Source organism: Prunus mume, linkage group LG8 (genome assembly GCF_029339155.1).
Source record: "Prunus mume cultivar Tortuosa linkage group LG8, ASM2933915v1, whole genome shotgun sequence".
Classification (NCBI taxonomy): domain Eukaryota; kingdom Viridiplantae; phylum Streptophyta; class Magnoliopsida; order Rosales; family Rosaceae; genus Prunus; species Prunus mume.
In genome coordinates, this window is record NC_142705.1 from 23,529,030 (window position 1) to 23,589,977 (window position 60,948).

General features: G+C 37.9%; 6 protein-coding genes across 19 annotated transcripts in view; 2 read left to right on the forward strand and 4 right to left on the reverse strand.

Annotated features, from left to right (window-relative positions):
* LOC103338970 (FMN binding protein) overlaps window positions 1-6,484 on the reverse strand; it is a 10,033-nt gene extending 3,549 nt beyond the window's left edge. For 2 of the 4 annotated variants that reach the window (XR_016122683.1, XR_016122684.1), the window contains exons 1-10: window positions 6,266-6,484; window positions 5,939-6,028; window positions 5,704-5,790; window positions 4,470-4,568; window positions 1,573-1,668; window positions 1,366-1,431; window positions 1,189-1,279; window positions 884-951; window positions 727-792; window positions 1-28 (exon numbers count right to left, since the gene is read on the reverse strand). The exon at window positions 1-28 is cut by the window's left edge and continues 23 nt beyond it. Coding sequence is in view for 2 of the 4 variants with exons in the window: in XM_089042771.1 (XP_088898897.1) it covers window positions 1-28; window positions 727-792; window positions 884-951; window positions 1,189-1,279; window positions 1,366-1,431; window positions 1,573-1,668; window positions 4,470-4,568; window positions 5,704-5,790; window positions 5,939-6,028; window positions 6,266-6,436 (862 nt within the window). In the remaining 2 variants the exon portion in view is untranslated. The remainder of the gene's footprint in view (window positions 29-726; window positions 793-883; window positions 952-1,188; window positions 1,280-1,365; window positions 1,432-1,572; window positions 1,669-4,469; window positions 4,569-5,703; window positions 5,791-5,938; window positions 6,029-6,265) is intronic. The other 2 variants (XM_089042771.1, XM_008242244.2) reach the window with 2 other exon arrangements.
* Window positions 6,485-11,556: 5,072 nt separating this feature from the next.
* APK3 (adenosine-5'-phosphosulfate (APS) kinase 3) lies at window positions 11,557-17,201 on the reverse strand. The gene is made up of 7 exons (XM_008242245.3): window positions 16,918-17,201; window positions 15,834-15,971; window positions 13,771-13,920; window positions 13,029-13,147; window positions 12,845-12,929; window positions 12,249-12,295; window positions 11,557-12,113 (listed from the first exon to the last, which is right to left on the reverse strand). Exons 2-7 carry the CDS (start codon window positions 15,955-15,957, stop codon window positions 12,012-12,014), a joined length of 627 nt encoding a protein of 208 aa, XP_008240467.1. The 5' UTR covers window positions 15,958-15,971; window positions 16,918-17,201; the 3' UTR covers window positions 11,557-12,011.
* A 20,479-nt stretch (window positions 17,202-37,680) lies between these two features.
* Window positions 37,681-41,711, forward strand: LOC103338972 (Chaperone DnaJ-domain superfamily protein). Its single transcript, XM_008242247.3, has 3 exons — window positions 37,681-38,104; window positions 39,974-40,042; window positions 40,942-41,711. Exons 1-3 carry the CDS (start codon window positions 37,796-37,798, stop codon window positions 41,554-41,556), a joined length of 993 nt encoding a protein of 330 aa, XP_008240469.2. The 5' UTR covers window positions 37,681-37,795; the 3' UTR covers window positions 41,557-41,711.
* Window positions 41,712-41,904: 193 nt separating this feature from the next.
* Window positions 41,905-42,549, reverse strand: LOC103338973 (Methyltransferase-related protein). The gene is made up of 2 exons (XM_016796450.2): window positions 42,257-42,549; window positions 41,905-42,171 (listed from the first exon to the last, which is right to left on the reverse strand). The coding sequence occupies exons 1-2, from the start codon at window positions 42,413-42,415 to the stop codon at window positions 42,079-42,081; spliced, it is 252 nt and encodes an 83-aa protein (XP_016651936.2). The 5' UTR covers window positions 42,416-42,549; the 3' UTR covers window positions 41,905-42,078.
* Window positions 42,550-53,320: 10,771 nt separating this feature from the next.
* On the forward strand, window positions 53,321-57,504 carry LOC103338976 (glutamate dehydrogenase 1). 5 transcript variants are annotated; one of them, XM_089042549.1, is made up of 11 exons: window positions 53,469-53,646; window positions 54,660-54,838; window positions 54,995-55,158; window positions 55,322-55,435; window positions 55,548-55,769; window positions 55,897-55,971; window positions 56,064-56,180; window positions 56,278-56,528; window positions 56,636-56,711; window positions 56,812-56,898; window positions 56,999-57,504. In XM_089042549.1, the coding sequence occupies exons 3-11, from the start codon at window positions 55,051-55,053 to the stop codon at window positions 57,182-57,184; spliced, it is 1,236 nt and encodes a 411-aa protein (XP_088898675.1). In that variant the 5' UTR covers window positions 53,469-53,646; window positions 54,660-54,838; window positions 54,995-55,050; the 3' UTR covers window positions 57,185-57,504. The 5 variants fall into 5 exon arrangements, with proteins under 5 accessions (XP_008240473.1, XP_088898676.1, XP_088898675.1 ...); XM_008242252.3 differs by having other exon boundaries at window positions 54,998-55,158; XM_008242251.3 differs by lacking the exon at window positions 54,660-54,838 and having other exon boundaries at window positions 53,321-53,646; window positions 54,998-55,158.
* LOC103338974 (chromatin-remodeling complex subunit) lies at window positions 56,815-60,477 on the reverse strand. Of its 7 annotated transcripts, none has more exons than XR_016122609.1 (6): window positions 60,342-60,477; window positions 58,720-58,913; window positions 58,397-58,464; window positions 57,954-58,091; window positions 57,472-57,567; window positions 56,815-57,202 (listed from the first exon to the last, which is right to left on the reverse strand). XR_016122609.1 is itself a non-coding variant. In XM_008242249.3 (5 exons), exons 2-4 carry the CDS (start codon window positions 58,892-58,894, stop codon window positions 57,960-57,962), a joined length of 375 nt encoding a protein of 124 aa, XP_008240471.1. In that variant the 5' UTR covers window positions 58,895-58,913; window positions 60,342-60,477; the 3' UTR covers window positions 56,815-57,202; window positions 57,954-57,959. The 7 variants fall into 7 exon arrangements, 3 of the variants coding, with proteins under 3 accessions (XP_008240471.1, XP_016651884.1, XP_008240470.1); XR_016122610.1 differs by having other exon boundaries at window positions 56,815-57,208; XR_016122607.1 differs by having other exon boundaries at window positions 57,472-57,621.
* Window positions 60,478-60,948: the final 471 nt, after the last annotated feature.

The following is a 60,948-nucleotide window of genomic DNA, read 5'->3' on the forward strand; positions in this document are numbered from 1 at the left end:
CCAAATCCAAAATGTAGGCAAAGTCCACCTGGAGAAAAATATAAATAAGCTTGCATCAAACTATTCTCTCTCCACCCGTCTATCTCTGTGTATATATCTTGTATTATTCCAAAATACACATAAATGGACCTGAGAAATTCATGATGCTTCCAAAGAGTCACCCTGGCATATCCGACATGTCTTAGGGTGATATTGACACCAAATGCATTGATTTAGTTTTAACCAAGGATGAAAATGTCAGCCGTGCAGATAGTATCAGCCCCCCAATTTACAGATATTTCAGGGGATATTTTGATATCGGTGTATATTGATGTTGTTGGTTCCTTTGGATCAGAATGATCATTAGATTAATTGGATATTTAGTTTGATTAAATGGATGGGTTAGTAGATGGGTATTAAATTAAGGTTTAATTTGGTTCAAATTTGACTTAATTATACATTAAAAAATCATGAAATTGTTCTGCGTTTTTAGGCTGCCATCGGGAAATATCTGTACTATCATCAAATATCGGGGAAATATCACCGATATATGGTGTAGAAATAGGATTACCCCAAGGTATCCGTGTCAACACTTTGAAAATCTGACATATCGGCTTATATTTTCATCCTTGGTTTTACTTAACTTGAGCAAAGTTTCTATCTCCTATACAGAGAAAGAAATGAACAATGAAATGAAGGAAAGAAAAGAAACTCCTTTCCCATTAGTTTTCCAACAGTTGAAATTACCGGAATCGATGTGGAGTGTTGCACAATGACCTTCGTATCTTCAGCATGATCCCTATTCATGTGAGACTGACAAACAAAAGTTTTCAAATTCAGTTAGAAAGGACAACCAATTCAAATTAAGATAACCAGAAAACATATAATGATAAGAAATTAGTACTGCAACAGGCTTTGAAAATTGAGCAATTGGATCAACTTTTGCAGCTTTATACTCCTCATTACTGAACTCTGAAAGCAAAATAAGTACATGTTAAGAACAAAAAAAGGTGAGATAAATGTAACAATATAATTAAATAAATAAATTAAATCCAGAAGAGATGTTTCAAACAGAAGACAGCATGTAATAATTCAAAATCAAAGGCATTTGTATGCTCCTTTCCAAAGATATCTAGAGAAAGTGAAATATTTTGTGAGTGACAAAACTACCCAAAAAAAAACATTGAACCATAAACAATCAAAAAGTACCTCCTGATCCCAGTAAAGCTGTTGCAACCCCTGAAACGTATCGCACAACTTTTGGCTCGATGCGTATGAATTGGAAGTCACCAAAGTCAACCTTCAGATTGTATGTGATGATTTATTACTGACTAGAAACATATCATCCATATACATTTATTATGCTAAACAAGAGTGCAAAGTTACCCAAAATGCCTTGGGATGCCTAGCCAAATATGCAGTACGTATGGCTGCTTGATCCTTCTCTGGAACCTAAATGATTGTTTAAAGAAAAAAATACATTTCAAACTGCTTGCAGCCAAAGAGAGTGAGAGATAGATAGATAGATAGATAGATAGATAGATAAAGTGCACTTTACACACCATGCAAAATTGGTAAACAATTATTACTTACGGGAATAGCATCACCATGCAGAGTGACCACCAAATCAGTCCTATCTTCAGGATCTCTAGCCACAAGCAATGAGCACTTGGGATTAAGCGTTAGGTCCTATTGAACAAAAAAAAATAACAAAATGATGGGATATTATATTGTTGAGATTGCTGTGAATAACAGCATGATCCACTAAGTAATGAACTAGCAGCTATATTTGACTTGGCCCGTTTGAATGCTTGGAAAACTACATGTTTTTACACAAAATTATATTTCATGGATTGGAAGTTTAAAAAGTAATGATGCCATAGTCTTCCTTTCATATGAAAGAAGGTCAGTATCATTTAAAGTGAAGAAAGGTTGCCGTCTATGAATCTATATAAATATCTTGTAGCTCAGTTGCAATCTATATAACATAATCAATAATCTTAGGGTACTGAAGTTGTAAAATTTTACCACGATAAGAGCATCCACAGTGGGGGAATGTAAATTCGGGGGTGTAAAGCCACTTTTACATCCCCTTTACATCTCCGGAGGGTGTAAATATGTTTTTTGCTCCAATGGGGGGGTGTAAATTTGGGGGTGTAGCCCTGGGTCCCAGCCTTTTATGTTGACTTTTATTCATTTTTCTTCTCTTTTCTCGAGTGGGTCCCGCCTACAAGGGATGTAAAAATCGATGTAAATATACATTTTATTTTACATCCCCATGGTGGTGATGTATATTTACATCCATTTACATCTCCTCATTGGAGACGATTCCGGTGACTCGGGGTGTATATTTAACATACACCCCTCTATACACCCCCCCATTGTGGATGCTCTAAGAGTTTGACCAACAACTTACATCTGTATCAGCTACTAAACGTGCTGAAGATGGATGAGGGAACCCATTGACCAAATGAATGTTTTTACAGATTCATGAGAATAAATGCAGAGGAACCCACAAAGTAATAAAGCAGTAGCTAGTTTTTACTTCAACTTGGTGGTTTTCTTGAAAGCTACATGTGTTACAGAAACTTATATGCAATGGATTGGAAGTCTAAAAAGTAATACAGTCATTATCTTCTTTCCATATGAAGGACGACCAGCATCCATACATGTGAAGAAAGGTTGCCGCTTATGCATCTGTATAACTAATGCTAGCAGCTTTAGTTACAATTATACGCTTGAGCGTGAGCATTGACCAAGAGTGAAACGGATATAGGACAATGGTAATAGAAAGAAAGAAAGAAAAGAGAGATCCAGACTGACTCTGGTCTCTGGCATCTCACACCAAAGGTATATTGGAATCACTCCCATAGAAATTTGAAAAATTCAGGCTTCCCATCGGGCTTTGGTACACACCAAAGGTGTATTAGAATCACTCCCAGTCAACCCATGCTTCACACATGACCAGGAAATCACAAGAACTTTCACTATTAACATTTTTTATGATACACTATTAGAAGAGGTGAAGACTTATGACACGGTTCAAAGAAGGCGTCCATTTTCCTGCTTGTCTCCTCAATGGCGTATCCTATGTAAGAAGAATTTGGAAACGGTTGATCATTCATTCATTGCCCGGTGACCTTGGGTCTCTAGTTGAATTTGTTCAGGGAGATGGGCATTAGCTGGGTAATCCCAAGGGACTGCTTTTCTCTTCATGGCGAAACACAAAAATCGTTATGGCAGGGTAAGAAGGGTAAGAAGGCCAAAGTTATTGCGGGGCTGCATGATCATGGCTGTGTTATGGGTGGTATGGGCAGAGAGAAATAGAAGGATTTTGAAGATTATACAGGAGCACGCTTTGAGGAGTTATGAGGCAGAATTCGTTTTTGGTCTGCACTATGGGCATCTGTTTTCTCTGAGTTGGGAGTTCCTCTCTCCTTAATTTCGTAGGATTGGCAGGCATCTACCCTATTAATTTTGCATTTCGGAGTGTTCCAGCTCAAATGAGTTGTTGGTTTTTATCTTTTTGCTCTGTTTTCTCAGTAATATAATTGTATCTTTATCAACAAAAAAAGAAAAGGACACTTAACTTACTGTTAACGCTTACAATATTGCCTCCTTATAGGGCCATTGGTACAGGAATCATTTAAAAGGGCCAGATTAGTACACTTATAACTGCTAAGAAACAGAATTCCTAACACCTATTATATTGAACATGTGACATAAAGAGACTTACAGACAATGAACCTGAAATACATGTGTAAATTGCATTTATTACAAAAAAAAAAAAAAAAAAATAGTACAAAAATTATAAATCATGTGGTGCTTTGGACCTGGATGAGCTTATTTATTATAATCTGAACTTGGCTCCTACGTCAATAAATCTCTTGGGATAGTGTTCTTTGGGGTATTGAGATAGTGGGCGTAAATTCTGGTTATTATGATTTAACTCAATTGTTTCTTGTACCAATGGGTTTTTTCATAGTAAAGAACAAACATATCTCATGGATGTAGGCAGGAATTTGTTGAACCACGTGAAACTCATGTGCATAATTTTTATTGTCTATTTATTCTCTTCCATTTGTGGTGTGATTTCTCTTTTGAATCTTGGTTTTCACTAATCCCAATTGATATAAAGAAAAAATAAAAGGCAATGCTTAAGTTTTTGTATTTGTAAACAAAAAGTTTAACCATATAAGAAGCACAAGGACCAGAAATATATGCGAAAAGAATTTAAGTAGGTTTACGACAACTGAGCATTCTGACTTTAACCTGAAATAAATAATATGCATAGGCAGCACATGCAAAGAACTGGACCCCACCTATTTTCTTGTACACATTACTGATCAATTTGTCTTAACCACCTGAACTAAAGAATTTCATATTTGGACTGGAAACTTGAATTTGTTTGTTGACAATGTAGTCAAATTTGCAATCTGCAATCTAAAGATCATATATAACATGAAGAACGTCCAAATTTCTGGGCAAACCTTTGTATGAACTGCCAAGCTGCTAACAGCTAATATTGGAGATCCATCAGCATCACATGCAAAGTCAACCATTGATCCTGATGGATAACCTTCATGCTTCTGCACATGAAAGAAAATCAAAGAAAATGATACAAGGATAACAATCGACCAGAGGTTAATTATGAGATGATTAAAACATAGGAATGTTAAGAAGAAATGTATTATCTATTTCTCAACCATGTATTAGCATCAGACTTTCATAATCAGTACAAAAGGAAAAAAAGCCATAGAAACCCCTATTCTGATGGGTTTTTGGTCCAGCATCCCCTACCATGGCATTACTCTAGCACTGAGTTAAAAGGGCTTGTTTGATTCAATTACTGAAGCCACTATTCAATTCCGCCCAGATATGTTTGCAAGTGAAATGATTGTCTCTTCAACACAGCCGCATCCCTTTTCAGAATACGGTTGATTCACTCGGCACGGTTGTCGCTTAAATGGTATTTATGTTTTTTAAAATTCGGAATCATGTATCCTTTATGCAATATCTTACTGTCATTGCAAATACAATTACTTATTCTATGCACTGCTTTCATCACTGTCCAGAGTCATGAATCCAACTCTTATCCAAAAAATAAAAATCATTTGAACAGAACTTCACCCTTGTTAACTTGTTGTGAAAGGAACACAAGTCCAATTATCTCGAATTTTGTACGAAAGAAAATGATACTCCACAAAGCCAATAACCTCAATACTGTGTATGGTTATTGCGAGAACCACCACAAAGACTAAACAATGCAAAAGGCTTCTAAAAGCCTAATTACTAGAGAGAGAAAGAGACATTAAGAGCTGCATCCAAATGCATTAACTAATGTTTCCTTCTGAGGGACAGTCTTTAAGCCTACCCTCAATCAGTAGATTGGGACTCTTTCTTTCTCTAAGTTATAATAAGGCTATCTTTATCCAGTTGAGAGGACTCTTAGCTTAATAGGATTGCTCTGGTAGAGTTCCAATCCAGTTGGAACATCCAACTGTAATGCATAAAGCCCCCAATGGACGGCTCATTAGACCAAGCCACAAGCCCATATTTGAAGGTAACTAATCCTGATTCATCATAATCTCAAAAGGAGATACGAATTGATCAGTCTGTAAATATAACATGCTACGTACAAGAAGCTCATGCACTAGTCTCACAATTAAATAACTGAAAAACAGATATTCAATTAACAAAAAAGAAAACAACTGATAGACAAACCTGTGAAAAAGTAGAGAGGGTTCCACGAACACTAAGATCAAGTAGAGTTCTGATTTCCTCAAGAGGAGGAAGCCGAGCAGCCTTTTCCTGTAACAATAACCACATAAAGATCAACAAAGCTAAAAACCACCTGCCCACATTCAATGTTTACAATAATAATAATAGTAGTACATTAGTGCCCCAAGCCAAAGTTTTATGTATGTAGACCTTTTCAATATGGGAATGACATAAGTACCTGATGAGATTGAATCAACTGCAAAACATTGGCATCATCTCCAGCTGAAACACTCTGATTCAAGAACACCAAACCCAATTTCAGCTTTAACTTGCAGTTTAAAAGATTTGAACTTTACTTCAATTTTTTTCCCATAATTTCTAATACCAGTTTGGCTTTGATATAATCATATAACACAATGGACCCTTCATACATTAAATAATTAGATAGAGATATTTAAAACAATCAATAAAACCAACGAAAATTGAGAAGAAAAAAAAGTTGGGCCTTTGTTTCTCTTCACTTCCTAAGCAACCAATTTCTAGAATCATGAGAAAATAAGAGTACCGGAGTAGTTGACTGAGCGGCAGCAGCCATGGATAAACGAGGAGTTTTTGGGGAGGAGAAGGAGGTGGAGGAATGGCGAAAGTGTAAGATGAGAGGAGAGGGAGGGCTATTACGGCCATTTAATCGGGAGAATAGGGCGGTCTGCCAAGGCGTCACCACAGTCCTCATCATTCTCTTTCTTCCCTCACCTACCTACCTAACTGTGCCTTCCTGTTAATGGTTTTCTCAAATATTAAATTTTGTTTTTATTTCTTTCATTTCTTAATTTATTTTTAAAATAGAAAATTAAAATACAGAGTAATATCTTTGCCCAAAAAAAAAACACAAGATCCTTGATATGATGAAGGCCTTGTAAGTTGTAAGACCATCTCCAACCCCATTGAGGCTAAACTCAAAATTCTACCTTTCCAAATACAACTATTAATGTATTGTCTTGATTTAAATTGTTTTTTCTCCAACCATGCAGACTCATTATTTGAGTCCGCAACTTTCTTAAATTATTTAAAAATAGTTAACCTCTAATTTTATTTTTGTCGTTAATTTTTTTAATATTATTTTTATTTCAACATTCGTGATTTAATTCTATGAACATTTTAACCTTAAAAAAATTTAAATTCCAAAACATAATATAATTTCACTTAAATTTTTTTTTTTAAGTAGAAATCAAAATTAATAAACTAATAACCATCAAAAGTAGTAGTTAGGTTTTAAAAAAATATATATATTTAAAAAAAAAACCCCAAAAGCGACTTCAAATGTAGCCGTTGGTTTCCAATGACAACCTCACCCTTACAGGCCATGTGGAGTCTCCAACTAGCTGGAGTGGCCAACCTTTGTGCCAATGCTTGCGCCAGCATTGCGTCCGATAGGGCCCATTAGGTGGGCTGCTACACATCGGCAGTTGGTTGTGTCATACCCATGTGTCCCATGGAATACGCAATACTTATTGGTACTTCTCGTGTCAAGATCTCCCTTCAAAGGTAGTGACATCCTCAGCCATAACTTATCTTTCACTTGGGCCAAGATTTGTTGTATCAAAATAATGAACTTTGTATAGCCTTCATCTGTTGGTGCACCACCTTAGGATGGTGCCTTGCGCTTTCCTCCATAGTTCATACTAATAGGCTTATCACTTTTCTAACCTACTTCATTGGGTAGTTATTTGGCTTGCTTAGCAAATTTCTTCGTGGCAATTCGATTGTCATTCCAGAGTACATAGTGTTCCGTGGTCGCGAAGACCTCTGCCAGAGTCTGGCTGGGAGCGATAGTAAGCTCGCAATACAGGTCGTGCTTAGCTTGTAAGCTTTTCTTGAAAGCAGATGATGCGATTCGATCATCGCATTCCACAATGTTGGTTTTCTCTGCCTTGAAATCTTTTGATGTAGTCTCAAAGGGACTCATTAGGCTTCTTATATAGGTTGAACAGGTGGTCGGCTTGTTTCTTGATCGTCCGGTAACAAGTGTACTCCTTTGTGAAGACAAAAGCCGTTCCTTGAAGCAATGATCAACCTAGATAGCAGGGTATGGAACCAATCATGAGCTGCTGCTCGTAATGTCATGACACTTTTGAAGTGTATCAAATGGCTCTCGGGATTGGAATTCCCTTTGAAATGCGTGAAAGAAGGCATTGAGAATCACTTCGGTGAAGCTGCCTGCTCGATCTTAGCAATGAATGGTGAGGAGTTCATTTTGTCCACCACCTTGCACAGAGCATCTTCGAAATCTCCTCAAATCTTCAAGTCTCGAAGTCGGTCATTCGCGAGCTCTCGACATCCTCTTCCCGCATGGCTTGCGATTCACGTAGTGCCTCCCATGATGCAGGCGTCACTTGTCTACCTCCTCGTTGTCTCTACAGAGCATATCTCCGTGGCTATCTTGCCTGCACGAGATATTGGTAGACTGCTCTTGTGAGGGATCCTCTGTGGCTTGTCGCCGTGAGTTGGCTCTTCCAAAGCGAGCAAGCAAGCGTCTTTTTCCCGTATTTCATAAGGATAATTGAGAGGTTGATCTCCTTGGGAGCCTAATCTGGCATTAATGCTTCCATGCGAACCCAAGTGGGCATGAACATCATATCGTGGGCTCAACCTCTCGTGCATGTTGGTCTTTGGACCTAATCTCGATCGGAGACTCAATCTACTTTGAGAAGGGCTCGCGAATGAATGTGACATACCAGCGTGCTGAGCAGTATGCTCTAATCCTTCTCATTGCCTCCTGCTCAACCTACTTGGGACCTTTTGAACTACTTGCCTACGTGCTCTTCCATCCTTCTCTCTTCACCATGGGATCTAGGGCCAAGGTCTTCGACCAAATTGATTTGCCTGAGGAGCTATCTAACCAAGTTGTTTTGGTCATCTACTCTTTGAGCGAGCTAGTTTACTATAAGGTTGAGGTATACTTGACTGCTTGGATACGGAAGAGAGACTTGTGTGGAGCCCAATTACACGAAGGCTAGGGTTTCGTTGGAGGTGTAGGTAGCAATCGTCAAGCGCGACAACAAATGAGGGAACATATGGAGTTGTTCCAAGATCGGGCTGTAATAGGCTGCCGCGCCAAGATAGCCATGAGTTGTGGCTGCATTGTGCATCGCTGCTTCGTCGTGGTGATGAGCCTCGGATCCCCCCGCAAGGCCAAGTGGCCTCAAGGATGTGGCAGCCACGGGGCCTTAAGGTGGAGCCATGATCTCGGTCGAGGGACTGCAAGAAGTATGGCTTTGGCTCATAGCAGATTGTGTTGTCATGACGGCCTTGCTTCGAGCACGCATGCGTCCAACCATGGTTGTTTGGAAAGCTTTGGTTGAGTGATGAATATGAGAAAATAGATTCCTTTGATTCAAGAGCACGCATTGAGTATAACTCATGCTCTCAATGAAAGCACCAAAATGTTTGAGCAAAATTTCGCACGGGGGAATATTCGCACATAGATTCTTTAACCCTTGAACTTCCTTCTCTTTCTTTTCCCTCGATCTTTGTGAAAAAAGGTTGGAGTAAATAAACCACACCCGGGGGGGAGGGAGAGGGGGGGAGAAGGAGAGTTGGCCAAAAGCCCTTTGATGCCTAAGTTAGTTCTATTAGACCTTGAAAAAGATACGACAATAGTTTAAGTGGTCAAAGTTTTCTTTGTGGTACGAGAAAACCGGGTGACCAGAGCCATGAGAGAGAGAGAGAGAGAGAGAGAGTTTCAACTAGGGATTTAAGATTTAGAATTACCTCATGTGTCTGATGTAACTATATATTAATAGTGCTTCTTGTCAGTTAGGGTTTGAAGAATAATTCTTATTTAATTAGGATTATTCTTACTTAAAAATAGGAGATTAAAATTAATCAATAAGACTCAATTGAAATCTCATCCTTATGGAAATTGCGGGTAAAAGTATATGGTGAGTATCCATAATAATTACATTGATTTGCAACAAAATTTACTATTTTATCTTTGATATTAGATGATTAATTTATTTTGTTCATATAATACCAGTTTAATATATCTATCACGTAAAATCGGATTTTCAAGTAGTCCATAACCATACCGTCAAGTTTGATTTAATTTGGAAGGAAAAAACGAATTTGCACCTAATTCACTCCAATTTGATGAAATTTAACGGATAGGATAAAGAATGTACCAATCGAATTAGAAAAATAAAAGTATTAAAAAAAACAAGAAACACTGATGTTGATCGATAATAACACATGGATTTTCCTAATCCCAATCTAAATCTAATGTTTGTTTTTTCGTTTTTCGGCCATCTGGGTAAATTCAAAAGCTAACCAGAAGAAAAAAGAAAAGAGAATTTCACCCAAAAAAAGAAAAAGAAAAAGAAATTACAAAGATGGAGATCCATTCAATCAATCGGAGTGTGAATTGCTGGCGTAGGCAGAGAGATCGTCGGAAGAATCATGGGAAGAATCTTCATCGTCATCATCGTCTTCGGAAGAGGATGAGGAGGAAAGATAAGGGAGGCATATGAAGGCGACCAAACGGCGTCGTAGCTGGTGGAAAGGGAAGCAGAAGAGGAGGTGCAGCACTTGGTGGCTACTCAATCTCTCAGGGTTGCAGGCTATGTATTGGCATATATTTGCTGATATATTTGCTACTCTCACCACCACATTGCTGTTCAACACCATCTCAGGCAGCCGCTCCTCTCTCTCTCTCTCTCTCTCTCTCTCTCTCTTTCTTTTGTTTGTTTGTTTCACGCTTTTGACATTGACCACCAAAACTAAAACGTATATATAGTTTTTGTAGCATTGGATTTCTTTTCTAATAAAAAAAAATATATATATTGGTTGATAAAAATACTAACAAAATTAATGCTTTTCATCAAATTAAAATAATTTTCATAAACGCAAATTAGTTTGTTTCTTTTTCTTTTCCTGGTTTGTATCATTTTTACATTTTTTTTCCCTTCATGAGCGTTTCTGATGTGTCGGTGCAACTAGCACCTTTGGCTGGTGTTTGGAACAAAATTGACTATGGTCCAATTCTATGGTTCTGAAAAAATATACGTTATTTTACCATGAATGATCCCTGAATTTTTCACAAGTCCTCATTTGAGTCCTTATGCTTTCAATTCAATCAATGTGGTCATTAGTCTTTTGGTCCAGGTCGCATTCCACCAAAATCAAAATCTTTAAAGGGATATTTTCTTCAATATACAACCTATTCACCTTGGCAGAAAGTAATACTCAAGTATTTTGCTCAACAATGCTATATGCTCTCCTTGACGGACCCCAAATGCGAAACGTAGTTGGAGAGAATATGGTATTATTACTGAGTAAAAACATGAGCTTTAAGACTAAAATGAGCTATATTCAAATGACAATGTCCTTAAAATTGGTTACTAAAGACACATGGCCAGTTTTATTGAAAATTTTGTCGGCATGCGATAACATGAATAAAATTGATGTGTATGAATAAAATTGATGTGTAGACAAAAAGATGAAAGACCACATTCATTGATTTGAGAGTTTAAAGAATAGAACGAGGAGTTTTAAAAAGTTCATAGACCACTTGTGATACAAGTCAGTTGTGGATCATCTTTCAGTTTTTAAATTCCTTTTGATTTTTCAGTGAAGTTGTTCCTTGCTGTAATTTTTTCTTCTCTCAAACATTATTTCATAACATCAAATTAACGTGCCATTTCCAAGTCCTGCTACAAAGGTTTTTGAATTAATCGAAACAAAATTTGAGTGGTTTGCTACTCTGTCTCATTTGCTTCAAGGTAATTTTGGTTACAATTCTTTTTGAAGGATGAAACCGTTGTGGTCTACAGCCGTTACCAATTGTAGTCAAATCTCCAATTTTCACCAATTTGAGTCACTTCTCATCCATTCCACTACTTACAAGTTACAACCTTCGGTTTTGATTTAGTAAAGAGTACCCTTCTTTTGAAGGTTTACCAGGCTCACACTGGGATTATGAAAAGTATCTAAATCACAGCAGGAACTACTTGCTCCTTTTTAATGATTTGAAACTGAACAAGTTTCTCTATAAAGAAGAACAAATTATTAGAACTAGCCACATAATGTTCTGCTAATTCGAAACAGTGGGACTCCCAATTTCTCACCCTACTATACCTGTAAACAAAAGATATTAACCAAAAATATGTACTCGCAATTAGTACCTACTAACCCACCAAACGATTGCCAGGTGATCTTAGAGCAGGGTTGATCCAACTAATTGTGTTTTGAATGATATCCTTTAACTCGAAAGTGACGGATTGACAGAGATCCAAGGCTAAGTGAAGAAAGGTAAATCACTCAACTTGAAGAAATCCTTTCTCCTCTAAGTAGGACACTACTTGGCCTGCCATGGCAGCAGGCTTGGGGCAAACTCCGTCTTTCTGTTCTATTTCTATCTGACAAAATAAGGGTAAACTTTTCAGTTCGATTGGCATAATACGGGGCACTAGTAATGTCTCAGAATTAAACAATGTCAAGTAGCAGATCCATGCTGACATGACTATTAGTTTTTATACTCACTAAATACATACCTCACAGTTCAATGGTCGTTCATATGGATCATCTATTCCAGTAAAACCTGCCATCAGAAAAAAATAATTACTTGAAAATTGGCTGAAAGAAACCAAAGACATAAGACGAAGGTGTTAATCAGAAAGATTTGGCTGCATTTACGTGCACTAATGCTCATTTAACTAATGAAGATTGATGACTGTAATACAGTTCTGGCATCAAACAGGTTAGGGGGTAAAAGGAAATGATATTGCATGCTCTGTGTCGGACATTTGGAGGGCCAAAGAAAAACAAAGCACAGTAAAATAAGTATCAGAAGCCAGAACTCACTCTAACCTTCCCGGACCACCCATTTGAGTATTATAATGTTACCTTTGCACTCACAAATGCATAGTACAGGAAGCTAATAAATGAGTTTCCCTCCTTGTAAGGAACCAAATAAAATGGCATTTCTTCTATATGAATTTTGAACTTAGTGATTTCCATGCAATAACATATACAGTCGTCTTTTGATACAAACCATATTAATATTGGGCTTCTATATTTGTTTTTATTTATATTTATTTCCTTTAAAAAATGGGACATAGAACAGTCCATGGACAATTCAAAAGCAAACCTTTAATCTTTCCAGCACGTGCAAGCTTGTAAAGGCCTTTTGCATCTCTTGACTCACATAATTCTAGGGGCATGTTCATGAAAACCTGTTGACATGGATAAAATAAAATAAATCTTCATGGTTTAAAATAGGTGGACCTGTTATACCAGATTATAAGAATAAGAGCCATATGAAGGAGTCTTGCCTCAATAAAACTTGCATCTGGTAACATTGCACGGCAAGCATCACGATCTTTCCTATAAGGAGATATCAGACTAGCAATACAGATCAATCCAGCATCCGAGAACAGTTTTGCTACCTCCCCTACATTAAAAACTTAATAGCTTACTTGCGTCGTTATTAAAAGAGATAAAATAGATGCCATATTCAAATCTGACACACTATATTTAACTTTAATAACTAAAAATCCAGAATACAGTCGTTGTAGCACTGAATAATCTTTAAGAAATAATTAAAAGATTTAAAATTCCAATCCTAGCTATGCTTGTTCAAATTTGGGGGTTCATCAACAACTATTTAGCACTAAATGTAAATGACAGCAATTCTTTTATTGGGAATGAAACAATATTTTTTTTTTTTGAGAAGAAACAAAATTTATAAATCAAAATAACAATTAAACAGGAAGATCACACGTCCATCATTTGGGTGAGCTATAAACCTGCCTTTAATGATGCACACACTTAGTGCCCTCATGCATACTACACACACCCAATTGTGCATGTGCAACACGGGCACTGAAATCCTGATTCAAAAAGTTAAGCATGCCAGAATAGGTTTGGCCATACCAAAACTACATTAAATTAAATTAAATAAACATGCTCAGTGTGGGCTATATCCAATATCAGCTTACATGTCTTATGTGTTATCCAAGATTAATTTAATTTACGTTCCCTTATCAGAATTCTTTGTTGTCAAGAAGAACATACCAACTCTGCGTATATTTTCAGCCCTGTCTTCCGCTTTGAAACCAAGATCCTTGTTCAGACCATGCCGAAGGTTGTCTCCATCAAGGATGTATGACAGCTTTCCCTTGGAGTGCAGTTCTCTACTTACTGAGCATGCCAGTGTACTTTTCCCTGATTCCAGAAACAAGTTGAAGAAGGCATTTAGTAAATGCATAGACTGGAGTGAAAATGAAAGAAATTAAAGTTCTTGTGATTTTCCTCTTGTGTGTGAAGTGTTAGCTGACTTAGAGTTAGTCCAGAAGCCTTGGTGTGATGCAAAAGGCTGGTGTGTTCTGAGGCTTCTTCCAATCTCTCTCTTGGAATTGTCCAAGACATAATTGGTGTGATCGTAAAGTTTGAAATGAGTTCGGATCTCTCCTCTCTTCCTTTCCCTTACTCTGCCATACATTCATCACTCCCTCTTCTCTCATCTCTCTCCCCTCTTTGATTTTCTTCTTTTGGGCAGAAAATGATAAACAAAAACATTACCAAACTGGGCATTAGAATTTTAATCATTAAAAACATTTCTGAATATAATGAAAGTTAGAAATGCAGATATCGACCAATGGCTGGACCAGTGACCTACTTAGGGGTTCACATCCAATTGAAGCATGCAACTCTTATTGGCCCATATACTCACTACAGATCAAAAAGCCATCAGAACTTCTCCCTGCCTTGACAACATTCCATTAGTCCTCCTTTTGCAGCTCCTTAAGCTACAAAACTGCGCTTCTTTTTGTGGATTTGGACGTTCAGTCATTTGCCTCCATTGTACATTGCCGAACCATCTCTAACAACTTTCTCTCGTTACCTCCACCTTCTCGAGAAAGCATATTAAATTTCTTATTCAGTCTGATGATCTTCACTGGCTGGTCATTCCTTCAGCAACATGATTATAGATATGCTCATTCTATATACTTGCAGTTCGATGTTCAATTACCATAAAGCATATTGGTCTACTAGCTACATAGTTCCAATTTGTGCAGATTTTGAACACACCTAAATCACCACTTTCCACTTCATATGCACTACAATAAGCAATGCCCACTACGCTCACTGCTTACGGATTGATCAATCCAAAATAACCAACAGTAAGTTTTCTCCGGTACCTTATACACTCCACACCTTGTTTTCTCTGGTACCATAAAGCATATTGGTCTACTAGCTACATAGTTCCAATTTGTGCAGATTTTGAACTACACCTAAATCACCACTTTCCACTTCATATGCACTACAATAAGCAATGCCCACTACGCTCACTGCTTACGGATTGATCAATCCAAAATAACCAACAGTATGTTTTCTCCGGTACCTTATACACTCCACACCTTATTTTCAACAAAAAGAATACTCTAACTCAGAACCTTATTTATTAAAGAGCACGAAACACATGCTCCCAAACGATGAAGAACATTAGCAGAATATTGTTTTTCTGACTATTCACGCTACTCTAAAAGGGATACTCTGACTTTCAGAGCCACAGAGTTGCCTCGTTAAGGAATAATGCCTCACATTTAAATTCTAAAGGTCCCTCTAGAGACATGATAAAGCTGGGAAGATTTATCAATCCATTCAAGCTATTGCAATACAATGTAAGCAATTCCATCTTATTACCGTAGTCTAGTACCAGTGACTAACCAATGGAAATGATAAATATCCAATGACAATAGATTTAGGACATCAAGAGGTGTTAATCCTTTCCACCATAGGAGCTAAGGAGGGAGGTTTAAATATGATCTAAACACATGTTAAGTCCACACACTTGCAATTAACCACGCTGAGAATTTTATGATCATACCAAATAATGGGTACAGATATCATATTAGCAAATTGCCATGACAGGCCAAAAACAAAATCCAGTCCCTTAACAGTGTTGTTGTACAAATGTCTGATGAAAATCATTAATGACAGCAAAAAACCACAAAATAAAAAGATCATGTGGAAAGAAACGTAAGCTAATGAAAAGAAAGATTTATTCTCATGTATAGCTGTATTTGGTTCCATAAAAGAAAAAAAAAAGATATGCAAGTTAGTTAAAAAAGAACCTGATCCACTGAGACCCGTAATCCATACAACACATCCCTTTTGGTTAAGTAGTTTCTGCCTTTCAACCTTCCCAACAGGACATTCTTGCCAAAATATATTTGTTGAATTGTTCAGAGTAGACATCAGATAATATTTTTCTGTTTCATTAAAACAATAAAATCATTGAAGGGAAACCAGAAATGTACTCAACACATTCAATATTTACAATGAGCAAAAAACAAAATCTTACTAACAAACACTTGTTTAAGTTACAATTTAACGTTTAAAAAAAATAAAGGTTCTTCTAGATTTTGGATGAAGTAATGGTGATAAGTTCAGCTAATTGCAAAACAAAGTTAATGCAAGGAACGCCAATTGTGTCATAATTGATTGTTGGGTTCTTGCTTGCTTCATGGTAAATTTTATTTTAAACGAAAGTTACTAATAGCCTTGTAAGAATACAAAGTTGTTGACAAGTAGTCCACTACATTCAACAGAAAAGACATAATTTCCTATTAAAAAAACCCAACCAATAAATACAAAACCATGATGAAGCCTATTCAAATGCGGTCCTCCAAGCTGCTGCAACAAAGAAAGAGATATATCCTGAAACTCAGGCAAAAACCGAAGCCAAATGAAGTCCGAAATCTTACACTAGGACAAAGACTTTCCTCCTCGTCTCCTATATAAATTCATAAAAGCGTTTTGATTGCTCTATAGTGATGATGATCAACCTTTATTACTACTTTTTGCTTGTTAGACTTGGGAGTTACCGCTAACAGTGATAATATCACAATGTAATCCAAACTCCTCACTCCAGGCCCCCAATATGCAAATTTTCTAAAATTTCATTTGAACAAGAAAATGACCAAACAATCAAATATTTCAAGAGCAACTGATTGTCTGTGAAAAAACCAATGTACCATTAACCAAAATCCATATTGAACAGCAAAAACAACAACAACAACAACATCAAAAGATCACGATCATAAGACCTTAACAGACAGAACCTACATTACAACCATATTAGAACTATAAATTCAGCAAGACCCATCTAGTAAACCAAGAAGCAGATAAAGATATATTGAAAGAGATGCACAATACCTGACAAGTGTTTGCTTATTTGCCCGAGAGAAGAACAAGATGGCCGAGGCTTGGGAGGGCCAAACCAAAAGCTAAAAGTGTTATACTAGAGAAGAGAGAGGAGGGCAAAGCCAAAAATAGAAGAAGCGAGGAGAAGAAGAAGGGCATGGAAATGGAAATGGCCACCCATGTCCCTGTTTTCAAGGCATCTTGTTTGGTTTTTGCCTTTTGGGTATTTTTGGGGCTCGGAATGAATCTGGACGCATCCTCCTCTTCCATTGCTAAATTTGCTACGACGTAGAAATCACTCTCCCTCACAAATTTCCTGTTACCGCGTGCGATGCGACCGTTTGGCATTTATGTAGTAGTCAATGCTCCCACGAATAGTCGTCGGATGAAAGTGCCTTGCCTTCGCTGACGTGGTATTATCGTGGCGTTGGATCACTGGACAATTGGGTGAGTCAGTCGTCCACTTAGGCGATGTTGTTTTGTCAAGATGGTGATGTAGATTTTTCTATGAAATTTCCGTCTCATTATGTTTTTTAAAATTATTTTTGTAATGAGAAGAGCTAATTTGCAATTTTTAACATTTGAGAATGTGTCTCTCTCAACCAAGGTCTAAAATATCGAGAGTTTCGGAAATATCGATGGTCCAAAAACACGGATATATCAATGAAAATATTGAGGAAATATCGATATCGATAAAAATTGAATAAAAATCACTGAAATTGTGAGAAAAACTTGGAAATTTTTATTGTAACTTTAGAGGATGTTTATTTAGTCAATAATCTATTATTTTATCACAAAAAATTGGAATAAAATGCATGGCATGGTGGGTTTGAGTGATTTAAGTTGATTATGTAGCAACCTGACAAACACTGTGTCTTTAAGAAATATGTAGTAATTAGTGAAAGAAAATTAAATACACCATAATTTTTTAGTTATAATAATTTACTACAATATATTACATATGATAAGATATATGAGCTTGGAATATATATATATATATATATATATATATGAGTAACTTAGTACTACATAGAAAGAATTCGTTAAAACTTAGTATCACATATAATGAACAATATTAAAACTCAATAGCGAATAATAATACAACTCCATAATATATAGCCAAAAATAAAAAAATACAACTCCATAATAAAATAATAAATAACATTAAACATATGCCTAAATTTATCATCATGGAGTTTTTTTTTAATGGAAATTTATCCTGGATAATATTAGCTTGCAGAAATTTTAAAGACCATATAAATATTACACGTCGTTACTTTATTAACAAACTCGTCTGTAGCATGTTGGATAAGGCTTAGTAGGAGGATTAGAGAGAGAGGGGTTTGAGTTCCCTTGTGCGCAAAACAGCAATTTCTCAACAATTTTCATTTATTTTTCAGTTTCATATCACGAAATATCGCCTCCGACATTATCGCTGATAATATCGATATTTAAGACTGTGCTCTCAACCAAAAAAGCAAAAGAAAAAAAGCGAGATTCAAGATTGCGTCTAAAAAAAAGAATAATAAATATAAATTTAGTAATAATATTGGGTTGGAACATTGTCTTAACTACAGGCCAATTTGACATTGCTGTGTTGTAAAAATAATTATACAAAATTAGTGAAAAACCCATTCCTAGACATGAAACTATAAATATACCATATATACCCTACACTATTTAATTCATAGAAACACACCCAAAAAATACCCAAAACTCACAGCTGTTACATTTTTTAGTTTAATTACTTAAATGAAATACCTTTATTACCCATTTAGTATTAAATTAGTTTTTTTGAAAAATTTTGGTCGCTCTCTCTCTCGTCTCTCTCCCTTCGCGGAAACCAGGCCAGCGATCTTGGTGCTCGGCCATTGCCAGCAGTGAGAGCGGTTGGAAAAGGATCGGCCAAGGCCGACGATCAAGTCCGGTCTAAAGCCCACCACTCACAACGCCATCGCGAGCTCGAAACGCTCTGTGGATTTCGAGTTTTCCCATGTCGTTTCCGGCGACTCCGGCGATTGTTTCCGTCAATCGAGGTCTGAAACTTCATCTACTTTTCGTGCTCTAACTGTTTATGTATGTGGTTAGGATAAATTTTGGAGTTTTGGAAATTAATCAATACACCCTAGTTTGACCGACGACTTTGGCAGTGTTCCGAATTGCTCCGGCCACTTTTTGGCCGGGGTCTAAGACCAAAAATTACTCCCCTTCTTAGTGTAAATATGTTGGTATAGGTATTGTAAGGAGTTTTGGGAATTTTTAGCGATAGGTTACCATTTGACTTTGACAGTATACTTGGTATGTTGGTTTCAGACTCTATTCGGGGTTGTTGGAATGCTAGTAGAATATGTTTTTTGTAATAATGTTAATATGAGAACTTCAAGTGAGACAATCTGAGAGGAAGCAAATTTAACAGTAACTGTTGGCTTGTGCAATTGAGGTGCAAAGTAAACTTTTTTCTTAAATGCTTTTAGGCTTAAGAATATAATAGGGAAACAGAGAGAGCGATAGCTTGTATTGAAAATTGGACCACTTTCTGAGCAATTTTATTATATGCTTAAGATTCTTTGCAGTTGATAACAATTGTTTTCTCTTTCTCACTCACCAAACTTCTTCTTCTTTTTTTTTTTTCATAATCTATACACCAACTCTCTGAAGTAGAGGAGGCAAGGTTAAAATTCTGTAATTTGTTTATTCCCTAATTGTATTGGACAACAAGTTTCTATCTCATGATTTACTTCATTTTCCCTTCGACTCTGCAGAGAGGAGTTCAAGTTTGAGAAAAACCAAGTCATAGATTTTCACAAACAGATCTGTAAGTTATCTTTTTTGTGTTGGCTTTATAGTATAATATATTGATCATTTTAGTTAAAATTGTATTATGAAAGTAATTTTCTCTCTAGAATGACTATCTATTTGAATTTTGAATGTAAAAAATTGGGTATTTTAAAAAAAGGTTTAGATGCAAATATAAAAGGTTGGCAGGACTTGATTATTGCTTGAACATGATATATGTTGTACTTTAAACTATTATGATATGTACATAACTCATTACTACTCTTCTTAAATCAATGGTTTTCTTTTGTTTGGGGAACAGATTGCAGTGATGAAGTTCTTATGCCCTTCTTCTGCTTCTTAAAAGCATATCCCTTTACTGTAAATTCTTTCCTGTTTTTATTGTATTTCTAGTGCATTTTGTCTAACTAGTTACCATGCTTGGTATGTTGTTCTAGGCTTGTAAATTGAAATTGGGGGACCTGAAAGGAGCACTGTTAGACACCAACTTTGCAATGAGGGATGGAGAAGATAATGTTAAGGCTTTGTTTTGCCAAGGTCAGGTTAGTATCTTCTGTTTATGCATGTATGCCACTGTGGTCTTAAATCTGCTTAAAGTTGTATCACTCTTCATTTCCTGGTGTATTTAATTTCCAGTGTCTTATCCATGCAGTCTGCCTTTATTGTTATTTATGAAATTTGTGAATATTGCCTTCACTATTGTTGCTGGTTGTTAAGTTACTGATAGGAAGTTTATTAGATTGCGTCCTTATACTGTTCATACCCTGTAATTGAGTTGATTTCTATTACATAGTATTAACAGTGTACTTCTATTATATAGTATTAACAGATTTTCAGTAACGAGGCATGCTTTATATTTTGCTCATATAGTTGTGCACTTGAAGTTTATGATATGCATAATGTGATTTTCACTAGGAAGATAGTTATATGACATAGTATTAACAATGTACTTTTTTTCCTTCTTGTAGAGGGCCTTTGCGATTGCTTCTGGTGAAACTATGAAAAATTGGATGTCAACTCACATCGTGGTTTTTTTTTTCCCATTCAAACCTTCCCACAAGAAATCCCTCCTATGCTTCTCAATTCTACTGGCTACTCCGATGGGGATCCTAAAAAGGGACATATAGTAAATCAGAATACTACTCAACATTGGCTGAATCATTATGAGTCTTCCCCCTTTGGATAAGCAGGCTCTCTTCCATTTTTGTAATCTATTCTCCATCTTTTCCAAAACGGGATCCCAGAACTTGATTGCTCTGGGTTCCCACCTAGGGGAAGACCCCACTTTGCATCCCCAAGCCCCCACTTTGCATCCCCAAGCCTCTACTAGCTCATTCAACCACCCATCGTCAAGATTAATGCCAACTAGAGAACATTTCGATTTGTTGATTTTCATACCAGATGCAAAACAGAAAAATTCCAGAATATGAAGGAGATTATTCCAATACTCTTCTTTTATCCTCTATGAAAAAAATGGTATCGTCGGCAAATTGGAGATGAGATACCTTTACCATCTTGTGCCCCGAAAAAAGTTCATGAAACTGATCAGCAGCTTGAGCTTTCTCCATAATTCTGCTTAACACGTCTATCACCAAAATAAACAGGAAAGGGGAGAGCGAGTGTCCTTGTCTCAGGCCCTTTGAGACCCAAAATTTACCCGTTGGTCTTCCATTAATCATCACAGAGAAATTAGCCATCTCAAGGCATCCTCGAATCCAACTTCTCCACTTGTCCCCAAAGCCTTTTCTAATCATAACCTCATCAACAAATCTCCTTTCCACATGATCGTAGGCTTTCTCAAAGTCAATTTTGAACACTATTCCTAACTTGTTAAACTTTCGACTTTTCTCCACCACCTCATTGGCAATCAAGGCCACATTCAAAATCTACCGACCCTTCACAAAAGCGCCCTGATAGCAAGATATAGTGCTGCCTAAAACTTCCGGCAATCTAGAAGCCAAAACTTTCGACACCATTTTGTACAGACTTGTCACCAGGTTGATAGGTAGGAAATCACTAACTTTAATGGATTCCTTCTTTTTCGGAATAAGGCAAATAAACATCTCATTTGTGATTGCATTGATTATGCCACAATTGAAGAAGTCCACCATGACTTTCATAAGATCCTCTTTCACAATATCCCAGTAAGACTGAAAAAGAAGCATGAACCTATCTGGTCCTGACGATTTATCTGTCCCACAATCAAAAACTGCCCTTTTAACCTCCTCCTCTTCAAAGGGTCTTTCCAGCCATTCAGCCTCCTCAACATTAATTGCATTCCAATTCAAACCTTTCAAACACCACCCTGCCTCTGTGTTGCTGCTATATAGATTTTTGAAGAAGTTAATGATCTCTAATTCTATTTCCCCATCATTGACAACCACGCCAGAGCCCTCTACTTCCAGCTTCTGAATAAAATTCCTTTTCCTTCTGCCGCTTGCTACGCGATGAAAAAACTTAGTGTTGTTGTCTCCATCTCTTACGTACTGAATTTTCCCCCTTTGTCTCCACTTCACCTCTTATTTGTGAACTAAATCACTCATCAAAAGGTATAAACCTTCCCTTTCTTTTCTTAAATTATTATCTAACCCACCCTGTCCTTCCATCAAATCAAGAGCAGCAGTTCTAGCTTTCGCCTCTTTCTTTGCAGAGACCAAATCTCCAAAAACTTCTTTATTCCAATCCTTCATTTTCTGTTTTAGAGTCCTCAACCTTCTAGAGAATTTGTAGCCTTCCCACCCGTTAATCTGGTCATCCCCCCACCACTGCTTGACTTTCTTATTAAATTCCAGGTGTTCTAGCCACATATTTTCAAAACGGAAAGGGCCAGGACCCTATTTCAAATTAGAAGTGTCCAACTGAATGGGACAGTGATCAGAAATAACTCTTGCCAGCACCGTATGTTTAACCTGGGGGAAAGAATCTTCCCAAGCTTATGAAAAGAGGAATATGTCAAGTCTTCTGCACACTACGTTTACTCTAAAATTAGACCATGTAAAGCCAGCGTTTAAGAGACGTGGGTCTCGCAGATTTGTGTCGTCGATAAAATCATTAAAATTCTTCATACTACTTGTCATCTTTCCTCCGTTAGATTTCTCAGAGACAAACGTAACCACGTTGAAGTCCCCCCCAATACACCATTTGTTACCACATAAACCGAACAACCCCGCTAGTTCCTCCCAAAATCTTCTTCTATCCCTAGGATGGCAAAAGCCATAAATACTTGAAACCCACCAATCCTCCCCAAGAAACATCCAGAATTCTTATAGAAACAGAGAGTTCCTCAATTTCATAGTCAGAAATAGAGATAGTTTGATAATTCCACGTCACCACAGTCCCACCAGACATACCCCTTGAAGGGGCATATACCCACTCTTTGAATCTATACCCCCAAATACCAGCTGCAAGGCTTATGTCAAAAACTTCTTTCTTCGTCTCCTACAAAATAACAATATATGGATTTATACGTAACAACTGCTCCGTCACCACCACCCTTTTCCTTTTACTCCCGAGACCTCTCACATTCCAAGATATGATCTTCATTAATTTAACTTGGCCTCCCTCTTAAGCAAAGTAGACTGCACATTATCCACTTCCGGTTCGACCCTAGTTGAACACCGTTTCCCCTTCCTGCCAAATTCACCATTTGTTCAGCTAGATTTCAAGAGGCACCCAAGTGACAACTGCTTCCTAATTGGAACCATTGTGAGATTCAGCTCGGCCAAAATTCGAGAATGTTTCTTGTCACCCAGCCTCATTCTTCTGTTGTAACTCAGTGTTTCAGTTTTTTTAGTCATCTCCTCTACCATCCCTACACCACCTCCCCCCTCAATGCCTTGTGAAATCAAAGGCATAGCATCGTCGTTCCTTTCCATGCCTGGCACCTTATCATCGCCGTCATCATTGCATCCCCCAAGTTTTTTATCCAAAGCATCCCACCATGACCCTCCAAAACAATCCCTTCGGTTTGCCCAGTCAAAATTTCAGCGACAGACCCGTCATCGCATTCAATTACATTAATTAACTCCTCCACATCAGATGGAAGGTTATCCTCCTCTATCATAACTGAAGCAATGAATCTTCCATCCATAGAATCACATGATTCATCCCATTGTCTCGTTTCAGCCACAGTAGCAAACTCCCCTCCGTGTCTAGGTCGCATATCTTGCGTGAAGGAGATGCACCGTCTTCTAGATAGAGTCCTCCTTCCACTTAAAAAACTGAACTTGGATAAAAATATGATTTTTTGTTGAGCACGTCCGACCATCTCCCATTAGTCGGGTTGACTTTATGACGGGATCTTCTGGAAATTGGCGAAGTTCCGTAGTTGGCTCCATCTGTGGAGCCTGCGACATAGATAATCTGCTGATCCCACAGACCCCACTTTTGCATTCCAATGTTTTAGCCGCTATACTACAACAGTGATGCTTCTCGGTCCATTCGAAGTTATTCTTGCCGATGTGATTGCCCCGTTCTCCCTCCACGGAGGGAGGGAACAAAATTCCTTGGATTGGAAAGCCGCGTCGAACCGTCTTCGACGCATGGTTCCAACGGTTTCCGACAACCCGCTATTTTAGGCGGAGGAAGCCGAGAAATGGTGGGCCTAATGGCAGGAGATAGAGGTTTGATCTTCACAAAATAGCTCTCTGATCCTTCATTGATAATCACAATCTCAGGAAGAAATCCCACGTGACTTTTCCTAGTTTTGATTCTTGCTTCGAACATATACTTGAAGTTTTCCGTCCTCTGGTCCAATTCAATTAGCCCCCAATATTCATTCCCTATATGTTCAAAGTAGTCTTTTCTCCACCAATGCATATGGAGACCAAAGTCCCCAAGCCAACCACCATAGCTTACAATTTTAGGGATATTATTTTCCAGACCACGTTCCCAACTATATGAGAATATGTATGTTTGTCCCTCCACCGCCAATTTACCAATGCTACTGACTCTCATGGCCTCCATTTTACATTCACAAACGAAGAAAGCCTGTTAATTTGGTATGGAAATAGTTCAACATCTTTATCTAACATTCTTGTAAGGGCCATCCTAATATCACTCCAAGATTGATGTAGAACTTGCCTTTCACAGACCACCACTTCCCAACCGAAGTGTAGTTCTCAGAACTGTTCTTTCTGCCTAATCTCAATTTCAACTGCCTCCTTGTAAGTTTTGCCCGCTCTACTCTATCTGCTCGATGCAGTACAATCAGCTTCGGCAGATAGGTTGACCCTATTTGAGTTGATTCTCCCTGTCAAAATGAACACTAAGTTTTCTTTCATTAAAGCCCATCCAATGTTGTTTCGGCCCTGAGGAACAACCACATACCTAACTACGCCATGTACCCACTTTATCGGTCACATATGAAAACCCTTCTCCACCCACACTTGATAAGAATCTCCCTTGTATTGTCGGAAAAATCTCTGTTCTTTATTTTCCAAAAGCACCTGCAACTCTTCGACCAGCCAATTCACACATCTGAGCTCAAGATAGACATGGAACAAATGCTCTCTAACCTTTTCTGTAATCAGGATTGACCCTGCATAGGAAAGATCATCTACCTTAATTCGGAATTCCTTTACTTCAACACTAAATAACCTGGGTAGATGTCTCACACTCACCGCTCCCCCTACCTCTTTCTCTCTCTTTCTCTCTCTCTCTCTCTCGTTCTCATATTTGACATCATTGCACAAGGATATATCCTCTTTGATACACCAATGAGGAGAAATGCATGCCCATGGTTGCTCACTTTTTCATGATCGACCTTCAGAGTAGCCTTGGCTTTCCAGATCATACTGTACAACTGAAAATCAAAGGTAGTGGCATTACTACATAAGTAAGTACAACTTACAAGAACGATTCCCTTCACACCTTCCTTGCATCCAAATTATCAAGTACCAACCTGAATCTTTAATATAGCATGCAATGAAGAAAGGTCCTTGTTCTCGAAATCATTTAAACTCAAACATTTGCTTTCCTAACAATCCAATCCATCGAATTGTCTCGAAGAAAGAAACATACTTCCATATTTCCCTAAGAATCGGATATTCCTCTATATACTGTTAAGTTGCTTCTTATATACACACTCAAGGACACACTTAGTATCGCTTTCAATAATAATCCATCTATCTCCCGTGGCTCTTGCCATCTTCACCCCAGCAAGAATCGCCTCCTCTTTAGCCTCATGTGGCGAAGATATTGACATAGTGATTGTTTCCCCTCTCATGAACACCCCTATGTCATCACAAGCCACAACTCTCACCCCTGTCAACAAGCTCTCCATTTTGCAGGCTGCATCAGAATTGACCTTTAAAATGGTCTTTGGAAGGGGCATCTCTCCTTCCAAATCTCCCAGCAAATAATTCCAACAAAACACAATTTATCGATGCCAGAACTATTCTTATACAATAGAGACTGGATATCAAGTAGCCAAGAATCAAACGTGGTAATTTTATGGGCTGGAAGCTTGTAATTCAAAAGAGAATCGAACCAAATGTATTCCACCCACAGACACATCAAAAATGACAAGTGGGTAGGACATTAGGATTTTTCTATAAAGATTGGCCTTCACACAGATAACATCAACCACCACTCTCTAAAGGAATTTTCTAATTTTCTGGACCACTTCCAAATTCCATATTGTATCCTAAACTCGTCTTTCCACTTGATGAAAATAGTACTTAAGTACCGAGAGAGAAGTTGATCGTTCAGAAAAAGCTGAGTGGTACCCACTCTTGACTAGGTAGTAGCCTCCTCTTTCTTAAGGCCAAATAAGTTGGTCCGGTTCATCCATGTTACAAAGAGGAATAGCCTTAATGAAATATGCCTCAGCTTGAGATAAAAGGTGCTCAATACTTTGGAGCAACCAAGTATTCCCATCCCGGTCAATAATAGAGCTCACCATCGTTGGTATGGGGCCATAATCAATATGAGATGGGGACGTGTGAGATTTATCCAATGGAGGAAGCCAGTTATGATACCATATCTGATGAGGGTCTCAAATGACATCTTTTTAATATTATTTTGGAGACTTTATGATCGAAATTTGGCTTAATAAAGATAATTTCACTTGTTGTTACATTTCATTCTCACCAATTGGATTTATGAATTTTCTATATTTAATTTGGTGAACTTATTAGGTGAATTTATCTTTTGTAGGAAGTTGGAAAGCCAAAAGATGAAGATATATATTTGTCCAAGTTCAAGCCAAGTGTGAAGAGAATTGCTCGCATATTTTATTGAAGAATTGATTTTGAGATTATTGTGATTATAAAGAGAAGTAAATAGGGAGAAGAGAAGACAAAACTGTTGAAGCTAAAAGGCCTTTTTATGTCATTCATAGCCATTTAACCCCACTACCTCACCATTATTTCTTTTCCACTAACTCTCCACTATCAACACATGTTCAATCCAATTAATCCCTCACTTAAATTCTTCATTACCCACCATGAATGTATTAACTTTCCACTCACCTTATTGACTACTATAAATCACCCATCAACTTATTTGGCAAGGACACCACTATGACAGATTTCTTTATCCATTTCATTCAAAATTTAGTTATGTTTTCCTTTGTAATGAGTTGCTAGAACTTTAGCTAAAGCTAAAGGGAATGTGTTTTGAGTTAGTTTATTGTTCTTTAATCCAATATACGGTATGAATTGCTAAATTCTTTTATTTTTGGTTGTTCAATATTTTCATATTCTTTTATTTTGATTGATGTTAAGTGCTACTATCTTTTCATGAGTTCAATTATATTTTTCTCATTGTTCAGAACTAACTTAAAATGCTTTTAAATTAAAAAAAATAAATATTAAGCAATTCCATTTTCTGAACAATCATTAATAAAAGATAACATTGAAAAATTAAATTGGTTTTAATTTCTTTATCTTCTGGTTAAAGTTTCTCAATGATAATTTTAATCGAGTTATAATTTGTATTAAAGAGCATGAAACACATTTTGCTTAAAGAATTGAACCTTGATGCCTTAACACTTCCATTATTGATATTTCATTTTTAATAAACTCAATCTCTACAACACTAAAATCAAATTACTTTTCCACTTTGCTTGTCAATTTTATTTTGGTACGTTTAATTATTTCTTTGTGTGCAGACATTTGTCTTCCTGTTCTTTGAGGATACCATACTTGAACTTCCAAGATTATTACTAAGTGTGACTACTTACACTTTTGTAGACGCAACAAAATCCAAACAGGGCTCCCATCTCCAATTTACCACTTAGACCCTTCAAAAAAATGTTTCCTACCCTTGAACAAGCTAATCTAGGCCCAAGATGAAAAATCAAAGTTTGGGAAATATTTTCTTTTGATCACATGAGCCCATAGAGAAATTTGGGTTACATCACAATCGCCAGCACTGCTTGGGAAAGAGTTTGTTGATGCTTGATTTTTGCACCACTAATTCAAATGTGCCTAAAACCTTTTAGCCCAACCTTTCTCAAGGATGGTTCTTTTGGCTTCGAGAACGCACTTATGTAGAACTTTCTTTTCCTTGTATTTTGGGGAGCAACGTTGTGCCATGGGCAATGGATGTTGACTTCCGTAAGGAGAAGACAAGAAAAGGTCACTAGAGGTGGTGGTAGGGCCACCAACCACCCTTCGATGCCTAAGTCAGATCTTTCCTAAAAGAAATATTATAAGTAGTATTCTTAAGTCGAGGGAAAGTTCTAGCTACCTATTTTTTTGAAAAGTATTGCTTTTTATATTAGGAAGGAGGAGCCCTCTTTTGTTCTCTTCTGATGTGCAACTAGTAGACCTCTGATGACATAGCATTCTCGGATTGAGGGGTCGACGGGATTATGGCACGTGGTTGTTTCTGCTATGGGATCAACGCACCTTTTGGGATCAAGTCTGGTGGGCTTTGGTGCCAAGGTTTGGGCCTTCTCAAAGGCGTAGAACATGGTCTCATGCGTGAGTCCTTGGTGCCTGGTCATTTCATGGGCCTGGATGGCCTTGACTTGTCTCAATCGAGCTTGACCAGTGTTATAGGAGGCCAATTCTGGGTTTAGAGGGGGCCAGTCACTTCCTCAAGTGAGCTGGGACTAAGTCCACTTTGGGTTCTTAAGGGTAGGCCTCAGAGACACTTCACGTACAACAGAGAGCATTATTAAAAGTCTCAATATCTTGAAAGCCCAAACCCCTCACTTGTTTCAGAAGACAAATGGCATCCCAACTTTTTCAATGAATTATTTGCCCCTCACCAAAACCTTCCCAATTCATTATTGATTTTCTTGGAAATTCCTTTTGGGAATTGAAACAAGACATTGGGTAACAAGGGACAACTATAGCCATAAACTTGATAAGAACTTCTCTACCTGCCTTGAGAGGAGACTAACTTTCCAACCTTGTATCTTTTTTGAAATCCTTTCCTCAATATAGTTTTCTGCTTGTTGTTTTGACTTTCCTCAATTTGAGGGTTGTCCCAAATAGATCAATAGATTGTCCAACACCGGAACCCTCAAGACTTTTCTCATCTATAAAGCATGCTGATTTATGTGTAGTTAACTACCTGACCTCAGGCTTCATAATAGACGTCAAGTAATTTCATAATATTCATGCAATCATGTTTGGTGGCTCTTATGAAAAATAAAACATCATCAACAAATAACATATGTGAGATACCAGGGCCCCCTCTACAAATTTGGATACTGTGAAGCCTGCCCTGATCCACTGCCCCAGTGATGTTACGATAAAAAACCTCGTTGACCAAGAGAAATAGATAGGGGATAACGGGTCTCCTTGTCTCAAACCATGGGAGGGGAATAAAAAAAGCCTATGGTTTACTATTTAGGAGTAAGGAGAAACAAACATGTCGAATACAACACATGACAAACTCAACCCAACGACAATCGAAGCCCATTTGCTTGGCTCTTGATATATCAAGAGTCATTCCTTCTCAATAGCCAACAAGTGTTTCTTTTCTTTTCTTTTTCTTTCAACTCCTTTAATTTAAGTCTCTTTGCTAGTTTTCTTTAACTTGGGTAAGTTAAGGAGGAAGAGATGAAGGGGAGGGTGACTTGCAGGTTGTTGAAGAAAGGAGGAGGAGAGGTTGAACAACGTTTTATTTTTTGCTCAATTGAACCTTGTTTTTGACACCAGGCAGCAACCTATAGTGCAATGAAATAGAAATTTTTTTTAAATAATAAGAATAACCAATATCTATTTGTTTCTTGTCTCAAAGAAAAGAATACCTAGCAAAAGACCCATTTGAATGAATTGTCAAAAACAAAAAGGTTCAATTGAGCAAAAAACAAAACGTTGTTTAGCCTCTCCTCCTTCTCCCTCTCCCTCTCCTCCTCCTTTCTTCAACAAGCATGAAAAATCTTTTTTTTTTCTTCCAAACGATGCTTAGCGATACTTGTCCTTTTAGGGAATTTGAGAAGCATTATCTGCTGGTGCATCGACTTGATGACGAACCACACTATCTACATGAGGCTTTTTGTATTAATAATCTTGATTTGCCTTTTCCTAACTATGACGTTATTTATGTTTTTCCAGTGACTTGCAAACTAGGTCTCCATGCTCGCACTTCTTCTCATCATCCATCTGAGCCTATCTCTTTGGGAGGTGCTTCTAGCTCAACTAATAAGGTTGCTTAGCCTAAGGAAATCATTCACATCATTTATTTTAATTTTGAGGAAGAGGTTAAGCTTTTGCACGAGAAGTTCTTTTCTCAATCTAGGTCTTCTCTTGATGTTGTTTGGGCCAAAAATTGACACATCCAGCCCAAGGCCCATCAGAACAAACAAAGCTGAGTTGGGCCTCACAGGCCCAACATAAAAGGAAGAGGGAGTCCAGACCAAAAGAAGGGAACAATCCCACATGGCAACCTCTGGGATAAAAGTCAGACAATGGCGGAAGTCGCAGGGATGAAAAGTCGCAAAGGCACCTGGGATGAAAAAGTCGCAATAGCAACGCCATATAAGAAGTGGTGAAGGGTTCGTGACATCAAGAAGAACTGAAGATTAAATCCCCCTTATATATGTATATACAGAGATTTTTTCCTGTCTTTACAGAGAAGGTAATTCTCCCAAGATAGATAAGCAGGTTACAATCTCGAGAGGGATAAGCAGAAAGCGGAGTCATCCACAAGGGGCTGAAAAGCAAGTGATCACCTATCCGAGAGCCTATCTGCGAGAATTGAAGAAGAAGAGGAAAATGGGGAAAATATCTTTGCCGCCCAATAAAAAAACACAATCACCCTACTCCAGAGAAGAAACAGTTTTTCTATAAATACAAGAAGGAGTGAACAGGGTAGAACACTCAAAAAAACCAAAATCAATCAAAAACAAAAACTCAAAATGACTTCAAAACACTGAAGCAACCAAAGCTCATTGAGCCAAGACACAAACAAACAACTCAACCAGAAGCTCACTTGAATTCCAAGTGAAAACCAGCTTTAGATTAGAATTCCCAAGGTTCGACTTAGAAAATAAGTCATTCAAATTTCACAGTGCAGTCTCTAGCCCATCAAGTCCTCGAGAACGACCATACGCCCAAGAAGCCGATTCGCCCACTGAAGCTTCACAAAAGCTTAAAATACATTGAAGCTCTGCCATAATCAACATTTGGTATCGATTTAAAGTTGAAACTTAGCAATCGAGTTGTCAACATTCCAGTCCACCGGACATTTCAAATCCAGCGAGCCTCCCATCCAGGCAGAAATGGAGTTCCAATTGTATCTTCATCTCTCTAGCATGAGTATTTATTGTTATAGTTTTGTAAAAGGCAGTTCTGCCTAAAAACATTTAAATTCCATCATTCGCTTAAAACAGTTTAAATTCCATCATTCTCAAAGCAGTTTAAATTTCATCAACCATTTTGGCCAAACAGCCTGTTTATACTGAGATAAATTGTTAAAGTCCTCACCCGTCTGAGGCAAGAAAAGAACTTATTTGGGAGATATTCCTCACCCAAATTCACAATCGTTTGTTTGCAGAAATCAGTAACTTGGGGCGCAAGTTATCTACTCCAAACTAAGTCTGCTAGAATTTTTATTGCTAGCAGTGGCACGCTCGCACACCAAAGAAAGCTGACTTGTCGACCAGTTTATGGTTCTCAAGGCAGTGGGGAACTTTGCCCTTCCATCACAGGAGTGGACACAGAAACGGGCAAACAGATGTGATGAAGATGAAATATGATATGGGTAATACTTTTGATGGATTTATATGGCAAACTAGTTCTTCTGCTAATTTATAAGGATTCCATTATTTGCATAATGATATGTACTATTTGGCTCATGTTCCTTATGATAATTTATTATTTACTATTATCTACGTTGGCACTATAAATTTAAATAAATATTTATTTTTCATAGACTTTCATGGAAATATTTATGCAAAAGAAGAGCCTCGGTTTAATATTCATGCCCTAAGAAAAGAACTTGGACAAATTGTGTGGAAAATCTTGAGATATCTCCCTATATATGTTTCCTCTTTTGGATTCTATAGGAACGATGATGGAATTAGTGTAAGAGCAAATGTTCAAGGATCTCATTATGGAATATGGCCATTTGTTTTTGTATCTAAATTTCCTTAATTTCAACTAACGAAATCTCAGGAAATCCTTACTTTTGTAAACATATAGTTGCAAAAAGCTATCTTTTATACAGACAGATGGCCATATTCCATAATGAGACGAGTATGGACTTGAGCTTGGCCAAATTATACCCAGATTCAATATTTCCTAGACAAGAATTTCAATTCTAGTCTTCTGTAGATGCTAGTAACAATAGAACCTTATATTGAACGGAGAAGTGCCTTGGGCTAAGGGAATATGATGGTCCACCTAGAGGTGTGAGAAGGAAGTCGAGTGGGTGGCTTGAATGAATCTGAAAATTGCTCGAGGACTTGGAGGATTTCTAAAGAAATGTTCATATATCTTAGGCCACAAGGGAAGAAGGAACAAGTTGGGCCAAGAACCCTTCTTTTTTAAATGCTGAGATTTCGAGCCATGAGTTGGGAAATAATAGTTGTTGTAGGTGAAAAGGTTAGGCCTACCCAGTTATCTGATTGATCCCCAATGTTGAAGAGCATAATCTTTTGTTTAACATCTCATTCAATGACACCCAATGTTTCTGGCCATTATGCCCCTAAGACGATATCAAAGCCAACTACTTCGAGCAATTCAAAAATGGAGGTTATACCACTAAATCTGCACAAAGAGGTTATGCACGTGCCTTGAGGGACCATTTTTTCTCATGATGTTGTATAAAGCTATTGAGCAGAGAAAATGTCAATGGGGAGAGCCAATTATTATTATTATTTTTGCAATTCTAGATGGAGGAAATTGAATGTTGCCTTAGAGTCCATGAAAACATGAATGGGCCCAACCTTTCTCACTGCATGTTGTAGGGGAAATCAAGACCAATGATGGAATGGATGGTAAATTCCATATCCACCTGTGCTTGTGGTGTTTCAGGGGTCTTGGGTGTTAGTGGACAATCGTGGAACTCCAAAGGTTCCTTATGTGGTTCAACGACGTCAATCAAGGCCACAATGTACCTTTCGTTGCAGTTTAAACAAAGGCATTTTGCTCATCGATCTTGGGCCTCGGCTTGTATCAGGAGTCATGGAGCTGATGGTTGGGGTAGATTGGGTGAGAGTAAGGGTGAAGGGGTGGGGGCTTAGGTTGTGGTGGAAAGGGAATGACATTTAAAAGAATGAACGATTAAAATAAGGATTGTGATGGGCTCGACATTTTTTATTTTTAGTATTGAACCAGGGCTAGGCATTTTGCCTTAGAAATGGTATGGGCTGCAAGGCTTGAACATCAAAGCGGAATTCTTTTAGCCCCCAACCAAAAACATGTTTGAACTGGGACTCAGTTAAATCAAAGGCTTGACATGCTAGTTTGGTGAATAAGGCAAAATACTCCTCTAGAGTTCCCATCTGTTGAATGTGAGAAAAGGTGGATTTGAAAGCATTCATGTATGAAAAGCCAAAATGTTGAAGCAACAAAGTGAAAAAAAGGGTCCAATCCTTGGGCAATCGTTGCTCAAACCAGCGTATCCATAAGGAGGCGTCACCGCTAAAATGAACACCAACAAATATCACTTTATAGTCCTCAGGAACTCTATAATAGATAAGGAAATGCTTAGAGATGCAAGCTAGTGGTACGAGTCCTCGCTGAAAAAATGTTGTACATCCAGTTTAAGGGGTTTCATTTGCATTGTGTAGGTAGAGGTGGAGGAGATGTGGGTTGGGATAATTGTATACCTGGGGGGTGGTGTATGGACGAATGAAGGATGGGTAAGGTGGGGATGAAATGGCGGTGTGCATTGCGTCGAAGAATACGGATGCAGGATGAAGGTGGTTGTGGGCTAATGGTGGGGACTTGGGTATTGTGTTCTTGCGATGGGGGTGAATTTCACAAATGCCAGAGTTCCTCGACTATTGTTTGCTAGAGGTGGGTTAGTTGAGAGGTAAGGGTAGATTAAAGGGTGGCGTGGGAGGTGGTTAGGGTCTCGACAAATTTTTGGAGGGTGTTAATGAAGGATTGTTTGACTTATTGGTTGGCTAGGAGAGTAGTGATGGTGTCTAAAGCGTCTTGGAGCTAATTATCTAGTTGGTCATGTCAAAAGTCATGTGAAATGGTGACGGCCCTGGGTTCAAGTGTAGTGGCCTTTCCAGAGTCTATGATGGGGCTCTAATAATACCATAATGACAGGTACATAGGAATTTGCCAAAACATAAGAAATAAAATATAGCTGAAATAGGATGTTTTTTCCCACCACTCTTTCTAATACAATAAGGATGAAAATTGTAGACAATGATAGATTGTGTGCCACGTCCTGGTTTACATAACGGCTAATTAGAGTGTGTCCATCATGGTGAGAGGTTCTAGAGAAACATAAATTTAAGTATAGGTTCGAATGAAGGTGTATGGGTTCGTTGTATCTGATTTTTCGTAGAAAGACATGATAAGAGAAACTTTCATCTTGACTTTTAACTTAATTTTCATTTGCATATCAAATAGTAGAGCATTATAAATTTTATATAAATTTTACGAAATAGAGAGCAGTTATTAGTGAGATATTATTGGGTTCTCAACTAAAAGGATTTGATGAAAGTTCGTATTGTCATTTGATTTGGCGTTGCTATCATGAAAATGAAGAACTTTCTGCGGTAAGAAACAAATTTCCCATGACAAAACCAAGACTACATAAGCACAACTCATTAAATCCAAACTTAAAAATTGAGAAACCCAGTACCTATAAGGATGAAGACTTGCAAAAATCCATTTAATGAACGCATGAAACCAAACTGGAAAAACCCCTTAGTTTTCTTTGCCCACCCAATTCGTTCTTTCTTTTTTGTTGTGAAATTCTTCTTGTACCTTTTGGCTAAGATTATGGAGAGAAAAAACCTGAAGAGAAAATCAGAGAAGAAAGAAGAGAACTATCAAGTTACTGCTTGGGTGGAAGGGTGCGTCTTTTTTGTTGTTTAAAAATCAAACCAGACTGTGATTGTTTGGTTTGGTTCGGCTTTGAGATTTTGCATAATCCAAGAATTTCACCTCTAACTATGAAATTCAAATGCCCCTCACTATTCCTGTTAATCATTACTTCAATCCCAAAGGGCAACAAAATAGGACCGAAATCCTATGATGTTATCCCATGCTAATGTATTCAAAGCGTAGGCTTACTTTGAGCACTCTAATTCCTTCAAAGTAACAACACCGGAGGCATGACCCGGAAAATTAAGGCCAGGATCGTAGAGCCGATAAAAGGTACCTGCCAACTAGTGCACACCAAAGGTGGACCAATCAACCTAACCCAAGATTTAACTTCAAGCTTTTTAACTACAACAACCTAAATATACGCTATTGGAACTGAAATTACCGTGGCTGCTGGCACAAGACTTGCCTTCCAATGGATCCTCGTAAAGGGATTGAGATTGTACTCATTCCAACTACTAGACTTTATGAGCCCGGTATAGTTATTTATTGTCACCACCTCCCCATGTCAGGATTGGGTAATTTGCACACATGCTACCTTCCTTGGAAATGGTAGATGTTTCTCAGGTTCCTTCTCTTGAATTAAACCCTAATTCTCCATCACCCGTCACCACCATGGTAGGCCCCTATCCTACCATCAAAAGATTATAGGGTAGATATTTGAATGATGCGTTGTCAGCACGATGGATATGCGATCTGTTGAGTTGTCATGAATCATCAGAGCAACAGGCAGAGCCATGTCAGCCTTTTATCTAATAAATGCATCCTTTCCAGAAGTTGGAGTTTATTACACGTATCAGCTCTAAGATTACTAGGGTTATCTGAGTAATAGGTACCATCAAACAAACTATAACTTATTTAATGAGCCATTAACTAAACCGAATCGAACTGTCTACTTTTATATTTATATTTATTTTATTTTATTTAGCATGTGTAATCCTCTCATTGGACAATAACTAGATATAAATGTTTATGTTGTAAAATGAACGGTATATGCAGGAATATTGAGATGCACGTAAAGTAAATAAGAGACAATATTTAACGAGATTTAACAATGCCTACGTTCTCGGAGAGCAGCAACAGTAACTTTTCACGATGTAAAATAATAGGGCTACATTTTTAGTGTTTACAATATCTGTGGCTCATTGATATTTCTCTCTGCTATCTTTTTCTCTCCACTCACTCACCCTCTTTCTTCATTCTCTTCTTTCTTATCTTCCTTTCTTTCCTTTCTACCTGGGCTCTCATTTCTTCTTAGATGGTGTGTGTAAAATGCAAGAGAAGGATGAAGCCTTTTTATAGGCAAAGTTGATAGCTTCCCGTGAATTGTGGTTGACTTTCAAGGGAGTATGGCAGACAAACTTCACCATTATTTTTCTTCAATCAATTAGGTAGTGGGCTCAACCATTTTGGGCTCCATTTTTGACTTTACAACAGTTTAATTTGAAGTTCGATGTAACTTTAAAGTTATTGATATTTGAATTATAACTATATTAGTTATTAAATTTAAGGTTTCATAGGATATTGAATTTTAGGATGGTTGTTTTTTTGGTCAAAGAATTTTAGGATGATTTGATAAGCTAGAAAATGAAAAATCTATGTAGCATATTATGATTTTTTTTTTAATTTTTTTTTTGTTTTGTAATTTGGATAGCAAATTTGAAAAAATGCAAAAGAAAAAAAATATTTGTGCAAAACTAAATTGATTTTTAATTTTTGTTAAAATGAAACTGAATTAAATCGTTTTATTGTAATTGATTCGTCCACAATTTTAAGTGAAACTAATCTAATCCAGACGATGCCACCTCTATTAGGTGGGTGTGAATATGAGGGCTCAAATTAAAATCATCTTAACCTTTAAATTATGGGTGTGCAAGATCCAACTAAATCCGTGCAAACCGACAGATTCAATCCAACCCAATCCAATTTTAATTAGTTTCTATAATTTGGTGGATTGAATTGGATCCCTAATTTCCAAAACCAACATGATTGGATCATATGACGGATTTGCTTGTGTCCATTTTCATATCTAGTTTCATGTATATTTTGTTCATTAGGTGATTTTCATTAAGAAAGTTATAAACATTTTAAATAATTTGATGGAGTTATGTTTAATATATTATAAATTCAAAATAATTTTATCTAACATTTCATTTATAATTTACATCTATGTCTATTAAAATATTTGATTATATTAAACTTGACCATAAATAATTCATATTTCATTATTATCTTTTTTTTTCTTTCTAAAAACTCATCATCCAATCTGATCAAATTGATATTATATTGGATTGAATTGGATTTAAACTTCTAATGTGATCGGATTGGATTGAAAAAATTATAATCCAATCAATATTAAATCGAATACAAATTGATAAAATTGTATTAATTTTGAAGCGATGTACACCTGCTTTAAATGAGGCCACACTTTTTGGCTTTTTTTATTTTATTTTAAAGTTTTTATTATTATTATTTTTTTATGATGAAGAAAAGTTGAAATTTTTTGGCTTTTCTTCAACTCCAATCGTAAGGTGCTATTAGACAAGTTAGAAAATGGACTGAATCGCAAAATCGAAGACGACAGTAGGTAGTGGCCGTATATACATGAACGAAGGATAATGGTGGCGCAGCAGCTCCTGGTGGGTCCCATCCCCATCAGCGGCGGCAATGGCAGCCCCGGTGCCGGTGGCTTCTATTCTAATTTCAGCCGTTTGTTTTCCCTACCATGTCATTTTCAGCGTAGAAGAAGAGGGAGAACTCGTACTCGCCGGTGGACCCCACAATCAACGTCATCATCGTGGTCGTCGTCGTCATCATCATCATGGGCCATGATTAACGGCCAGCAGACCCACTACGGCGTGCTGGGCCTCTCACGCCATGCCACCTCCGCCGAAATCAAGAGGGCTTATCGCCTTCTCGCTCGTAAGGTACTCTCTCACTCATTCACTTGCCCCTAATTTCGTGGTTAGCCTCTGTTTTTCTTTAATTAGTTTTGGTTGGTTCCTAAGAAACTCTAGAGGTCACCCTGTAAAGTTCTGCAGTTTTGCAACATTAACGATTCATTTGTATTTTAGGAATAAAAATTTATTATTATTTTATTTGTGATTGGAACTTGATAGCATTTCCAAAGAATCTGTGGTACAGAAGTATACATTTGTAGGGATAAATAATTTATAGAATCATATCTTATAAAACATAAAATAAAAGGAATTTGTAGAAGCATAATTGAATGCTAATTACCTGATGCTTGGATTTGTTACTGATAAAATTAACTTTACTCTTGGTGGAGATGATGATGTGTATGAAGGGTTGGAGTCCTCATTAGAGCCTCTTTACAAGGGTTATAAGGGATGTGAGGTCCCTTGGCCAAATGATTAACTGGTGTTTTGAGCTTGTTAGAGTATATCAAACATAGTTCTACTCTGTAGAGCTCGGGATTTCACAACATGCTGAGAGTAATGTGTTCTCAGAGGATCCCCCTTGTGATTTAGCAATAACATTTACATAGATCAGCTTGGGAGGGTACAGAGATGCATTCATACACATTGGATAAAATTTCATATTTATGTTCTATTTTCTTGTTGTGGGGGAAAACGTAGTGTTCCGTTTGTATTGTACTTCATATGTTCTCTTTTTGGTTAAATTTCCCATTAAGTCTTGCATAGATGTATATCGTTATGGTGATGAATAGATTTTAAGAGGCATTGATGCAGTTGGGCTAGTTCTTTTAGCCCTTTCTCCCAAACCCCTTATCAGGTTGATCCCTAGGGAATGAACTCCCTTTGACATTAGGTGGTGTTTGGTTTCTGGAATGAATGTAATTCAGATTTGGTATAATGGAATCTAGGTAAGAGTGGAGTTTGGAGAGAGTTTGAGAGTAGATAAGATAACTGAAAATTGGTAAAGAGTGCAGTTGGTATTATTTCACATTTCGGGGGATTCGTTGATGGGAATGTCCATTTCATTCCAAAGTTTAATCCAATAAACCAAACACTATCTTATAGATAGCATTATAAATGAAAGAAGAGGTCTTGTGTCCCATGTTACACCTATGAGGAAGAAGGGGAGAAAAGAAGTGCAGCCATCTTCACCACATTGATTTTCCGTGTATTGAGTCTATTGACTACTTATGGAACTTATATTCACTTGTGTTGGACAATTTTGGGGTACTTTCAACTTCATTACTTGAAAAATGTGTGAGAGAAATATAATATATCTTTCCTATTGTGAAATATGTTTGTAGTTATTTCATTATGTTTATTCCATGAGGGAAACTAAAGGACACACACGTATGCAGACACAGTCAATCACACAGATTCATACCCACAACCTATCAAAGATATTCACTCCCTTCTCCAACTTATATAGTAGAACCATGATGGACGTTGTCTTGTCAAACACTGACATGTATGACATGTGCTTTTTCTGATTTGGTTGGTTAAAGCTGTTGCTAAGACGTGTTCAAATTCACCAATTTAATTGGGATTCATGGATTCTGTTTTTGTTTGTGTATGCTGTATTGCTTATTAATGATTGCAAGGTATGATATAATGGAATGCACGTGTGTGTTGACATGTAATTTTCTTAGTGACTGGTAAATGCCTGAGGCACTGACATCCTTGGTTTGTTGTGATATGTTGACACTTGGATTTGTGGATATAACCATAATATTTTCTTCCCTACTGCATTCATGCAGTTAGGAGGTCTAACTGAAATTGATTTTCAAGCAATTTATGGACTTTATAAGGCAGAGGCTAATAGTTAAGAACTTATGCATTCTTGCATATCTATTGCAGTATCACCCTGATGTTAGCAAAGATTCTCAAGCTGAAGAGGTGTTCAAGAGTATCCGTCAGGCATATGAGGTGAGTAGTAACTAATAGTTTTTTTTTTCTTCTTCATATCGGTAACCTTGTTGCTTTTGAAATCTGATATTATAAATTATGCCTCTTTGTTACTGGACCTCGGTGAAATGTCTAATATGCCCAGATCATTTTTAAGGAACTTTAATAATAATTTGAAGAACCAAGGATGGTATGTCATTGTACACTACCCTAAGTTGTTTTCTAATTGTAATCAGTTTATTTCTTTTATTATTCATCTTCTTTCTCAGCCAATCCATTCTCCTCCTCTACACCCAAACCGTCTCTCTTCCCACCCCCCACTTCCATCATGTTACAGATGCAATTGCCTTCTATGTACCAATAGATGCTTTTATATGAATGTAAAACTGGAAATCTCTTGTAACTGGAGGAAAAAAAAAAAGGAAACCTCTTTTGATCCGTTGAGAAGACCATTCTGTCTCTTTAGCATCTATATTTAATTGATGTTGAAGTAAATCACTCCTCTTTTTACTCCTGACTTTCCTGCTTCCTGAGCAGTTCTTTCTTCTTTTGTAATTTACTAATAACTGCATTTGTAAAAATTAGAACTCTAATTTCTATTATGACCATTCTGTCTCTTATCTCATATGTTTTCCAATTTACCCTGAGGTAAATGGTTTAAATAGCTAAAAGAAAATGTAATTTCCAATACCTGACTGTTTCTTTATGAATTCCCTGGAACCACAAATGAATTAGGAGAACAAGCAGATCAACCTTGGTTATCGACGTAAGTGTCTTGTGTCCTTGACTGGAGCTGTTATCATGATAGAATGTCTAAGCAGAGCATTTTCTTTTCCGTAAAAGTCTCTTTTTCCTTTTTTCCTTTTTTGTTCATGTTTAGTAGACGCAATGACTGGACCCTTCATGTCACTTATGAACAGATTCTATCTAATGAAGCAACCAGGACTCAGTATGACCAAGAACTTAAATTTCAAAAGGACACTGGCAGGAAATACAGTGGAAAATGGAGCTACAGCCCTGAATTTGAAGATGGAGTAAGGATCTATAAGTGGGCTGAAGTGAGGCAGAAAATGCAACAGGAGAGACATTGGAAACGCTATCATGTCAATGAAGAAAGTTCGTCATATGGTAAAACTGATGAAGCAACTGAAGAAGGAGAGGCAGTGCAAGAGAGAGGTTCCTTCAGTGAAGTGCTTAGATCTGCCTTTGTATCTCTGTTCTTGTTGCAGACATTTGGATCCTGTTTATCTCTCACTTTTAGTAGCCTGATGGCCTTATTTGACAGGAAGTTGGATGCTGGATATAAGATTGGTTATGTAATTGCATGGGTTTTAGGTGGGAGAGGTGGTATCTTGCTCACTTTGTGCCTGTCGTTTGCAAGTTGGGTTTGTGGAAAAACCAGCAGCAATATAGTTGCTCTGGTGGTGGTAGCCATGTGGGTTGGCTCAAACCTTGCAAGATTTGCACCACTTCCACAAGGTGCTCTGCTTACTCTCCTGTACATGTCTATTAAGCTACAAGTTGATTTGAACTAAAACCGCTGCTGTAACGCGAATGTGTTGTATCTGCTTTTTTCTTTTAATGGATAAAGAAGGTGTTGTACATATGTTGTATTATTGACTACAATCCTTACAATTGTGTAAACTGGTTCATTGCAAAAAAATGTAGATGAGAAATTCATGTTCTTTTAGACCAGGAGTATACTATGGGCTGATCTTTGTGCACTAAATCTCCATTCTGTACCAATATTTTTGTTTTGTCAAAGTAGATTTAAAAGAAAGGAGTTGGTCTGCTTGGCTGCACCAATCAGTTGCCACTCAATTTCCTCAAAAGTATGTGCAAATTTGATCATTCTTTTCTGGTAAATGAAAATTGACACTGCATTTGCAGAATGGTAACTCATATATTTTTCTCTCTAACCAAACACAATCATCAACTCCTTCGTCCTTCCCCACGAAAAAGAAAAGAAAAGAAAATAAATCAAGAAGATTTGCATGTTTTTCCAGTAATATACCCTCGATTAAAAGAAATTTAAAAAAAAAACCATTTACAATTGGCTAACAATTTTTGACTTGCTCTTGTTTCATCTTCCTCCACAAGTATCTCCCGCTGGCCATGTCAACAAGTACCCAGAAGACATTCTGAGTCATCTGAAATTCAATTCACCGACATTAACAAAATGACACAGATAATTATATTACTTGAAGAAGAAAAAGAAGAAGGAAATAAGCATACCATTCTCAAATTGAACTCTTCTTTTTTGGTTGGTATATTTTCATCGGTAGAATCCTGTGAGTTGATGTCAGTTCCGGGAGAAGAACGAACCGTCCTCCACGCACAATATCCTGCAAGAATCGCTGAAAAGAACACCAAGATGAACCTCAGAGGACACATTTGGTTTTGCTTTCTGGAAATCAGCACCAGAGAGAGAGAGAGAGAGAGAGAGAGAGAGAGGGGATTGGATGAAGCTCTTACACCAAAAAAAAAGGAAAAAAAAAAACAAGAGCTATTAGTTGTGTTTTCTAAGGAAGATAGGGAATAAATAAAGACAGCCAAAAGAACGAAAGCCTTTACTTTTTCAAGGTTGAAATTAATTTATATGAGAATGAGAAAGCGCGTAGTCGGTAATCGAAGTTTTCTTCTGCATGTTGCTTTCTGACTTGGTACATTTCATATAATTCGTTGTATATGATTGGTCAATGGTAGGTGGCTGGCTTATCAACTGCTCCTATTCTTAGTCAACGTTTTCCAAGACATACAGATGACAGAAGGGCGCTCCACTATCTCAAAAATAAATTAAATGCAAAATAAAATACAACAAAAATAATAATAACTCTCAAACTATATTCAATTATTGATGATTTCAAAACACATGCATGAGTTCTTATAAACTCTAAAAATACTCTTCTTCCTAATATGGACCTCCATATAGAAACAAAATAATACTATTTTAAATATAATTAAAATATTAAAATAAAATAACATCAAAACTAAAACTATTCACCGAAAACCAGAACACCCCCAACAACCGCCGACTAGCCCCGTTCTCCGGCATATATGCCCAGCCACCCACATCTAGTCGCCCTTGCCTTAGCACAACAACAAGCCCAATCATAGCTAGTGGCGGAGCTAGAATTTTATATTTGAGGGGGCCAAAATGTTAACACAAAAAGTTTAGTTGTATATTTTTTTTTGGCATATTGAGTAAACTATTGCGTACAAAAGCACTAAATTGAAATGCAAGGGTTTTTTTTCATAAATGTAGTATGATTTTACTATTATATTCATATTAAAATACAATTTTGACTAGTATTGATTTGTGGTGAGGAGGCCATAGGCTTTTTTTTTTTTTTGGTCAAAAAGAAGCTTTCATTAGCAGGAGAGCAAACCAAACAAATTACAACTCAAAGAACAAGGAAAAAACCAAACCATGCAACAGAATAGAAGTGCATGTAAAGCCATAAACTCAAATAAAACTCATACAAGCTGCTACAAGAAAGAGCCCCACGAAATCGGAATGGTACGACAATCCAAAATCAGAGAGTCATGGCCATCTTGAAACAATGCAAGCTATGTGGAGGCTCGAGGAGGGCAGGGAAGACCGTCACGATTTAAGATATGCACAAGAGAGGTGGGGGGCTTGGATACCTGCAGACTTCCGGACTCGACCTCGATAGTGCCAGACGCAAGATGATCTGCCGCTTCATTGTTATTCCTACCAGTCCATGCCCAATTACAGTTTGAGAAGATGGAGTTGCATTCACGAATCCTTGATAGAAGTGGGTATAGATTCCATCTTCCACGTTTTATGTTTCCTTTCACGCTCTGAACCAGCTCTTTGGAGTCAGATTCAAAGCAAACCTCGATAAGCCCAGCTCAGATGCCCATTTGCAACCTTCCAAACCAGCAATTGCCTCAGCCATGATCGCAGATTCCGCTTGAAATGATAGGCATTTCGCTCCCACGAACTCACCATTAGCATTTCGTGCAATAAGACCTGCTCCTGCTTTGCCAGAGGATGCCAACCAAGCAGCATCAAAGTTAACTTTAATAACATGGGCATCCGGGGCTGTCCAAGAGGTAGGATTTGGAGAGGGTCCTTCGTAAAGCTTCCTCACATTCCTTTTGTTATTCAACGCAGCCAGCTCCTCCACTTGAGAAAGAATGGTTTTGATGGCCAAGAGGGGTTGTGGTTTGCAATGATCAAAGACAAAACGGTTCCTTGATTTCCAAATAATCCAGCAAGTAACAGCAATAATGCAAGATATGCGCCTTTTTTCCTCCTTAGATTGGAGCCCATCCATGGTACATTTCAGCAACCATTGGTCAAAGGTGGTAATTCCCTGCTTGTCAATTTTATAATTAAGAGGGCCTCCAAACCAAATCAATTTGACCCACGGGCAAAAGAGGAGCAAATGCTCAATAGATTCCTCATGAGCTTGGCATATAGGACATAATGGGGTTTGAGCAATTTTGCGTTTGTGGAGAGCCATCGTTGTAGGTAGCCTATCATGAGTCGCACGCCATAGGAAGTTTTTTATCTTTGGCGGGACCTCAGCTTTCCAAATATTTTTCCACATCAAGGGGTCTATCTGTGATGAGGTGGAGGCTTTTCTGGTGGTGGTCTCAACCTCCAGGGCATGGATGTAATGGTACCCGGATCGCACAGAGAATCTGCCGTTCTTTTCCCGGCCACACTAATCTGTCTTCCTCCCTTCCATTCCCTATAAGGATAAGCTGGACAGCAAGCTTCTCCTCGTCAGTAATTGAAGCTTGAATCGGGGTTAAGTTCCAAGATTTGGAATCCTAATCAATTAGAGTTTCCACCCTAGTGTTAGGATCAACTGAGGCTTGCAAGTGAGAGTGGAGTTTACCATCATGAAGGGAGGGAATCCAACGGTCTGTCCAAATCTTTGCTTGTCTACCATTTAGAATTTGCCACCGAGCTCCCTGGAGAATGATCTTTCTTCCCTCAAGCAAGCTTGCCCAAGCCCAGGAAGCACGACCGCCTTTCTTTGCCTCCAAGAAACTACATTCCGGGAAATAACGAGCCTTCAAGAGTTGAGCCCATTGGGAATTCGGCTCCATGATTAATCTCCAACATTTTTTGGCTAGCAAGGCCAAATTGAAATCATTAAAATCTCTAAATCCCATGCCTCCCTGATTCTTTGGAAGCCCCAAAGTAGCCCAACTAATCCAATGCACTTTTGTCTCATCCTGTTTTTGACCCCACCAGAACCTAGCAATCTCATGTTCTAGATTTTGACAGAAGGATTTGGGGAACTTAAAAATTCCCATGGGGTAAGTTGGAACCGCCTGAGTGACTGATTTAATCAGAATGTCCCTTCCAGCTTGTGATAACAAACCTTGCTTCCATCCTCCAATCTTTCGCAGCAACCTTTCCTTCACAAAATTCAGAGCCTCACTTTTTGACCTGCCCCAAAGAGTAGGCAAGCCTAGGTACTTTCCAGTATCCGTAACAATTGACATACCTAGGATAGTTCCTAGCTCTCTTTTCAAGTCGTTGGGAGTGTTGGGACTGAAGAAAACACTAGATTTTCCCAAATTGATCTGTTGCCCCGAGGCTCTGCAGTACCCATTTAGAAGATTCATCATGTTGTGACAATTTTGAGCATTTGCCTTAAGAAACAATAAGGTATCGTCCGCGAAGAGTAAGTGAGAAAGGATCGGGCCATTCCTACAAAAAAAGACCGTGCAATAGCTATGCATCACAAGCTTTTTTTTATTAAGGAAGATAGAGCCTCATTTACAAAAAGGAACAAATATGGTGAAAGAGGGTCGCCTTGACGAATCCCGCGGGTAGGCTTGAAATAGCTTCCTAGCTTGTCATTAATAACCAAAGCTAACTCCACAGATTTGACCAAGCTCATGATCATCCTCACCCACTTATCAGCGAAGCCCAACTTCCTCATCATGGCCTCCAAAAAATTCCATTCGACCCTGTCGTACGCTTTATTCGTATCCAGTTTCATGCCCAATGCATATAACTTGGTGGACTTTCTAAGCTTTAACAGATGGAAAGCCTCATGAGCAAGAAGGATATTGTCTTGTATTTGTCGGTTTGGGACAAAAGCATTTTGAGCAGGGGAAATTATCTCGAGAAGAAACTGTTTCAGTCTATTGGCCATCACTTTTGAGATAATTTTATAGGAATAATTACACAGGCTAATTGGGCGATACTGAGTAACAGACTTAGGATTTGGGACTTTGGGGATTAATACAATGTTGGTGCTGTTTAGGGTAGTGAGATTACAACTTTCAGCAAAAAAATCCTTCACAATGCCTTGAACCTCCCTGTGGATTATGTCCCAGTACTGCTGGTAGAAAATCCCATGATACCCGTCCGGCCCTGGGGCCTTAAGGGATCCCATTTGCATTGCTGCCTCTTTAATTTCTTGAGAGGAGATTTCCTGTAATAATGTAGTGTTAATGTCCTCTGTAACAACAGGATCCACACAAGATAGAATATCCAAGTCATCCTCCACATACTCAGTTGAGAAAAGACCCTTAAAATGTTCCTCAATCACTCTTCTTGTAGCATTTTGCCCGGAGTACCATTGGCCATTATTCCCTTGGATTCGCAGAATACGGTTTTGTCGCCGTCGAGCAATGGTGGAGTGGTGAAAAAAAGTAGTATTCATGTCTCCTTCATTGAGCCATTTTACTCGAGATCTCTGGTGCCAGTATGTCTCCTCCCTAGCCCAAGTCTCATTTAAGTTACTTGTGATTCTTTTGATCTCCTCATAGTTCTCCTCCCACCTTCCTTGTTTATCTTGAAGCTCAGCCTGTAAAACTGCTACTTGTTTCCTATTATTTGTATATTTTTCACGGCTCCACTGGGTAAGCAACTCAGTACACTTTTGAAGCTTTGTTTGCCACTTATCAATCCACTGTCTGTTGACATTAGTACTCCAGCCATGATCGATGACTTGACGAGACTCACGATCCTCCACCCAAAAGGCTTCAAATTTAAAAGCTCGTTTCCCCCTGTTGAAATGATGATCAGTTTCCACAATGATAGGATTGTGGTCTGACCCAATTGCAGGGTAATGGGTAACCGTTGTGTTTGGCCATTCCTCTTGCCACAAATAATTAACTAGGCCTCTGTCAAGCCTTTCCTGTAAAAACTGATCATTTTGCCGTCGTGCTCGCCAAGTGAAGCGCGACCCATTATATCTAAGATCCACCAATGCTACCTTCTCCATAAAGTCACGTAGATATCTCGGACGATTTGGTGGGTAAAGTTGCCCCCCACTTTTTTCAAAAGACCACAGAATCTCATTGAAGTCCCCACCACAAAACCAAGGAATATTCATTGGCTGAAGCTCAAGCTCCAATCTATTCCAAAAGATCTCATTCTCTTCCCTGTAAGGCGTCCCGTAAACCTAGGTGGCCCTGCCTTGTGTGCCCGTGGTCAGATCCGATATTTTTGTATCAATGAAATTTTGAGAAAAACTCAAAATCTCAAGGTTGATATTCGTATCCCACCATAAGCATAGCCCTCCTGCAGTACCAATGGGAGGAATACAAAAGCCATGCTAATAATTGCAACTTCTTCTTACTTTCTCCATCCTATTGTTTCTTGATTTTGTCTCCATTAAGAACACAACAGTGGGTCGGTATTTGCAGATCAACTCCCGCAGAGCACGAACTGTCAAGTCCGACCCAAGGCCTTGACAGTTCCACAAGATGTATATCATGGCTCCCTTGTGGCTGTTGTAGGCTAGCCGCCACCGCCCCGGGTCGAAACACCCGCCTCATAGTTTAACACTTGTTTGCCTCCCTGTTCCCACTGCTCCGCTTGGATGATATTGACTTCTGTAAGGTTTTCTTCCTCAACAGTCACTTGAGACCTTCTTGTTAAGCCGTTAGTGGTACTGGAATCGCCATGGTTGGTTTTCCTTGGCTTATACACCCTCCTTCTTGACTTCCCTTCAGAAACACTCTCTTTTTGATTCTGTCCTCCTTCCTCCGTATTTCCTTTTCTATGGGTATTTTTCTGTTTATTCCCAAGGGAGCCAACGTTGGGTCTCCTCGCATATTCGTTGTGGCGCTTCAAACCTAGATTATGAACCTTGGTGCTGACTTGTGAGACAACCCTTGTAGAAGATACAGTGATTGCTGGCCCGAAAGGATTTTTGAAAAGTGGTTCCACCTGGATTGGTTGCCCAAAGGGCCCAAGGTCCAAACTATCCTCTTTGTGATTGGGCCCGGGCTTGCACCAATTTGTGACAGACTGGTTTCCTTTGGTCATATTGGTATGGGCCCATTCAATACTTCTTTCTGTTGAGTTAGGGCTAAATGGGTCTCAGAGGTATTTGCGGCCGTGTTTTGATCATTTGGAAGCAAGATCACAACATTCGTTGGATTCTCTACTCCTCCAAAGATTTGTCATGGACTTTGGTTGCCCTATGTCAGGTACAAAGGCTCCCTTTGTCTTGTGCCGAGAAGATCCTCGTACCTTCCTTCAAGATCAGCTTCCCCTGCGTGTGACACTCAACATCATGGCTGCTCCCATCAGTCCCAGTGTCCCGCTGCAGACGCCGTCTGATTTGATTGGACGTTGTGATTTTCGAGAGTCACCTCACCTTGCCCAAATTGGTCGTTGTTTTCACGCGCCGCTCCGTCACCACCAGGCCTTCTCCTGATTGTAGCAGCCCTTCTTCTCTCCCAAGGTGCCTTAGTTGGTGGTTTTGGGTCTACAAATTCTCTGATTATCTTCGCTCTTGTCCATTCTCCATACTTCGCATCTATTTCTAGTGAAACTTCAAAGGTACAGGCATCCATACAATGTCCGATTCTTCCACATCTGTAACAAAAGTCCGCTAGTCTTTCGTATTGGTACTCCACCCATGTTTCATAGCCATCGGGCCTTGGTAACCAGAATCCAGCAACGAGTGGTTGGTTTGTGTCCACTTCGATTCACACTCGCAGGAAGCCCCTGAGTTTAGCTGGGTTCTCATACTCCAAAACAGCCCCCGCCTTCTCCCTAAGCTTTATCATATTTTCTTCATGGCTTAAGTTCAGAGGAATACCTCGAATCTAAACCCAATGAGGCACCAAGTCCATGTCCACCTCTTCAATAGCTTTGGTTGGCGGCCACCTTTTGACTGCAAAGCAACACTTCATCACCGACCAGGGGCCGTTGTTAAGAATCCTGTCTACCATTCCTTCGTCTGTCACCGTTATGGCGAACAGATTATCCCTGACCCAGACAATTTTGGTCTCCCCATAGTCCTTCCAAGCCGCTTTTAGGATATTCTTGATAGCCCCTTTGTTGGGTAGTTTCTGGGCAATCACTGCACCCACCAATTTTGGCCCTTCTTCCAAGTTTGAGATCCCCAAGGATCCCTCAAGGTGTTCAACAAGTTCCTCCGTGGTGGGTCTCACTCTTTCAAACCTTCCAGGACCAAATCTCCTCCTCTCACTCATTTTTGGTTGGGATGAGTAAGTGTACTGGGTTTCTGTCTTTAAAGAAATTTTGTGTTTGGGGTATTTGTGGTGTGGTGTAGTTTGATTCTGTTTGAAATTGTGGAGGTGTTTATGATTTTTGAAAGTGTGGTATATGAGGGAAATAAGGATAAGAGGGTACAGTTCCTTGTGGGTAGGCCTTATGAGAAGATTAGAGATGTCAACAGGCTTGTTTATACTTCCATGGGATGGGTTTGCGGGTACGAGGTAGTTGCAAGCCATTAAGGTTGTTGTTAAGGACGTTGCAGATCAAGGGTTGGGTGGGGAAGTATAACGGCTTTTAATGTTCCTGTTTTGCTTCTCGAGAAGCAAACATTGAAAGAGCAGCAGATCTGAGAAGCAAACATTGAAAGAGCAGCAGATCTGCGCGGCGATTTGTAAAAGATTTGTATCCTGGAGGTAATGAATGTGACGATTTGTTGGAGACTTGTAACAGGGACGAAATGAATGTGGTGTTCCGGGGGTGGTGGAAGCATTAATTGAGTGGTTGGGGATGGAATTAATCACCAGCCAGCAAGCGGTGAGAAGGAACTCTCACACAGGAGAGAGAGGCTCTCACGGAGGAGAGAAAACCGGCCATAGGCTTAAGTATAGCAATTTTTCTTTGCATTTGTTACCACATCCAATATATGTATTCAAAAGGGTTAAATAAATTGGAGGGGCCAGGGCCATCCCAGGCCTCAGATACTTCGCCTTTGACCATAGCCACGCACCTTCTCTCTCTCTCTCTCTCTCTCTCTCTCTCTCTCTCTCTCTCTCTCTCTCTCTCTCTGAGTATAAATTTTCGAGTCCTCCAACAAGTAGTCTTGTAATCAATGTCTAGAAGTAGAACACCATCTTTGCTTGCCAACAATGAGAGGAGCGGTACATGCAAAAATACACTTTGACATTCAAGTCAGTAAGTATTCAAGAAGATTGTAGTAGAATTTTAGAATAATATTGTACATTTTTCCCCTTGTGTTGGTGGATTAATTGGCCTTATGGATGCATTTGAGTCTTGGACTCCAAGTCTAATATTATGTGGTTTTTTCCATGATGCACAATCACTCTGTCATAGGCATTAAGTCCCACTAATCTCATGATTTTATTCATGCATGACCATGGACAAAAAATAGGAGAAAATGTCTCTTTATTGTAGCTCAACTTCCTCAAATTTAGGGTGCCAGTGGATTAATATATTGTGGAGTAATTTTTGCTCCAACACATGTCTCATTTTCTCTTTCCGAACACATTTTGTTATCGGGTGTTAACTCTAATGAAAAAGGGCATTAACTTGTAATTTAGACTATCACTTGTATTAAATTAAAAAAATTCATCCACATCTATTTTTCTTGTTTGTTCTCCCTCATCCGTCCCTTCTTCCTTCCTCCAATCATGCCTGCATTGGGCCTAATACACATAAATATATTTGGATATGGACCAGCCCAAAACACTGGATATTATATTTGTGTAGGATCAAGTCGACCCAACTCCTGCATTGCAAATGAGAGCATTGTTTGTTTCTATGGGCTGATCATGGTTTTCAGTAATCTCAGCTTCATGGGTCCTTTTGCTTTCCCTCTCATTTGAATATCTTCGGTTCTTCAAGTTTTAAAAGCAATGATTGGCCGTATGCGTCCTCCGTAAGTATAAATACAAAGGATGGCAAAAGCTTTAGGTGGTAGTGAAAAAGAATCTGACAAGTGCTACTCCGAATGGATGGAATCTATTATATCTTGTGCCCATAGTGGAGGTGGTAGTTTGTACCACACTCTGAGAAGGATTTCCAATTCCATCACAGATTCTCCAAAGATTCCATTATCATCACCAACATTTTGGCCTCATTCTACGTACCATTCATTAATATATATATATATATATATATATATATTCTTCAATTATATTATTTTCAGGTTATTTTTGTAATTCCCTGTCGTTTGCAATTATAAAGGGAAAATAGATAATAAAAAGAAAAGAAACACCCTTTTTGGACAGCAAAAGTTGCTTTTTTATTCCATCAACTTGGGATGTAAGTGGGTTCTGACCCTATAAATAAAGAATCGAATTCCCTGTTTTTGACTCCAATTGAAATCAAATCTCTTTTCAAAGTAAAATTAAAGCTATTTGCACAAGCGATATTAGAAAAGAGGAGAGAATCAAATACAAGACGAGACAATTAAATAAAATATTAACACATAGTTAAATAAGGTATTTGCAAATGAATGACGTTTTATTTTATGCATGAGGTAAGTAAACATGCTTATACAGCCTAGCCCTAGAGAGAGTTCGTGCAAGCAACAAGCTTCTTTTGGATATGTAGATAGGGGCATATATATAGTAGCCTAGTAGGGCTTAGTGGGCGTGGTAGTGCATGCTTCCTTTTTGCCTTGTTTTTATCTCTTTTTTATCACTTTGTACTATACTAGTTTGGTGTAGTGGAGTCGAACCTTTTGACCCTCAGCCTCCATTCCATTGGCTTCACATGTCATTCTTTTTATGGGAAAAACTAGAGCATTTCATCCCCTGATTCTAATGCTTTATACCTAGTAACAGACACTTTTTAGATACGGATTTAGTCAAATTGGTTAGAGCGGATGTGTTCTTCACTTTGCATCAGAATTTCAATCTTATTTCCCGTAATTTAGATTAGATTAAATATATATTTATCTTATGTTAAAGTTTATTGAAAATTAGTCAATGAAGCTACTATATTTTATTTATAAAACGACTATAGTGATTTTTGACATAAAATTTCATTTAAGGTTTCGAAGTGTCCAAATTTTGATGTTTATGATATATATTTACATCATATTTCACTAAGGTCCATTACGATTGAGATGTCTATCAATTATTAAAGGGCTCTCTTTTGTTGTTTTTGGTCTCATAATTCAATCATCATCGTGAATTAACCAGGAAAAATTAATTGGTTAATAGATAACTAGAAAGGAGATACTTTTGATCATTAAATTGTCGTAATTTGAATTAAGAAGTGTTCATCATGCTTTGCTTTATTGATTGAACTTGCCATGTTTTGTATCTTTTCAGCTCATCTCTCTCTCTCTCTCTCTCTCTCTCTCTCTCTCTCTCTCTCTCTCTCTATATATATATATATATATTTATATATATTTTTTTATATATTTTTATATTTTTACACACATATGTTGTTTAGTTAATTAGTGTACTTAGAATTATTGTAGAAGTTTTCAAATATAATGGCTGGCTGTGCAATGTGGGTTTTCCGTCGGATGCACTTACCTCTAGATGCATTCGCCCTTTGTACCTGGCTAGTTCCTTCTATTTTTCTTTATTTCTCTCTCATATGCTTCAGTTAAGGGATTCTTCAAACAAGTTTATTTGAGAGACACCTTTGTACGCCCTATCACATACTGTATTTTAATAATCTAAACCATCTAATTTATAGATATTCTCTCAAAAATCACTTGAATTCAAAACCAATTCAAAAGAAATTTGTAGGAGAAGGACTGTATATATATACCTTATAAGATTGTTTGATAAATAAGATTAATATTGTGTGGAAATTAATTAATGAGTGGGGGGTGGGAAGGCGGTATAGTGATTGACAAGTGTGGAGGTGTGGTGTAGGAATCTGGGAGGTACAAAATCCCACAGGTAGGAGAGAGAGAGAGAGAGAGAGAGAGAGAGAGAGAGCATCGTATATATTCCACCCAATTCTCTTGTATTCTTATGACTCAAATAATCATCACCATTTTTTGCACTTTCCAGAGACTGCAGATAGAAAGATAGACTCTGTCTTCTTCTTTATATATATATATATACACACAGAGAGAGAGAGAGAGAGAGAGAGAGAGAGAGAGAAAATTCTGAAGTAGAATATGGGATTCTTCTGTTTTCGTAGGTAGAGAATTGGATTCTACTTTTTGTCCTATTCTATTCCCTTATTATTGGTTTTTGCTCCATATATACACACACACACACATATTCCTTCACATATGATCTCCACCAAGCTCAACTCTCTCTCTCTCTCTCTCTCTCTCTCTCTCTCTCTCTCAATTCCCTTGAGTTGAGTAGAAGCACACATACTTACCTAATAATATTGAATTGAATTCAGCTGCCGCTGAATTTTGGGCTCATCCTTCTTCTCTCTATATCTCTCTCTTAACTAATAAACCACTGTGAGTAGACTTTAAATTTATTCTTATTCTACACTATCATCTCTCACAATTGTTTCCAAATTTTGCTTTCTTATTTGGGTTTTCTCTTATATCTATCCATCAATATATCTATATATAAATATATAAAGATGTTTTGTGTACATGCAAATATCCAAGAAGTTGAGGGTCGATCCCTCATCATCATCATTATCAATTTCGAGCTTTCCTTAATTAACAAGTAACACTAATTACATGCACGTAAGCATCCATCTTCCGATCTTGCTTCATGTGTCCTGGACATGGAATGAGAGTATACTCACTTCATTTTTATTTTCTACCTCCTTTCAAGTTTCTAAAAATAGTTTTGAACATCCGTTCAATAACGCTATAAGTTTGAGGGTAATGAAGAGTTATCTCTCCTCTCACCCAATTTATCGTCAGGTACATACTAAGTCTTAAAATAAACCTCAAATGCATGCAATTACATGTGAACCATACAATTAAGTAAATATCAACTTAATATTATGTATGCGGTCAAAATTTACACTTCACTTTTTTTGTTATCACTTGATCGTATTTATAGCGATCGTATTTTCTTCACACATACGATATGAGGGACAAGTAAACTATGAAAAAGTTACAAATTATTTTTGAATCGTTAGAATTAGGGTTATTTTTGGCCGAAAACAGTTTCTTACATACGTCTAATTCAAACAGACCCTTTGCCTTTTGCTTTATTGGACAGAAGATGCTTGTGACTTTGATAGATCAAAATAATACCCAATATCACTTCATCATTTTCCAGGTTTCCCTCTCCGTTTTGGTTTGTTGGCTTATTGGTTTATTTAGTCACTACTCACTAGTTGCAAATGTTCTAGTGGTATCACTCTCACATGTCATTCAGTCAACTTTAACTATAATCTCACTTCAGGGGCTCCACCTTCTTTAAATTTATATATGATGTCTTTCTTCTTCTTCTTCTTCTTCTTCTTCTTCTTCTTCTTTTAATAATTTGATTTCATTTTGGACACAAGCGGGGAGATTCGAACTTGTATGCAGAGTGGGGAGCACATCCGCTCTAACCAACTTGGCTAAGCTAGCTAGTTAAGTTGGCAAAATGATGCTCTGGTTGAATAGCACCATTGTTGAATGCAGATGTTTATGATAAGAAAAGCCATCTTGAATTGATGCACCAAAGCACATTAAATTATTTGTAAGCTACAAGAGTTTTATAGAAAATCTGATTTCCTCTATTTCTTATTTTATTTTCTGCCTTTGATCAGCTTGTGCATTTTATTTGTTCGATGTTAACTTGGACGAATTCTTGTAGAGTGCAAATAAATTGATGTATTTTTTTCATCTATCTAAGCAGGCACTGAATAATTGTTAAGTCTTTAGCTTCTCAGACTGAGACTCAGATTCAAGATGAACGCATTGGTGGCAACCAACAGAAACTTCAAGTTGGCAGCTCGGCTTTTGGGATTGGACTCCAAGCTTGAGAGAAGTTTACTAATACCATTTAGGGAAATCAAGGTTAATTATAAATATATTATATTTCTAAATGTATAATCTGATCAGACTCGTGTCTCTCTCCTCTAGTGATTGATAAAGCTTAGTTGTTTACTTAGGAGTGTGCATCGGTTCGAAACCAATATAATTTGGTCATTTGATTTTTGGTTTTGGAACTATTTGACAGGTTGAGTGCACCATACCAAAAGATGATGGGAGTTTGGCTTCATTTGTTGGGTTCAGGGTTCAACATGACAATGCCAGAGGCCCCATGAAGGGAGGAATTAGATATCACCCAGAGGTACTTTGTAATATTACTAACACTTTTTCTTTTTTCTTTTTTTTCTATTTTGTGTAAGAATATTTATGAATATGTATATAATATGTGTTGTATGGATGGAAAATGAATGTAGGTCGACCCAGATGAGGTGAATGCTCTAGCACAGCTAATGACGTGGAAGACGGCGGTGGCTAACATCCCATACGGTGGTGCTAAAGGAGGGATAGGATGTGATCCAGGGGAGTTGACTGTTTCAGAACTAGAACGGCTCACCAGAGTTTTCACCCAAAAGATACATGATCTTATAGGCATCCACACTGATGTTCCAGCACCAGATATGGGGACGGGTCCACAGGTTCACCATCCCACATTTTCCTTTCCGTATTTTACAAGACTAAATTTTATCAACTTGAATTTCAGACCGACCTTTTTATCAATTTTCCCTTCTCTTTTTTTTTTGGGTTTTCGGTGTCTAAAAACAGACCATGGCATGGATCCTAGATGAGTACTCAAAATTTCATGGCTACTCACCTGCCGTAGTGACTGGAAAACCTATTGTGAGTATATATGTTGGTGAACAAGTGCCTACCACATTCTTCTCTTTGCTAAAATCATGATGTTGGCTAATATTGTCTCTTGTGTAAATTAGGATCTTGGTGGATCTCTGGGAAGAGATGCAGCAACGGGAAGAGGAGTGCTTTTCGCAACAGAGGCTTTACTCAATGAGCATGGAAAGAACATCTCCGGACAACGGTTCGTTATCCAGGTGCACTTCTACACAACACTAGGCTCCTAGTCAATTAATCACATCTCTAAACTGAAATAAATTGAAGAATTGAATGGTATATTTGCATCAATCTCAGGGTTTTGGGAATGTGGGCTCCTGGGCTGCCCAACTCATCCATGAGAGTGGTGGCAAAATAGTTGCAGTGAGTGATATCAGTGGAGCCGTAAAGAACAGCAAAGGACTAGACATTCCAAGCCTACTCAACCATGTGAAGGAGAAGAGGGGTGTCAAGGGGTTCCATGGTGGGGACCCAATAGATCCCACCTCAATATTGGTTGAAGACTGTGACATTCTCATTCCAGCAGCCCTGGGAGGTGTCATCAACAGGTACTACTTTAAACTTTAGAAATATTGGAAACATCAAGATTTTTTGCCAGCATGCATGAGGAAAGCTTAGAGCAAGGAAATAACCTAAATGTTGTTCTTGAATGAAGGGAAAATGCAAATGACATAAAAGCCAAGTTTATCATTGAAGCAGCTAATCACCCCACTGACCCCGAGGCCGATGAGGTTAGTGCTAAATCGCCTGATAATTAAAGTTACAGAGGCAGGGAACAGTTAAGCAAGTAATCTTTAGTTCTAATGATGATTATAATCTCTTAAATTGCAGATCTTATCAAAGAAAGGTGTTGTAATTCTTCCCGATATATATGCAAACTCTGGAGGAGTTACTGTTAGTTACTTTGAGTGGGTACAGGTATCATACATATCTTCACATCACTTCTTATTCAACTCTGAACAACATTCTAACTTCAGCAAATATAGTTTTACTAAATTTGGTGGGTTTTGCGGTGCAGAACATCCAAGGTTTCTTGTGGGATGAAGAAAAGGTGAACAATGAGCTGAGGACTTACATGACCAACGGCTTCAAAGATGTGAAGGAGATGTGCAAAACCCACAACTGTGACCTCCGGATGGGAGCCTTCACGCTTGGGGTTAACCGCGTTGCAAGGGCAACTGTCCTCCGAGGGTGGGAAGCCTAACCCTGAGCTGATCGGTACCTGCCACTTTGAATAAATATGAGGAATCTCATGAGGCTCCTCCTATTCATGTTTACCGATGTGGTATTGCTATTGTTGCATGGGAATAACTTGAAAAATAGTTTCCTTAATATTTTTGGGTTGCATCAATATGCTTCCGAGTTTTATGAGTTCCGTAAATTTCATTAGTTTCATTTTATTTGGTTACATAAGTTGTAAGGACAAGGTCCTAATCCCTAAGGACCTAAATGTTGTTGTCCTAAATTAGGGTAGACACAACATTGGCTTACATTGATCAATGATGTATTTGTGTGATTCTGTCATTTCAAAACGAGCAGTTGTTTTCTGTTCCTCCTTTAGCATCAAATTGGTGAATAGTAAGAGTCCTAATAACAAACAGCCCAAATTGATTACTCTAAAATCACCCTTTTCAACTGATCCTGAAATTAGATATCAGGAAGATGTGAGAGAGGGAGAGAGATCAAAGAATATTCTAGTATTTGACATTCAGGTCCAGTTTGTATCATTACTTCATTTTTTTTTATTACTAAATTTCAAATAATATACTCATATTACACATCAAAAATAAACTTGGGAACTGGAAAATGCCAAACTATGATATACACTAGTGTATCTCTGATATTATTTAAATTATTAATACTTCAAGGCAAATTTCCTTTTAAGCATAGATACCACAGTTACAATATTATCAGTTTCAAGGATAATTGAAGCCGAGAAAAAGTGAATCCTGCCTAGGGAATCTGAAAAGTACCAAATGTTACTTCAAAACCACAGCAGCATTTCTGAGAGCCAGATATCTTTGGACATATTCATTGGGGAGAGATCTTATGAGCTTGAAGATATCAGCATTGGCATAGCGGAGGCCGGTCCTTGGGTCATAGTAAGGTGCCTGCATGGTGCACAGAAGCAGATCATTCATCAATCTCCACTGAATAGATAACGAAATTGGTAATATGAATAGAAAAGCTTTGGACATTTTAATATTCAATATATTTGTTAACATCAATAGGAATGTGTGTCATAGAAATTCTCCTTAGAACCCTTGATCAGCTCAATAACTATACAGCGAGGAAACATAACAGGCAACATATGAATGCCTGGCTGGAGCTCAACTCAGCCAAGTTTCATCTATTACTAAAAGGATGTGCACAAGTACTAGGAGGTATCCATATCTTCGCAAAAATTTCACAATACCTCATATCCTGTTATATCACAAATTCTCTTGCATGGATGCATAGAGGGCGGTGACTCTATATTAACATCTGCAAGCATGGGACATTTGAAAAAAAAAGAAAAATGAGAACACTTGCCATTAGTATGCTTAAAATACTAAGCTAAAATTATATGGTTTCTACACAAACTAGAAAATTTCTTACGCGCTATTACAGCCATACTAACGGTCACCGTTAATTCAAAATAGCAAAGAGGGATACCATCTTGAGCACTAGATTTTCAGTTTGAATAATGTAAGGGGGTAAAAGTGAAAGCTTGAAGTTAACTATATAAGTATTACTTACAATTGGGTTCATTGGGTGGGTAATTCTGGTAATTCTCGGCCTGAATGATCTGCTTGAGGTGTTTCCAGTGTCTCCCTCTTGATTGGCCTTTTGGGTACTTCTCATACATCTGAATCCGCTTGAAGCTCAAGTGGGTTGGCAACACCAGCTCTGCATGAACCACCTCGGGCTCCATATTTGTACTTGTAAAATCTCTATGCCAAAATTGATAAAGAGCAAAATTATTTCCTGACCCCAAAGTTACAGAACCACGTCCACTCCAATCAACAACGGGGCTGAGTTGGATCGATCAACTCCCCGAGTTAACTCGTCAAAGTTAACAAAGCCAATACTCAAAATTAAAGATCTGGAATGTTGTGTTATTCTTGTTTGTTAACAAATAGTATATATATTTTTGGATGATATACGATATAAGACCATAGTTTGTTCGCTAAAATAGTCAATTGAAGCCTTTCAGGCTTGAAGAACAAAGGTCGATAAACATAATTCATTAACTCTATTTTTTTTAATCAATATTGGGGATTTGAAGAAAGTCCCCCCTAATTCAGCTTGTGTAAGATCCACTATGCTTTTTATGCATTCATTGATTCTTTCCTTTTACACTGATGGTATATCCTTGAAATATAAGAAACATAACATTGAGAAATAGTAACATACATCTCGAAAAGAGTATATAAAACCCACACTCAAAATAAATAAAGAGCAAAATAGACAAGTAGTGTAGGAATAACAGTAGTATTAAAACCATACTGATAAAGAGAGCTTTTTTGGTAAAAAGACCCACGAAACAGAAAAACTAAACCTGCATCTCATGCATACACAGAACTATAAGAAATGCGCGAAAGTAAAATGATCGTAAGGGATAAAATGACAAGATCATCTGGTAAGACAAAGAAATCCAAGGTTAAGGGTTACTGGCTACTATTAACAAATGGAAACCTCCATGTTTGCAACTATTGGTTTCGGATTTGCAGCAACAAAGAACCAGAGTATAAAGTCTACTTCAATTTAACAGCTAAACAAAACAAACAAAAAGGAAAATTCGAATGTGATTTAATTTACTTGGAATCCTTGCAGGTTGAAGCCTTAAACAAGAATTTCAAGCAGAAAATCCCGTCGTCGCTAGGCATGGCATACAAAGCTCGACCATACATACCATAAAAAAAAATCTCAACCCATCATGTCATAACAAAACAGCAGTGTGCTCTTATCCTATATCAACTTTTGGTTTGATTAAAAACATGCATGTACAAATATCAATACAACTAGAATAAGCAGTAGGGATTATACTTTCCAGTATACAGAAATGCAATTAGAAAGTAAATAGAATTATAAACTCAACTAATACAGGCTTGATAATAAAACTTCTGCCAAAGAGAAAAAAAAAACTATAATAGCAATATCCATTCACTAAAACTCTGCCACAATGAAAATCTACTCTTTACCTAGGTTCTCATACCTATAATATCTAATTAAAACTGCCCTAACCCAATTCATGAAATCTCAAATACTTTGGTCCCAACAAACTTAGGAATCCATGAAAGCATCAAGATACAACGGTAGAATAAAAAAGGAAGAAATATACTTTTTTCAATCAAAAATCTAGGACCCGTTTTGTATACCTGCGTTGCGATGCTGCAATGATTTTGCTTTGGTTCAGAATCAGAACCCACTTTTGAACCAGCGTGAGGTGGCCGGAAACGTCGACGGCGACGGTGACAGCGGCTGCCGAAACTTCCCGTCTTTCCAGCCGCCAATCCTTGAGTTTTCGAGCTGCGAAAATGAGTAGGCTAGAAAGAGGACGTCGAGAGGAAGATTTTGGGACCGGTCTCGCCTGAAACGGTCCCCGGAGTTGGGAGAAATCGCCAACCAAAGTGGCTGGCCGTTTTGCACGAAGAGAGAAAAAAGAGAGAGAGAGAGTGAGAATCGCGAGAGGAGAGAGAAAGGCAAGGATAGAATCTGATCTGGTATTTAAAGGGTTAATGACCTAAATGGTCCCCAACTATTGCTCAAATATCATCTTGGTCCATCAACTAAAATTTTCAATTCAAATGTCCTTAAACTTTTTATTTTGTACCAAGATGGTCCATCCGTCTAAGTAGGAATACACATCGATTTGTAGCAGGACTACAAATTCAGAAATGGAAGATGATGAATTGTATTCAAGATTATAATTTACATGTGAACGTACTTGAGCATGGTGCTTATCTTTATAACCTGGTAACAATA

Coding starts and splice junctions, on each gene's coding strand:
- APK3 (XM_008242245.3), bottom strand. CDS start 15,957: ATGTCTACTCTGAACAATTCAACAAATATATTTTGGCAAGAATGTCCT. Junction 12,930..13,028: donor CAGATGCAAGTTTTATTGAG/GCAAGACTCCTT, acceptor CCATGTCAACAG/GTTTTCATGAACATGCCCCT. Junction 12,114..12,248: donor AACGACCATTGAACTGTGAG/GTATGTATTTAG, acceptor TTATTTTGTCAG/ATAGAAATAGAACAGAAAGA.
- LOC103338972 (XM_008242247.3), top strand. CDS start 37,796: ATGGTGGCGCAGCAGCTCCTGGTGGGTCCCATCCCCATCAGCGGCGGC. Junction 38,105..39,973: donor ATCGCCTTCTCGCTCGTAAG/GTACTCTCTCAC, acceptor TATCTATTGCAG/TATCACCCTGATGTTAGCAA. Junction 40,043..40,941: donor GTATCCGTCAGGCATATGAG/GTGAGTAGTAAC, acceptor ACTTATGAACAG/ATTCTATCTAATGAAGCAAC.
- LOC103338973 (XM_016796450.2), bottom strand. CDS start 42,415: ATGTGTCCTCTGAGGTTCATCTTGGTGTTCTTTTCAGCGATTCTTGCA. Junction 42,172..42,256: donor AAGAGTTCAATTTGAGAATG/GTATGCTTATTT, acceptor ATTGAATTTCAG/ATGACTCAGAATGTCTTCTG.
- LOC103338976 (XM_008242251.3), top strand. CDS start 55,051: ATGAACGCATTGGTGGCAACCAACAGAAACTTCAAGTTGGCAGCTCGG. Junction 55,159..55,321: donor TACCATTTAGGGAAATCAAG/GTTAATTATAAA, acceptor ACTATTTGACAG/GTTGAGTGCACCATACCAAA. Junction 55,436..55,547: donor GAATTAGATATCACCCAGAG/GTACTTTGTAAT, acceptor AAATGAATGTAG/GTCGACCCAGATGAGGTGAA.
- LOC103338974 (XM_008242249.3), bottom strand. CDS start 58,894: ATGGAGCCCGAGGTGGTTCATGCAGAGCTGGTGTTGCCAACCCACTTG. Junction 58,465..58,719: donor CCCACCCAATGAACCCAATT/GTAAGTAATACT, acceptor CCATGCTTGCAG/ATGTTAATATAGAGTCACCG. Junction 58,092..58,396: donor GTGATATAACAGGATATGAG/GTATTGTGAAAT, acceptor TGCACCATGCAG/GCACCTTACTATGACCCAAG.